General features: G+C 33.9%; 5 protein-coding genes and 1 pseudogene across 8 annotated transcripts; 4 read left to right on the top strand and 2 right to left on the bottom strand.

The window, feature by feature from the left end:
- Window positions 1–2,868: 2,868 nt before the first annotated feature.
- On the bottom strand, window positions 2,869–4,462 carry LOC115957240. Its single transcript, XM_031075441.1, has 5 exons — window positions 4,242–4,462; window positions 4,084–4,136; window positions 3,899–3,977; window positions 3,369–3,433; window positions 2,869–3,138 (listed from the first exon to the last, which is right to left on the bottom strand). Exons 1-5 carry the CDS (start codon window positions 4,300–4,302, stop codon window positions 2,926–2,928), a joined length of 471 nt encoding a protein of 156 aa, XP_030931301.1. The 5' UTR covers window positions 4,303–4,462; the 3' UTR covers window positions 2,869–2,925.
- Window positions 4,463–17,355: 12,893 nt separating this feature from the next.
- On the bottom strand, window positions 17,356–20,129 carry LOC115977158 (protein CHLORORESPIRATORY REDUCTION 6, chloroplastic). Its single transcript, XM_031098848.1, has 4 exons — window positions 19,808–20,129; window positions 18,382–18,513; window positions 18,089–18,297; window positions 17,356–18,007 (listed from the first exon to the last, which is right to left on the bottom strand). Exons 1-4 carry the CDS (start codon window positions 20,019–20,021, stop codon window positions 17,801–17,803), a joined length of 762 nt encoding a protein of 253 aa, XP_030954708.1. The 5' UTR covers window positions 20,022–20,129; the 3' UTR covers window positions 17,356–17,800.
- A 5,732-nt stretch (window positions 20,130–25,861) lies between these two features.
- On the top strand, window positions 25,862–29,089 carry LOC115973812 (annotated as a pseudogene).
- A 13,703-nt stretch (window positions 29,090–42,792) lies between these two features.
- On the top strand, window positions 42,793–47,454 carry LOC115977157 (probable flavin-containing monooxygenase 1). 3 transcript variants are annotated; one of them, XM_031098845.1, is made up of 6 exons: window positions 42,793–43,114; window positions 43,790–44,287; window positions 45,264–45,501; window positions 45,877–46,052; window positions 46,128–46,486; window positions 46,926–47,454. In XM_031098845.1, exons 2-6 carry the CDS (start codon window positions 43,850–43,852, stop codon window positions 47,302–47,304), a joined length of 1,590 nt encoding a protein of 529 aa, XP_030954705.1. In that variant the 5' UTR covers window positions 42,793–43,114; window positions 43,790–43,849; the 3' UTR covers window positions 47,305–47,454. The 3 variants fall into 3 exon arrangements, with proteins under 3 accessions (XP_030954705.1, XP_030954706.1, XP_030954707.1); XM_031098846.1 differs by having other exon boundaries at window positions 43,787–44,287; XM_031098847.1 differs by lacking the exon at window positions 42,793–43,114 and adding an exon at window positions 43,309–43,614.
- A 6,615-nt stretch (window positions 47,455–54,069) lies between these two features.
- LOC115977156 (uncharacterized methyltransferase At2g41040, chloroplastic) lies at window positions 54,070–59,729 on the top strand. Of its 2 annotated transcripts, XM_031098843.1 has the most exons (9): window positions 54,070–54,417; window positions 56,001–56,101; window positions 56,218–56,358; window positions 56,992–57,073; window positions 57,463–57,656; window positions 57,796–57,907; window positions 58,455–58,559; window positions 59,148–59,282; window positions 59,383–59,729. In XM_031098843.1, the coding sequence occupies exons 1-8, from the start codon at window positions 54,250–54,252 to the stop codon at window positions 59,274–59,276; spliced, it is 1,032 nt and encodes a 343-aa protein (XP_030954703.1). In that variant the 5' UTR covers window positions 54,070–54,249; the 3' UTR covers window positions 59,277–59,282; window positions 59,383–59,729. The 2 variants fall into 2 exon arrangements, with proteins under 2 accessions (XP_030954703.1, XP_030954702.1); XM_031098842.1 differs by having other exon boundaries at window positions 59,148–59,729.
- A 9,371-nt stretch (window positions 59,730–69,100) lies between these two features.
- Window positions 69,101–70,194, top strand: LOC115973811. Its single transcript, XM_031094048.1, has 2 exons — window positions 69,101–69,581; window positions 69,658–70,194. The coding sequence occupies exons 1-2, from the start codon at window positions 69,153–69,155 to the stop codon at window positions 70,192–70,194; spliced, it is 966 nt and encodes a 321-aa protein (XP_030949908.1). The 5' UTR covers window positions 69,101–69,152.
- The last annotated feature ends 1,507 nt before the right edge of the window (window positions 70,195–71,701 follow it).

Raw genomic sequence — 71,701 nt, 5'->3', positions numbered from 1 at the left:
AAATTTGAAAGGAATTTGTAGAATGATGTCTGGGAATTTTGGTAGTTCCAATAGAAAGGTGTATTCAAGTATAAAATTGTGAGTTTAGGTCCATCTTCATAACCCAGGCTTGAATCTAATTACTGTTCCTAGTTATTCCAAAAAAAAAAAAAAACTCATTTTCAAAGTAGTGATTGATACCATCACTATTCGTTCTAACTAGAGCACTATCTAAATGTATATTGACATGATTTGATTAATTTTCTCTTGTTCAACTCTAGAATATGAAGAAAAGAAAAGAACCTATTTATGTATTAATAATTAGTTTATGTACGAAATTTCCATGCACATTTTCATGAAAAAAAGGAAAAGAAGAATGAACATGTTCATGCACCAAGGCTTCGGCTATTGTTGGGCTTGGCAGTCTCCCAAACTGAGCGTCGGTTCCAATTGAAGCTCATTCAATTGAATTTTGTTGGATTGGCCCATTATGATTTTTGTTGGGCTGAGTTTCACTCGGCTTAGCCAGCACGGGAGGGGTTAACATAATTAATTATTTATTTTGGGTCATGAAATCTGGAGATGGGGGAGGGTCTCAGCCCAATAAGCTAGTCTATGGGCCATGCTGTTGAGATCACTTTTTACAATTGAAAATGAACTAAATTTTGGGACGTCTGTATGTGTGTTTAAACAACAGTTTTCAGTTTTTTTTGAAGATATGTTTGAGTGAAAAAATTTGTGAAAATACGTGTAATATTGTTTAAAAATTGAAAATATGTGTTTGAACTTGTGTACCAAACGAGGCCTTGATAACTGAGTTCATGACCAAAATATAAAAAAAATAAGACTATAAAAAAGAGGGATTTAAAAGAAAAAAGAAAGAAGACATCAAAGAGATTAAATACAAGCTATAATTTTAGTCTATGCTGATAAAAGTTGAGGGATCATTTTATTTTTTCAGCATGCTAACTAATGGTTCATAGCCTCGGACAAAGGCCACAACAAGAATTTTTATTTTGTGTAACAAGGATATATCACATCCATCTCACATAATTTAAGTGGTAGATGTTTATATATTCTTGTTACATTCAGTACCAATTCAACCCCGTCATGATTTATGCTATCACACTTACATGGCGTCGAGGAGCTTGGCCCTGATGATCAAAAGTTGTAGAAACATTTCAAAATCAGATTTTAAGGTCATCATATTTTATTGTCGCACACTCACTTCTTATGGATCATTGAACCATTCTTTTAACAAATATGCGGTTCTGTGACTTCTTGTAGTTGGGTCACCTTTCTTATTCATCTTCTTTACTTAGCCTGTTGACTTTAAAGCAATTTAAGAAGACTATTTTTTTTCTTTTCGTTTGATGGTTGAATTTTTTTATTTCTTTGCTTAAACTTTCACCTTTACATAGAAAAATATTAGTGTACCACTAAATAATCGGAACCTGGAGGACTAATGCTTTGTTTGTTTCACTGTAAAATGTTTTCAGTAAAATTTTCAAGCTCTTCTCAAAAAAAATAAAAAATAAAAATAAAAATTTTAAGCACAAATCACTAAAACCAATGCCTCCCAACCAGGCAACCACCATCAACAGCCCTGGCCATTGGACTAGTAGCCCAACCATCAAATGGAGGAAAAACCATTATATATATTTGTAAAATGTTTTACTAAGTTTTTTTTTTTTTTTTTCTAACTAAAAAGTTTTCTTGAAAATATTTTATAGGGAAACCAATGGAGCATTAACACCGTGGTTGGTAATAATTCATTTTCATTTTCCAATAACAATGTACGAATGCGCTGTGCCTGTTATCTTAATTTCCAGGCACCATGCCCCAAATTTTTGTGGTCCACCGCAAATTCGGCTCTACGGGCCACAACATACATGACCCAACAAAGAACATGTGAGCCCACTTGTAAAGAGTGACCATTCATACCGGCGGGCATATAATACAAATAATATGTGAAAATGGGCCCAGACCAAAAATCTGTGGTGGGTCCATTGCATCAGAAAAGAAAGACAAATGGGTCTTGGTCACATAATGCAGCCACCTACTTCATCAAACACTGCTCCTTTCTAGTTTCTTATGTCCAGTTTCTTTAATTATCCATGGCCCCATTTGAATGTAGCAAAATTTGTTTTTTACTTGCCATTCAGCATATGTCTTTAATGCTGCATTAAACAAAGCCCATTTGATTGATATTTTGGCAAACACTTTTTGATCTTTTGAGAGGCTCTAAATTTCTGATGTCCTTTAGCAAAGCGCAAAAAGACCTCCAAGTCTCTAACAGTAATATAGTATTAGAATTCGATCATTCATTGAATGATTCAAATTAAATATTACAAAATTTATATACAGTACCATGTGATTTACAAATAATAAAATCTTAATAATACATGACAAGTTGAGATAACAAGTTGTAAATGATATTATTGAATGAATCTATATATGTAACAAGTCAATAAAAACTTGCCGCGATTGTAAGTAGCTCTAATGTCAAAACCATGAAGAATGAATAATTGAATATGCTCTTCATGGGTTTTTCCGGAGAGGAAAAGAGGGAAACTTTTGGTATTTTTGTCTCAAATTTGTTCTACCTTATGTGTACGATGCACAAGCAGAAACAAAAGCCGCCACTGTGTATACGCATATAACTGAGATTATTTATTAATTTCTTTCCACTTTTGATTGTTACAAATGCCCCTCCAAAAGTGCTTATGATTCAATCATCAAAATGATAGTAGTTTAAGATTAACAATAATAATAGAATATTCTATCTCATGTACAAAATCGATCCTAACCCTAAAAAAACTGCAGCATTTCTGTAATGCTGTCCAGTCACCATTGTCCAATAACATTGTATTCCCCACTTTTATTATCCTAAACAGTACTACATTCTATTTTTAGTTTTTTTTTTTTTTTTAATATTCCTAACACTCAGTTGTGTATTGGAGGTTTTCTCTTTGCTGGAGAATAGTCCATCTCAGCTAGGTCAATGATGTCCGGAAACTGCTCGTGGTGGTCATGGGATTGGGAAACCTCTGAAGTAGGCCTTCCTTTAACCATGAAAGTCTCTTGCTCACCAAGTTCCCCACTACCCGATTTTCCTTTTGAATTGGTGTCAGCTTTATTCTCTCCATTCTTCTCATTCTGTACATGAAGTATATATCTATTATATAATCATATATATAGAAGAAGAACGAAGAAAGAGGACATTCATAAATGCTAAGAACCCAACTTTTTCATATTAGCTGACATGACTTGTAGTTATGTTTATACTATTTTTATTGTACACCAACCATAACATGTTATGTCAATAATTATGAAAAGTATTGTGATACTTATCAATGGAAATTTAGTTGTCTGGACAAAGAACCAACCTTTGATGTGGTGGTGGTGCTAGTAGTAGAAGTGGTTGTTGTGGTAATAAGTTTTCTATTCTTTCCTGCAACAATACACATGAGGAAACCAATTTAGATACGACATGGAACTTCTGTGCTCACAATCAATGCAAGTTCTTACTTTCTCTACAAGTTGCTTATTCAATAAACCTTTGTGGGTCTACTACAGCATTTAAACCATATATAGTACCCATACTAATCAATATCTTGCTCTAGGTAACTTATAAAGAATAATAATTAAGAGAAGCTTCTCTTGGACATGATTTTCTTTGTAGAGTAGTACATGGTCATGGGTATGAATCTTCTGAAACCCCAACTCTTTATAAAGATCACTAGCTAGTGTCTAAAAATTGGGAAAAAAAGAAGAAGAAAAAACTCTATCTAGAGGGAGAAAAGAAACTAATGGTGCTTAGGTCTGTGACTCCTAGGTCCATAGTAATCTTCATGAATGCTTGGTAACCAGTGGTGTGATTTCTTGGAAACTCTAGAAACTCTTTTCTTCATGGTACCTGTACAGTGCCCATCTTTACACAGAATGACCTCTTGAACAGCACTGTCATGTATTTTTGTCAAAGCACTTTTTTCTTCCTGCATTCATTCACAGAAATTTCACCATCAAAATAAGAAGAGATAAATGAAGAAAATCCATCTCAATCAAATGAAAAACAAATTGAAATGTTTGTATAATACTCACATCTACTTTATGTTGCCCAACTGATGACATGAAACTTTTATCCAAGCGGATCCCTTCACAAAATTAACAAAATATATTACAACCAGAGCTTATATGATGCCAAAACAGAACCTAATTACTCTAATGCTCATAAGAAGGATATATAGATCTTTGCATACCTTGAACCTCAGAAAGAAGAAGGGACAAAAGCAAAAGTGATACTGCTAGATAGGGCCTCATAGGAGATAAGCTTTCGAAGAAGAAATCTGAAATCTGAGTAAGAAATGGGAAGTGATGCAGATTTGAAATAGCTATGGTCAGGAAGAGAATTAGGGGTATCTCTTTCTTTTTCTCCTGAATAGTTTATGTGTAGCTTGTGACTGGTTGCTATAGCATGGGGAGTGCTTGCTTAAATATATAGATGGTCATAGGGCCCACACTAAGTTCTCAAACATAACTTAAAATGGAGTTTTCTTCAACTTTTTTTTTCTTTTCTTTTGTGTTCCCTCAGTAAAGTTCAATTATTTTTCAAAAGAAGTGACTAATTGACTATATACCCATCAAGACACTTCATATAATAATTCAATAATATGGGGGTCTTGATCAAATTCAAGTTCAACTCAAAAGCAATATTTATGGTGGACCACGAATTGTCTATTCGATGGATGGGGCACTTCATGTTGTACAAACTAGGAGTGCTCAGATGAAGTGAAAGAACGAAAAATTAGGAGAAAAATAATGGCAATGACAAAGAGCGTATGACAAAGTACATTTGCTTTTAACTCCTCCATTGTTCATGGGGTGTGTAATGAGGATTTTCAGAAATCTTTTTTAGATTTTGCCCTATTGTCCACACCTTGTACTCTCTCAATTTCATGCAACCATGTTTGCACACCTCCAGAAAGTTAGCTAGCTTTCATGCTTTGTCTCATTTCCTTTCACCCAATCATACTAGGTCTCCTCCTAGGATTTGACAGTTTGATTTGCCTAATGCCAAAATTGATCGATTGTATATCTTGTACCGTTATCATCATCAATAAACTTCCTCATCTTTTGGCTAGTCAACCACTTTTACATTTAAATGATTAATCAGATCAAATGGCTTTCACTATAAGGAATTTCCTTATTGAGTAACTAATTAAATCAGACGGTTGAGGTCATAATTCATGCTGTCTTTTTATAGTGGAATGTCAATTACATGGTATGGAAGATTGGGTAAAGGGATGGGACACCCTGATAAATCTTATCCAACTTCCCAAGCGAAATTCAAGGCTTTGAGGTAATTCCTTAAATCTTTTTTCTTAGGAAAATAAGAATATAATATTGTAATTTAATCTAGCAAGAGGTAGACAACCGGCCAGCTCATGACTTCTACAAACAAAAACAAAAACAAAAACAAAAGAAAAATCAAGAATGCGCACACTATAGGGTAAGGCAAGGATTGTAATTCGTAATTTGAGATTTATGTTTTTATATCACCGTGGAGTATGAGTTGGTGGTAGGAGTATTCATATTGCTTCATGTGATGCTTAGCAGGAGTTGAGCGGTTTGAGCCATGAGGCCTATGATACTTCAACAAATGAGTTGTACCCATGATGATAGTCCCATCAAAACTTCGGTGGTACACGTAGTATTACTCATTACTCTCACATGACGTGGGATAGATGAGTCTATATTGAAGATCTCTTTTTTTCTTTAGCAAAAAAGAAAAAGAGATTTAAGTTTTTATGCCTAAGTGGCATGCATAGATCGATGTTTGAAGGTATCGGTGATACACATGGTATTATCCATTATCACCACATGCCGTGGGATAGACAAGTCTACACAGGAGACCATCTTTTAGCAAAAAAAGAAAGAGAAAAAAGAAAAAAAGAAAAAAAAGAAAAAGAGATCCAAGTTTTTATACCTAAGTGGCACAGATGTTCGACGTGTTGCTATTATTTCAGAGAAGTGTAGACTACCAGTGTAAATTAATTTAGTTAAGTTTGTTTGTTTGTTTGTTTATATATTTTATCACTGAACAAAAAATTAAGTTTTAATGTTGTATACTTGCATACACCGAAAAATTGAAGATTCAAGAATTAGAAAATTACTATTTCCATGCAAATATGCGACATCTACCAACTCATTTTCGTGCTTCACCACGATGTTCTCCTTTGCCTATATTTCTTAGGCTACCATTGTAGCCATGTTCTAGACATAGTCGCCACTTTTTGGTCATTGTCTCATTGATGTAGTTGTTCACCGAGTACTAATCATTGCTGTTTGCTAGCTACCATTGCCAGCATTTAATTTGCACAGTTCATTCCACATTAGGCTTAGTCTATTCTAAATCCAAATCAATCACTTGTGGTCATGGTTTCCTTTATGAGATTACAATTTAGAATTCAAAATTCAACTTTGGGTTTAAGGAGGGAGGTTAATATGTGCACATGTTTCGTATGGCTTTATGTATGTGTCCTCTATAAACTTTATTGTATAAATACCTTCGTAATGTTGTTTATTATGTCGTAAATCAAGTTATAATTGATGGCCTTATAAGTCAACCACTGTGTGTATATATTTTTTAAATTGGGTTTAATACACACTTCAAATTAGTAGAGTGTAACCATTATAGGAGACTTTGAACCATGTAAACTCTTGCTTTCACTCTCTCCTTTTCTCTTTTTTTTCTTTTTTGGTAGAAATCTCCTTTTCTCTTTAAATCTTTCATTTTCTTCCTTTTATTTTAAGGTATAAATATAGACATTAGACACATACATACATATACGTACACACATTAACACATATAAATTTAAAGATTGTTCATATAATGAATTTAAGTTATAAGACGATTCAGATCCACTTATCTAAATTAGAAAAAAAATGTTATACACAATTATAAAAACTCTCTCTCTCTCTCTCTCTCTCTCTCTCTCTCTCTCATGGGCAAATGCAATTTAAAAATTGTATTCTACAAAATTATTGTTTTCCTTCTTTAGTTAGCATTTCTTGCCCTTCCAATCATCATATTGTGGGATCTGTTTCTCCTTCTTCTCCCATACAACACATCAAAGATACTTTACTAATATGTGGGACAAAAAGTTTATTGAGAACCTTATCTTAGTTTAGTTGTATCACAATCAAACATGTTATATGTAAAGAAACTTAAAGTGCAATGTATACTGCTATATCTGCATCAAAAAAAAAGAAAAAAAAAAGATTGAGTGACAGTTATAGAATGACAACAAATATAGTCATCATTCGTTTTATAAGTTATAACCAAATTGTAACAAAACCTATCAACAATATATGAAAGAGAGTATTCGATTTTTGATGGTATGAGATTGAGAGATATTCAAACACATTTTAAGCATCACATATAAGTCCCATTAAAATTGATAAACATGGTGAATGTTTAAGTTGAGTTGCTAAAAACCAATAAGCACCACGAATTTGGTAGTGAATGATTTTACAGTCGTATTTGTCTTCATTAGATTAAAGACTGCCATATCATCATTTGATAGAACACTGTGTGTTTTAAGCAAAAAAAAAGATAGAACACTGTGGGACATAGTGCACGTGTCATAAAAAACAAAAGAAAATTAATATGACGGTGACAGACAGACAATGCTTGAAACACTATTTTGCATAAAAAATTAATTGCCGTTGTGTTACGTGGCATATGTATGTAGCTAGTTGCCCAATGGGGCGGCCAATCCACGTGGACGTCAATATCTAGGGGCCCACAAGACATGACGTGGCAGTAATTTGGCCACGTGGGCACCGCCTATTCACACTGTTTGTTCGCTCTTTAACAAGCAATAGGACATCCTCATGGCAATATTGTCGGACAGTGGTATGTGATATGTGTGATTTTCAATTTCAACTAATAATTTGATTAAATTCATAATGTTTTTTTTTTTCTTCTTCTTCTTCTTAGTTATAAGATCCACGTTGAATTGTATAAAATCATTATGTTTTTGTTGTCTTATACTCTTTCCTATATGTGTTAATTAACATCAAAATAAGAGCTATCTATATATCCTTGGAAATGCTTGTCAATGAATGAACTTCTTTCTACTTATACAAAATAGATGTAACTTCTTTTGTAAAGGCAATCAATTACATCATGAATATCCATTGGAAAGGACTTTTGAGAATTGATTTGGAACAAGAGTGGCTAAGATTTTGTCCAAATTTAATCTTAAATTAGTAGGTATGCCTTTTTCCACTAGGACACAATTTGTGCCTAAGCTTTTATTTTGAGCCTAAACCCTACTAAACTTGCGCATGGGCATTATTTTATTACTATTTTTTTAGACCTAGGTGCTCATGCACAAGAGAAGACTTATTGGTCACTATTTTTGTGGATGTTGCTTGTTTTACCTCTTTATATAGGCGGGCAAAGAAAGAAACGAAAAGGAAAAAAAAGAGTTGATGATCTCACTTGAAAAGGTACTATAAATTAAGTTTAGTGTGAAGTACTCTCTTAATGTACTTAAGTACTTAATGACTTTATAAAGTGCGAAAAGGAAAGGGGAATGTCATGATTAGTATATCATGCAAACAAAGGTTTGCTGTGCATGTTTTGTTTCCTGTATAATGTGTAACATACAGAATGAATTTTAGCAAGGATGATATCACTTTAGAAACATTTCTTTTGAATTATTGTATACTTTATTTAGCACTATTGGTGAATGAGTAACAGCTTTTAAATGTTAAAAGTTGAGAATAAGTTTAGGTTTGTAATTTTATATATATATATATATATATATATATATTTGATTTTGCATTTACCCGAGGCGTTTCGACTATAGAGAAAATAATGCTCAAATAAGGTCATTGAGTTTGTCCCATCGAATTTAAAAAAAAAAAAAAGGGTATTTGACTCTGCAACTCAAAGTTTTTTTTTTTTTTTTTTTTTTTTTTTTTTTTTTTTTTTTTAAGGAATGAATTTAAAGATTTATAAGAAAGATGTTTTTTTCCCCCTTTTAAATAGTGGGTTAGACATATGTCTAGTGTTCAGTAGTACTAGACCCGTTGAGATGATGACATGTGTTCACTTTTAAACACGTGTCATCATCTGATCGGGTCCAGTACATTAGATGCATTGGACCTAAACCAAGTCCTTAAATAGTAACATGGCAGTGCAAAAGATGAATTCAAAAGTACATTGAAACTAGATAAGAAGTTGTAAGTAATAAATTTTTGGCAAAATTGACATTTTTATCATTAAAGTTTACTCAAATTTCCAATTTCATCACTAAAGTTTTGAATATAGTAATTAAATCCTCAAAAAAATGCAAATGGATCCAATTTAATCTTTATACAATAGAAAATGCTAACAGATGCCCTTAGAGTAATAGTTAACAATCCATTTAAAAAAAGTTTTTATAGGAAAAAAAAAACAATTAATGTTTTGACAATTTTTTTTTTATTTTCCATAAAAGTTGTGTCAAAACTTTCTTAAAATAGATTGTTAACCATTGTTCTAACTTCTAATGAAAAAAAAAAACAATTAATGTTTTGACAATTTTTTTTATTTTCCATAAAAGTGGTGTCAAAACTTTCTTAAAATAGATTGTTAACCATTGTTCTAACTTCTAAGGGCATTTGTTTGCGTGAATCTTATTACACAAAATGCTGATGTGTCATTTGATTGTGCACATTAAAAAAAAAAAAAGTCTTAAAAGTTACATGCAAACATCCCAATTTGATTAAAAGTGCCATGATATCAGCCCAATTGGTATTATGATGGCATGTGAAACCATGCAAGACATGGTGAGTTGCTTGGCTCTGTCTACATCTGGTGGTGATAACTCAACACTTGTTAAATTTGTTGCGGAAAATATTGTATATCTATCATATTGGAAATATATACAAATTCCTAGATATTGTATATATACAATATATTGTATATCTAACATATTGGAAATATATACAAGTTCCTAGATCTGTAAGAGCACTAGAATTTGGGAATGCAAAAAAAAAAAAAAAAAAGTCTATTTTACATCCTCAAAACGTACTTTATCTATTTTATTATCTTATTTTACAACTTACCCAACATCTTAATTTCTATTTTTACATATAACTCATTAAAATAATATAAACTATACCAACAAATAGTATAAAAATTTGGTTTCTCTCTCTTCTCTTCCATCTCCCTACCTTTTTGTTTCTCTTTTCTCATTAAAATAATAATTTTGTTTTACATCCTTGTGAACAGTTGGTAAAAAAAAAAAAAAAACCCACCCCTGGATGTGGGTCGATTTGGCCTTGTTGGTTGCTAAAATAGCAACTGGGGGTTATACACCCTCCAATGCTAGTGCTCTAAGATGCGAAAGAAATAAAGAAAAATAACATGCAAAACAATCACATGACAAAAGAAGATGCGTGATTCGGCAATTTGTCTATATTTATGGAGTCGTAATAATTTCACTATTTTTAGGAAAATATACAAAATCTGGCAATATAACGTTTCTCTCTCAACAATACAATCAACCCTAATATGAAATAACAATGTTTATATATATCCTATGCAGAAGATCCACAATGGATTAAAAATGTGTTGTTCCATGAATTAAGTCTCAAAAATTTTCCTATTAAAAAATTATGGTACTTTTATATGGATCATAATCCGGATTAAACAAAAACTAAGCTCTACGCACAAACATACCCTTACTCTATTTTAAATTGGAGAACCGACAATTGGTTTCTTGAAACTAGTTCCAGTACTATTTGGGGACTAATTAGTTATAGACTTATAGGACATATTTTCTCTGTGAAACTTCTTTTTTGAATGAAACCATGTATAAAACGACCGTGGAATTTGACTTATGGGATCAACGAAACATAATGATCGAATGAGTCCAAGATACCAAAAATTAAAGAGTTAAGAACTTTCGGCCGACAAAGAGACAATAGATGATTTTTTTTTAAGACTTAGCAGAACAAGTTGGTCCACTTCTAGCTACAGGAAAACCAACAAACAAAGAAATAAATAAGCCCCTTTTTTTGTGTTCTGGGGTAATGTTTTATGATTTATGTCTGGTCACTATTCAGAACAAAACAATGAAACAATACACCTTTATGTGTTGGTTTCCATTAGATTAAGAGTTTCAAATACTCAGGTTTACTACTTCCAGGTGATAATAGTTCTATATTCTTTTGTGGTGCCGTAAAGGTACAATGGGGATTCCATTAATTAATATATAAGAGACTAATATTAAAATAGGGTCCAAAATAAGCAGGGACCAAGTTAGAAGGTAGAGGAAATTAAGGAATTACATTGCACGTAGGGCATTGGGATTTGCTTTAGATGTCAAACTTCACCACTGCATTTCATTTATGTAAGAATCATTGGCAAGTATTCTTTATATCTGTGCATTTGTTGTCGAGGTTGTTATTGGGTCCCTGCATGGTATCAAATTGAGGTTAAAAATCTCTGTCAGATGAGTTCTTTTTAGTGTTTTTCCATTAAAAAATGACAATGTTTTGTTGCATTGATTTCGAACTTCTACGTGAAGAGAATATGAAAATCATAAATGCACGACAACGCCTTAATTAACCAATAGACAGCACTCCCTGAGTACTGTAATAAGCAGCAATCCATCCACATAACGTGTTTCATGCTTTTCTATAAAAATGTTTTTGTCTCCTAGGATTTATTTTGTTGCTCTGCACATTCCTAACACCTGCTCCTCAACATGCTGAATTTATGGCCATTAATTTCATGATACAATAAGTGTATTATGGGTCCATTTGGGATCTGTCTATTTTGTTGAAACTGAAAACTTTTTACTAAAAGTGATAAATGTAAAAGTTAATTGAAATACTAGTATAAAAAATATAGTAGGATCCATTAAAAGTAACAAAAATAAATTAAATAGTAAAATAAATTTGTAAAAACAAGTTTGGAAAATACTAAAAGCTATTACAAAGTTTACCAAAAAAAAAAAAAAATTTACAAAACTAATGTGATAAGAATATAATTGATTTGATTTAAACAACATAATAAATGAATTTTTGAATTAATTTTATGTGATTGGTGATATATCAGTTTGTAAGATTTATGTAGTAAAATTTGTAATATCCCCAACATCACTTTTATAAATTTTACCATAATTTCGCTAAGAATTGATGTCATCCGAAATGATACCAATGGTATATTTGGATATCGCTTATTTGGCTGAAAACTGAAAATACTGTAACAAAATAATTTTTAAATATGTGAATAGTATCGTGTAACCCATTTTTAATAAAAATTTTGCTGAAAAAAGAGGTTTGTGGGTTCTGTGAAGAGTGCGCGAGACCCATTGAAAAATCATAAAAGCCACAGAAACACGCTTCTCAAAAAAAGAAGAAAAAAAAAAAGGTAAACGCAAACGCTGACATTTTCATCCATATCCAAACATGTACCAAGTATGACATGTGCCAATTAAAAAAGAAAATTTGAATAGCATGTGAAATTGATTGCACACCTTGATCTAGGATCCATGTGCATCTTCACTGGAGATGGAAATGACAAGAAGTAAGTCATCGGTACGTCGGTGGGAGACTCTCCAAAAGTCAACAAAAACAAATTTGTGGTAGGCTACAAGGCAGATGCTATGCTAGGGTCTCTTGATTGTGCATACCTTAAAATGACATCAATGCAATTGCAACCCTTACGTAGAATGGGTAATATAGTCCTTAGGGTCAATCAAATCCCTATGCATTTGGAAGTGGTTTAGGATTCAAATTAAGGAGGAATTCTCGGAAATATATAGGATCGATCTCAGGAATTCAATCTTGAAACTCGAGGGATTTCTCTTGGATTAATTGCTAAGATTAGCTTGGATCACAGTCTCCTCAATTAGGCTTTGGGTGCTTAAAGCCGAACTAAGGGGCATGAACAAGCTTGCTTGTCATTCCTCTATCCATCCATCATTTCTAGTATGTCATATTATAAATACAGTTTCGCACTTAATATGTGAATGCCTGTAACTTTGTTTTTAGATTTAATTACAACCTTTGAACCAAATATATCTTAATTTCCACGTTTCATTTTTTTTTTCTTCTCACAAAAAAGACGAAGGATATGAAACAGGGTTGGCTCAAGGCGTGAGGTTATCCATACTCCAAAAATTTACAAAAGGTTCCTAAAGCACTCCGTTACAAACCAAAGAGACAAAAATGTACAAAAGCTCCCAAAAATGGTAGGATGATATAATTGATTTTTTAAATAGAAAAAAATATAGGTGGGTTTTGCATCCTTTTTACCACATCTAAAAAGATCTCCAAAATATTGAGCTAACAGAAATCTAACCCAATTGAAACCCTAAGTTGTTTAACCATTTTTTTTAAGTGTGCCAAATACAAAACCTTAATTATTAATTTTGCATCTTATAAAGCAAGAAGAATGATTTTTAAACAAAGATAATTCTAACTTACATCTCAAAATATATTGTGTATATTGTGCTGCCTCAAATTTGAAAAATCATGAAAGATTGTCACAAAAAGTGATGGGTTTGTAAGTTAATATTTCTTTTGATAAATATGATGAAATTTCAACCAATGCTGTAGGTTTCATAATAATTGTTTTTTATCATTGAACTAAAATATTAATTGATTTTTTGTGTAGATGATATTTGAATCTCATATCTCTTACTTTATTACAGGAAAATTTATTAATTGAATTAATTAGAATCATTATTTTTAAATTTTGAGCTTCTGACAAAGAATATGAAATGTTGGTCCGTATCGGCACAAAAAAATCTAACGCATGGATGATTGCCGTCTGAAAAGGGACATTTCGGTGCACTAGTAAATGCTGGGTTAGGTTAGATAATAAATCAGTTCAGCTAGTGTCCATTCAATGCCATAGATTTCATGGTATGGAAGAGACTTTTTTTTTTTTTTTTTGAGAAGAACATGGAAGATACTCGAGAGATAATCAAATGCGGTTCATGGCTCTTTTGTTTTTACCGTTAAAGGGATAAAAGTATCCTTATCTGTAAACCTGTAACAAGGTTAGGTAAATGCATTAAAATTCATCACTATACAAAAGATTGAAGTACATTTTTGCTCAGACTCAGAATATGCATCTAGAAGCGAACTACAATAAAAAGGAGGAAACAAAAAATAGTGAAAAGAGAATCAATCACAAGGCTTTTGATATTGTGTTTAAGCACAGCCTGATAGGACCTCTAAAAGACATGGATAAATCAAATTGAGGAAAACAAGATTAGACTCCTAATAAAGTCATTCATGTAAAAAGTCTAAGCAAGAATTATACCCATTCTATAATAAGAATGACGTTAAGTCTCATTGCATACCATTTTCTTTCTACCATTGCTTTTCAATTTGTGTTAAATGCATAGTGTGGGAAAGTACAAGTACAACATACAGAAAATATGTCGTGTGACTCTATGGCTATTCAGCAGAAAAGAAAAGAACAGTTTGAATATTCAAACAACTTTTTCTCCTTATTCATGTGCAGAGACATGGTCAATCTCTGAAGGAAGTCAATAAGTCATATTTTTCCACTCATCTTTGGATAAAATTATGTCCTATCACATATGCAAAGTGCATCAATATATATTTTGGTTCCATGAATTTGGAAATAAATCCAAGTATAAACTGGGCAGTATCAGCTGGTACAGACCCCACAAATCTCACAAAATAAAAAAGATTGTCAACCAGATTAGGAACCCATCGTCTTCACACAAAAACAAACAATTACTGAGTCATGCATGTACTAGGCATTGAATTTTTGTGAGCTTGTCCTCCATGAATGTTACATTGCAACTCAATTGCTAACATTTGTTATAAATTATATATATATTTTATTGGTTCATAAATATATTTGTTGGTCTCCATTTCCTTTTGCTATAACTTGCTTTGCCTCCCCTCCCCATACCTGTGTCTGTGTTATAACTGTCACATGTTCACTGGACTATTAGCACATGGATGTGAGCCCCGCCCTAGCTAGCTAGCCAGCCATGTATTAGCCCATCCTTGACACTGTTGGTCACTTGGTCTCTAGAATTCAGATGTGTCCTCCAACTTGTTGAATTCAACGCCCGTGTATGAGGCCCCCTTTTTGAATAGACATGACCATCACTGAAAAAAATGTACAAGAATGTGAGTAAAATGTGCTCATATCATATATGGGAAGAATTTTATTTTAATTTTTTTATCATTTTTGAGAAATTTCTAAAATAGGATTTAATTCCTTGATTTTGGGCGTTGTTAAGGGTTTCAAATTTTTTTTTTTTTTTGAGAAGAGGGTTTCTAAGTTGATATATATATATATATATATATATATATATATGTTGAGAGATATAATCTCAATAACTCCAAGTATTAGTTTTTCACCAACCTGGTTGAGAAAATTGTTTGTGGTTACAGATTAGAGAAAAAACTTAATTATCATTTCTTATCATTTATTCCAAGTGACCAGTGTTCTAATATTGGTAGCAAACCTAAAGGGATCGAGAGTCTCAACTTAATTAGGTCACGATATCATGATAATGACGCATATGTGGAAAGATCCGACCATTTTTGACAGGGGCCTCATTTGAATGACAAGGCTTGCTCAAGTTGGGGTGCAAACAACAATTCATGGGGTCAACTCAGATTTAGGATGATTGTTTTGTTTTGCAATTTAGCTTATAATTAAAAACTAAGATTGTTATCAAGCAGTATTTACTTTGATCAATTTAAAAGAAAAATGTAGAACAAAGAGAGAGTAAAGAATGAAAATCTTACTAATTCTCTACCATTTACTGAATCATTTGGAGATCGGAGTAGACTAATCTTAAGTCTTAAGACTTTATCAAAATAGTCTGCTAATTTTTAATGAATAGTAATTTTCAATGGCTATCCTAGCTAGTTTTATAGTCTTATCATTACCAATTTGATAGAATAGGAATTTTATTTTTAATTGAAAAGCAAATTCTAGAGAGTATAGTGGGCTTGTTCTTGCTAAGTCTAGTTCAAGCCCATTTGCATTGCAGGGAATATAGTGGGCCTCCAAAAAATTGAAGTGTTGTCTTTTTTTCTTTCAGCTAAGGCCAGACTAAGCCCATTTAGCCACATGCACCAATGTGGTGGAAAAACGCTCCTTCCAATCAATCAGACACTCCTAATCGCTAATTTTCCCTTAAAACTTTGGAATGTTGGCCTTCAAATAAACATCACGAGGCTGCCAAATTTTATTAGGCCAATAAACAAACTCCTTTAATTTTCACCTTGCCCCATGATCGCAAAAATTAAAAGGGTTGACATCCTCAAAGTCGAAATCATCAACATCACAACCTTGAGTTTTGTAGAGTGCTAAACGCTCCAAAAACTATTGAACATGCCTTCGTAAATCTTCCATGTCATTCGCTTGGTTATCATGACGATGAGCCTCCCTCCTTGTGGACAACACCTCTATCAGCTAGGCATGTTATTCGCCATAGATATCATTGTCATTGTTTAATAGTGCAATTCATCTCCTATTAGCGAGTTGTTTGTCCATGTTTATGGAAGAAGAGAAGAAATAACGGTGGAAAAGGAATTCTGAAATCTAAAAGGTTTTGATCAAGATAAAAGTGAACTATTGTTTTTCCAAGCCCTTTATACCCTTTGTATATGACTAGTGCACACATTTTAGCGTGCTAAAAGTATATATGGTGTGCCATTTATTTCCCACAAATTTTACTTATGTCTATTCTCAACTATTTATTTTATCATGTGAGATTTGTGTGTATGGATATGCGTAATTGTGTGTGTGAAATTAGTCAAACTAAGACTCCTAACCTAACTTGGAAAACAAACAATAGTGATAAAGATAAATTAGGAAAGAAAATAAATCTAAATAATATAATTTAAAGTTCAAGTTCAAATAGAAAAATAAGAAGAAAATAATGTTGGCTTTCTAATTTTTCTCTATGATTTTTGCCATAGATTGCTGTCGCCTCCTCTAACTATTAGGATTGTTGTTGTTGAAAGCATCATCTACATCATAAACCAGTGTTCTCATTGGTCATCACTGTTCTGTGTAACTGAAATGCTAGAGTATCATGGAGACGTGTCTTGATGCGGTAACATGTCCTATGAGCTGTTTTCTCATTAAAGAAAGGCTAAGTTGGGTCTGATTAAGAACTTCAGCAGATGGTTCATATTTCTCTGTAGACAGTGTCAGTGCTAAATTATTCGAATAATGCAGATATGGGAATTCAACACAAAAAAGAACAAAAGAAGGAACAAAAGAAATATTGGAAGGTCTATGGCAAGAGCTTCACAAAATTTGCAGGGTCATGGCTGCAACACTCTCGCACTAAATTCTGTGACTATAATAATATATTATATATGTACAGATACCATTTTTGTTCCATTTGAAAATGCCTTGATGCATTCTTGACAAAAAACTTTTACAGCAAATTCACCCAATGTCTTTTTCCTTTGGCTGGGATTCAAAATGTAACGATCAGAAACACAAATGTATGTTAAGAGATATAAAGAACTACAGTTTTGGAGAAACATAAGTGAAGATGTCAGATCTTCACCAAGTACCCCACAAAGTACAAAATTGTGAATAGCATCGCTTTTGGACAAAATGATACACTTCAGCTCTGGTGAATCTCATCGTATGAGGGGGAAACTACTTTTAGATGTTCTATCATGGTCATTATCATTATATGGGGTCTTTGAAAATGTATTTTGAATCTTGAACTGAGATCTTGGATTCAAGTGGAGTACAATTAGAGTTGCAGGCTTCTTTAATTGTTTAGGATAGATCAAGTGGGTGCTTTTCGATCAAGTCGAATAGTTCATCTCCAATTCCAAATCCAAGCATCCTGGCCATGTCACTTGTCTTCAATCTAGGCTTAGGAATATCATGTTGCTTCAACCAAGAATAGACAATAAAAACTTTCTTCATAACGAACAGTTCCAGTGCCTCAGGATTAAAAACAACACCCATTCTCATATTCATCTGCCACAGAAAATTTCAAGACTTAGAACACATTGAAGCATAATCTCTCTTTCCCTCTCATACTCTTCATTTATTAATTACCTGATGAGGGACCAACATGGCTGCATAACGAGCTAGCTCTCCTGCTCGCCAGTCTAACAAGACAGGCAGCCATGGATAAGCAGCATCAAGTCTTACAAACCAGAGTCTTATATCAGGAAATTCTGTTAATTCTCTAGGATCATATTGATCTTCTCTTGTATAGTTGATGGTAAAACCAATTGTACGTTCAAGAAACTCTTTTGGCTCAACTGTAACAATACCAGCAGAAGGATCATATGAATCAGTATCCACTTATGTCCAAAAGCAGTTGAATTCTTCACAAAAATACTTACCAGATAATGGTGAGGTAATCCCTGTTGTGGCTTGAAATGGGGATAAGTCAAGACGGCTAATGATATCATTATCAATAACCACGTCAAATCGGTCTTCACTAGGTGGCATTGGAGGTGCCACTTTTGATGTATCTGTCAAAGTATAGTTCAAAAAATCTATCAAAAGTAATCTTGGGCACAGCAAAACAATTACTGTTGTTTGTCTAAAATGTATGGATTTCTTGAGGAAAATTCAAAGAATTACAACTTCTAATAGTCATTTAGACAAATTCTAATAATTCTCCTTTTCTTCAATATAATAAACTTCTTTCACCTATGCTGCTATGCACATGTGGGATTGTAGCTCTGCTGACTGTTTCATGCTTCCATTTGAACAAGGTGAACCTTGTTTTTGGGAGAAGACTAGAAGGGTAAATTTAAAAGGCTGATTGGTTGAAGTTAACTTGCACATAGCATAGGGTCCAACCATCCAAGCCCAGAAACTCTTCAGAAAATCAAGTGGGTAACCAATTAAAAAGCAAGAAAACATCAGATATAATGTTCTTATCTCTACTCAGGTGCACTAGAGTTGGTCACTTCCCTCGTTTCTAGGAAATTATCAGAGATATTATGGCCTAAAAGGCCCAAGTATATTGTAGGCTCATCACCCATGTACTTGTCGAACAACCAAAGTGATTCCAATTCTACTTCTTGTGTTACTTTGCTTGTTCTACAAGTATACAACTATTACTGTACTAGGTCTACAGCAAATTTGATCCTTTTAGGCCATAATATTTCTAATAATAATGAATGGGTGAAAATATTTTGATGAATTTATTCAATTTGCCATAATCCATAAAAGCATACAATAAGTTGATCAGATCTTTTTGACCAAACTATGAGAAGATGATCTAAATCATTGAAGCTTTAGTGCAAAATTGCAGCCTTAGTACATTCAACTGCAGCCACACTCGGCACTGTCATCAGTGTCAATAGCTGCAGCCTCACACATCATTGCTTAAAGTTATGATTAATCTCTCCATAACCTCATTAAGCGAAAGCAGTAACTAGTAAGACGACTAGTCATGGACATTTGCTAACAAGGAAATTTCTTATTGAGGGAAACTATGCAAAACTACAAGTCGTATATGTTCGAGTTAAAGAGATAACAATATCCTGATAACTTGAAACTATTCTTGTGGCTATTCCTTTATCTTCAAAACTATATATTATTGGCTATCCTCAACTTAAAGCAACAGCTCAACTTAAACGCCATTCTTTGTGCTCATAAATTCAAGTGGGTTTTTCAAGATTGACCAAAAACTATAAGAAAATCAAGTTGAAACTTAAAATGCACTTCACAGTTTAAAAAGCATGTCATTTTTCTAAAAAAGAAGACATATAGGCTGGTAACTGATATGTACTTCATGTAAGTTTAAGGTGTTACCCTCTTCATCGTCAGTTAAAGAGAAGTCGAATTTCCCTGATGGATTGAAAGCAACTGAGACTGCCACTTGTCCGCGTGGCCGAGTTGAATGCGAAATTTGCAAAGAAGCCATGGGATCCGAGATGGGTTTGCAGGAAATGCATGGAGTAGGAGAGGAAACTGTTTGTTTATGTGAATGATAAAGTGGAAGAATAGGCTTGATGGTTGTAGCCATTGGAGGTTTCAGCTGGGTATTCGTGTGATATGGCCTGAGAGCTGAGACTATACGGTTGCCTTCTTTTTTGTTTCAATTTATCTACATTTTCTCTTGGCCTTGTGTTTTGAATGCTCATATCCGGTTTGGGCTTTTATAGCATAAACCTTACCCTTATTATCAAATTTAGAAAAATTATACAAAATTACGGGAGGATAATAAATTAGTAATAAATAAATCTTACCTTTAATTTAATTAGTGAGATTCAATACTATTATGTGAGATGGTGGGAGAAGAGAGTAGGTCATTATAAATTGTTAGCATTAGAGCATTCACATCAGCTCGTTTAAAAGATTCCGTCTATTTTACACTAAAAACCTACTTTTTCTATTTTACACTATCACTTTTACAAAACACCCACATCAGTTCATCTATTCTATCACCCCTCTTATTTAAATAATCAATTTGCTTAATTATTTTATTATTTCTCTCACCTCACCCGTTTTAATACGCGCTCTCTCTCCCTCTCCATCATATTTTCTGATTTCTCTCTCTCTCTTCTATCTCTCCATACCTGGTCTCTCCCTCTCGGTCTATCTCTCTGTCTCATCTCTCTCCCTCTCGGTCACAAACCAATCCACATCATCACAGCTCCGATCACCGATCCACAGCTCCGATCACAAGCATCGATCCACAGCTCCGATCACCGATCCACAGCACCGATCCACAGCTCCGATCACCGATCCACAGCACCGATCCACAGCTCCGATCACAAGCATCGATCCACAGCTCTGATCACAAGCATCGATCCACAGTAGCACCGATCCATAGCTCCGAGCTCCGATCAAGACCCATACCCTCGAGCTCCGACCAAGCGAGACCCACGAGCTCCGATCGTTCCGATAAGCACCAATCTGTCTCTTTTTTGTTTTTCCGTTTGGGTTTGTTTGTTTTTCCGTTTGGGTTTTTTTTTTAGCAAGTATATCTTTGTGTTGGTTTTTAAGCACCGATCTGTCTCTTTTTTGTTTTTCCGTTTGGGTTTTTTTTTTTTTTTTTAGCAAGTATATTTCTGTGTTGATTTTTCTGTGAGGATGTGTTTGTGTGCATCTGAGGAAAAGAAGATGAGGAGTTAAGGTCGTTGTGCACGGAGAAGAGAGAGAAAAATTGGTGCGAATGGAAATTAATAAAAAACTAAATACACATGCTACAGTGCCCGTGTAAATTTACACGGGTACTGTAGCTCGTTGAAAATTTTAGATGATTATGCATGATTTTAGATGAACTGATGTAGTGTGTTTTTTGCTTCAAAATGTGTAAAAATGGTCAAAATGTGTATTTTACACATTTATACACAATAATGCAAGAGCTGATGTGAATGCTCTTATATAATTATTCTCCAACTTGCCTTCAATGTAAATCCTGGGGTGGTATAAATAACAAAATGCTAAAATTACTATCAATTTTAATAATAATAAAAAAATTAACTAATGTGATAAAGAATAAAGTTTGTGTCACATTAACATCATAATCAATAAATTTCTTGCATAATATATATATATATATATATTTTTTTTTGTGCTGTGTTTAAAAGTTGATACATTATGCATTTTTTTTTTTTTAAATAATATTCCTAGTATTACTCGGTACAAATAAGGATTTTCAAGTCGGGTTGGTGCCACTAATATTGTCTTCCAAATCAATAATAAAACTAGCAACCTACTACTAAACTTTTTTCTAAAAAAATTCACTTATGTAATTTATTAAGTGGCTTGTCTTTAATACAGACCGAGTATTACATCATATAAAATAAAATATAATTTCTTTGAATGTTGTTGCATAATCTTTTAAAGCTTCATATTTTTCCACATCATCATTGTTAGGGACATATTTTATGTAATTGGCTAATCATTTAACAAAATACACTTCACTTGTAATTAGATAGATCTAGGATGGGTTTAAAACTTCAAGAAACATGTTGTTCAAATCAAGTGTTAAAGCCATGAAGATCTGACTAAAAAACAAGTGAAGAAGAGCTGTTCATTAAAGCTTGACAACAATTTCGACAGAAATACTTCTATCGAGATTTAATGTTAAAACTTGACAGAAGCTCGATACAAGCTGTATCTGTCAAGAATTATGAAATCAGAAATTCTAGATCTGATTTTCAGCCAATGCTTATGTATTTGTGTAGGGTTTCTTTTTTCACAACCCAAGACATATATAAAGATTATTTTAAAGGCTGTCGCACATGCATTGTGTGACCGGAGACAAAAATTGCTCTAGTTCATTATTCTCTTTGAAGAAGTTACTGCATTTTTATGCCAAGGGTTTTGTACCAATGAGCTTCCTGATCTTCATTGTTGATGAACTGAAAAACTTTGCAGCCAACATCTTCTTCAAGTTGGTGGAGTTAGTCACATATTGGGATTCGTGCATCATTTAGTCACATATTGGGATTCGTGCATCATTTAGTCACATATTGGGATTCGTGCATCATTGGTTAGTCACGTATTGAGATTCGTGCATTGAATGAAGAGATTACCGCTACAATACAAGTCTAATTGGGTATTGGGGTAAGGGTTCAACTGTAAGTTGGTATTTCGAGATAGGCCAAAGGGTTTGGTAAGATTCCTCATACTTGTAACTGTTTGTGTTTGATAATAGTGGATTCTCAGGAGTGGTGACCTTAAATTCACCCGGTGGGGTTTTGCCTCGGTGGTTTTCCTCATTCGTAAACAAATCACCTATGTTAAATTTATAAATATGAAGAGAATAGAAGAGCAACCATGATTTTCTTCTGTTGAAAAACGTTTTATATATATTTATTTTCAAAGTTTTTCTTTTCAATGAAAGTTCAAGAACCTAAGTTAGGGTTAGGAGTGGATCCTCAATATTGTAAGTTATCCACTTATCAATCCAAGCATAATTCTAAAGTTTTGATTATTGAAATAAATTGTTCTCTTTTCATAATCAGTTTGTTAGGTTGATGTTTAGTTCCTAATTAATTCATAAATATATTTTGACATATTCTTTTTCTTAGAATAAGGTTTTATAATCTTTCTAGCAAAACATAATAATTTTTTAGATATTATTTTTGTCATAGCATTGCCTTAGGGTAAGCGATGTTTTTGAGTTTTTCTAACAAAATTATTCTTTTCTAGACTAAATCATTGAAATAGTTGATGAATAGAATCAACCAAAGAGAATTCTACTAATTAAGCTTATCTCTAAATCTTCCAATAAGATAATTTATGTGTTTACTTACCCAATTGTGTCCTAAAAGCATATTGGTAGTGGATGCTTAATGATATTGGTGGGAAAATCCTGACATGCTAGTGATTTTAATTTGAATTTTACCGAACTTTCATTATGCTAGTTTTAATCATATTTTCTATATATTATTGGTGTTTTTGGCATATTCTTCTTTTCCATTTCTTGGTGAAATGACAGCCTTAGTTATACTACAATTTTCGTCTTAAAATTGAACAAATCATGTCCCTAGCCTTTTTTATAACTTGAATCTTCTAGGCAGATGCGAAAATTGGAGTGAAAGAAGAATAATTTCAGTAGGGGGTGGGGGACATGCAAAATAAGATTTCATAAAAGAGAAAAATAGTGGAAGAAAGGAATGTGGTAAGACTTAAAGAGATAGGCATGGGCAAAAATATTATTAAATATAAAACATTAATAAAGTGGGAGTGTACTCTTTCTTATGGACAAAGTTTAGTTACAAAATTGGTTGTAGCCTTAAATTACAACCTTACTTAATATCTTTTTATTAGAGATAAATTTTGACAAATCCACTATTGGATTACATCTTCTTATTTTATCCTTCATGTTTGCAAAATTTCTAGAAAATTAAAGATTAATAGCTATTTCATTAATAAATTGTTAAATTGCAAGTTTTTGTAGTTTAAAATTATGAATAAAATATAAGCTTATTGATCATATAGTAAATAATATTTGATTGACACATAATTTGACGTGCGTATTAAGAGTGTAAAGAACATGCAATTCAAATGTTGGATTTTCAAAATATGAAGTAATTTTTATTTTATTGAGTAAGGTTGTAGTTTTATGCTACAACTAACTTTGTTGTTAAACTTTATCATTTTCTTATTATCATAACAAGATATTGCACTATTAAATAAATAAATTATAAATATTATGTCTTAGAAGATAGGGGTGTCAATTTGGGTTAGTGTGTCAGGTTTATGTTGTGTTGAGGTAGGGACATTCGACTAAATAGCTCAACTCAAACCCGACCCATTTAATAATCATATCATGATCCTTCAACCTTAACTCAACCTGTTAATAAGGCGGGTTGACCTGACCCAACCCACTTGACACGCTTAATAAACAGGTTGTGTTGGGTTGACACGAATGTGACACAACCTATTTCAACCTGCTTAATATTAATTATAACATCCCTCTAGAAACAATTTTTTTTACATCCCAAAAGTAGTGTATACACTTCAAGTCTTCAACATATTTCAATTTCTAATTATATCCCTTGTAAGTTTTTGTAATTATTCACTTTTTTTTTTTTTTAAGTATAAGATATAGGTTGGATATAAAAGTTATTTGACAAATCTAAAATAAAATGAATATTTATTTGTTATATGAGTTAAATGAGTTGTGTTAAATGTGTCATTTCAGGTTGATATGAATAAATTGACGTGTCAAACATGTCTATTGTGGGTCAAGCGGATTGACCCATTGATGACACATTTCTTATTGTGTTGTGTTCGGGTCAACCCATTTATGATCCAAACCCGCTAAGGCCCAATCCTAATAGGCAAAAACCCGTGTTCGGTTCGTGTTGTGTTCGCGGATTAGGTCCAACATTGACAACCCTATTAGAAGATGACAACAGAACCACAACAACATAGTTATGTCCGTTTTAGAAATTTACATCCAAAATAGAATATTTAGATCTACTTGATTCAAATATTCCAAACGCTTACTTGATAGAAACAGCATATTTTTTTTCATAGGTTTTACCACTGCTTAAGTGTGATTTTTAAAATAATGTTTTCGAAGAATCAAAACAATTTTCGAAATAACTAACCCAGATGGAGAGTATAGATTAAAAAATATTTGAACGACCAAAATCAAATGTTTTAAAATTGAGGGATCAAAATTGAATTACCCTAAATTTGATGAACCAAAAAAATGCATTTTTCCTCCCCCACCTTTTTATCTTCTTCAGTTCTTCTACCTCTCCCCTGCCTCACCATACAAAATCAAATCTCTCACCCAGAAACTTAACCAAAGCCAGCACCTCACAAGACAACTTGATTGCTAAGATTTCCAAATACTTATCCATTTAAAAACGACTTATCTTACTTTTTTAGGAAAGCTTTTTTATTGAAAGTATTACATATAAAAGTTAAAAATAAATAAAATGTTGATTGGTTTTTTGCTAATACTGTAGTAATAAAGGTGAAGAAAAAACATGAAATGCACATCCAAACAATACTGATGCAGCTTTTTGATCAAAAAATTATTTGCCCTTGTAAAAAAATATGCTACTGAAGTTAGGTAATAAGATTCTGTTCCATATGGGATCCACAAATACTAAAAAAGTTTAATCAAAAAGCAGGATATGTATCATTTGGTAGCTAGTCGACAAATGCAAAATGCTAAAATAGAAAGGCCTTACATACACTTCTGAATAAACAATGTGAAATATAATTAGAATGATAAAAACAATTTGTTTATTGTCCTGAGTAACATTGATTAAACCAAGTAGTGATTAATTTTTTCCCCCTCAAAATTAGTTCCATGTGCTCCTCATCTCAGTATTGCTGAAAGTCAAAGCCAAGCCCTCTCTGTAAGCTTCTGGACGGAGAATTTGAACAATGGAGAAACGGGTGGCGATCATTGGGGCCGGAACGAGTGGCCTTCTTGCTTGCAAGTACATATTGGAGAAGGGCTTTAATCCCATTGTTTTTGAAGCCAAAGAGGGCGTAGGAGGACTATGGAATCATACAATAGAGTCCACCAAGCTCCAAAATTCCAAAGAAACTTACCAATTTACAGATTTCCCATGGCCTGCTTCAGTGCAAGATATGTATCCTACTCACACTCAAGTGCTGGCGTATCTTAAATCCTATGCTCAGCACTTTGGCATCATTCCTTACATCAAATTCAACTCCAAAGTCATTTATATAGACTATGTTGGAGAGCCTTTTGAAGAGATGGAGTCATGGGATTTATGGGGAGTAACTAGCAAGCCTTTTGGCTCTAAAGGGAAATGGCACATTGTCGTGCAAGACACCAAATATTGCACCATAGAGGTAATTATCATTTATGTTGGTATTTGGTTAGTATCTACTCTCTAGAACTAATGTGAAAGGCAATGGTTAGAATTATAGTTAAATGATTAATTTTTCATCTAAGACATCTTAGAACACATGCAAACTACTTGTCTTCTTAAATCCAATTCCACAATCTTTCTATGTCAAGGAAAATGTTTCCTTTTAACTTTGTGAAGTTATTTTCAAGAAAATTTAAGATAGTTATATATGCCTACTGATAAATTACAAATTCTACCAAAATGTTAAGTTATTAGGAAATGATGAATTTATTTACTTAACCATGATTTTAACATTTCACTATTTGTATAGGTTTAAATTCCCCTTTAATAAGTGGGGCTTAACACGTGAGAAATAGTGAATTTAATTACTTAATCATGATTCTAACCAGCTTCATTCAATCTTTACATTTATTATGGAGTTTGATACTAATGGCATGGTCCATTGTCACGGTAACACGCCTAATCCAAAAACATACATAAAATCTGTTGTACTAGTTTTAGTTACTAACGGCATGGTCCATTGTCGTGGTAACACGCCTAATCCAAAAACATACATAAAATCTATTGTCCTAGTTTTAGTTTGGATGGAATTGATCGGGACCAAATGCTAACTAAAAGGTAAGGAAGAATTCTTTCTTGAACACATAGACCCTGAGCTTAATTATGTTTTATTCGGCCAGGTTCACCAAGTTGAGTTTGTGGTTCTTTAATCTTTGTATTGGACGATTCAGTGGTGTACAAAACATACCCAAGTTCCCTCCAGATCAAGGTCCTCAAATGTTCGATGGTAAGGTGATCCATTCCATGGACTACTCTGAAATGGGCAGTGCCAGTGCTGCAGAATTAATCAGAAGAAAGAGAGTCGTAATCGTTGGTTCACTGAAATCTGCAGTGGACATTGCAGCAGAATGTGCAAATGCAAATGGTAAGTAAAATTTATATAAGAATATCATGTACAGGCAGCTTCAAGGAATAAGGACTCCCTAGTTCAGAATTTTTTGTTGAGCTTATCATTTGAATACCAGCTCACAGTTCTTGATTCTATAGTTTCCAAATGTGTAGTACAGAATACTGAGTAGATGTCTCTCAAAAATGCTAATGATTCTCATAATGTCTTTTTTTTTTTCACTTTTGGCCAGTAATTTTCACTATCTCATTACGTGTCTGCTTGGTATAACTTATTTTTCAACTTTTTGAAAATAAGCTGGTTTAAAAAGCCGTACCTAAGTGAAGTTCAAAAAAACTGTACTTTGAAAAGTTGCAGCCATAAGCCTGCTGATGCGTATCTTATCTTTTTGATATAGGAGTTCCGTACCCTTGCACAATGATTCAAAGGACTGCTCATTGGTTGATCCCCAGTTTCTCTTTCTGGGGAGTAAACCTTGGCTTCTTATTCTTCAATCGCTTTTCGGAGCTTCTGGTTCATAAGCCTGGTGAACCATTCCTACTTAAGTTATTGGCAACCATACTTTCACCCCTGGTATTCTTTTTCTTATCCTTTGGATGTGCATGTTTTTAAAACAAATGTGTATGATGCTGAAGGTTTTTTTTTTTTTTTTTCCAGAGATGGGGAATCTCAAAATTTGCTGAGAGCTATCTTAGATGGAAACTCCCTTTGAAGAAATATGGAACGATACCTAAACACAGCTCTCTTCTAGATATCTCTTCATGTCAGATTGGACTTCTGCCCGAAAATTTTTATGACAAAGTGGAAGAAGGAAGCATTGTTTTAAAGAAATCACAAAGCTTTAGTTTTTGTAAAGAAGGTCTGATCATTAATGGAGAAACTCAGCCGCTAAAAGCAGATCTTGTAATTCTAGCCACAGGATACAAAGGTGACCAAAAGCTTATGAAAATGTTCAAGTCTCAAATCTTTCAGAAGTACATTGTCGGTTCAGCAAGCTCAATAGTTCCCCTCTACAGGTTTGTCAGCTTATTAAAGTTAGGTTAAATGGCATATTTCCTTCTCAATCATTAATCTTTATCTCCAAAATCATCTATATACTTTAAAAGATTTCCCCTTAATCCCCTATCATTTTAAAATTGTTTCAAAAAGATCCTTATGGTACTATGATGGATGGAAAATGATGACATGACAAATGGAATTTATGCTATGTCATAGGATTTACGCTGCCAAAATAGCTTTAATTTCATGAATTCTATTTGCTATGTCAACATTTTCCATCAATTAGATGATTATAAGAACCCTTTTGAAGTAATTTAAAATATAAGAATGATTTTCAAATAATGGTCAAAGGTAGGTGATCAAATATTCAATCTAACCTGTAATCTTTATAATGTTCTTGACAGATTAAAGCTTACCTTAGACCATTCAACGTCGCATCATTCTGATTCATTTTATAATATGCTTTCTATATAAAACTGCAGACAGATTATTCATCCTCGGATTCCACAACTTGCAATAGTAGGATATGCAGAGGGTTTCTCCAATTTGAGTACCTCTGAAATAAGATGTCAATGGCTAGCACATTTGCTTGATGGGAACTTTGAATTACCTAGTATAAGAGATATGGAAAAGGATGTCATACTGTGGGAAAATAACATGAAGCAATATGCTGGAAGGTATTTCCAGAGGTTATGTATTGGGAACGTTAATATTTGGTACAATGATCAATTGTGCAAAGACATGGGAACTAAGCATAAAAGAAAGAAGGGAATATTTGCAGAGTATTTTCAGCCATATGGACCAACAGATTATGCAGGTCTCACCCGTTTGGACCAACAGCGAGGAATGAAGATCAACTAACTAGAAATGATTGCACAAGTTTATTTATTGAGTATTGTTCTCTCCTCCCATTCTTCAAATATAATCAGAAAAAACACAGACACATGTTTGCTAAGGAGCTAGTCTTTTTCTTTTTAAAAGATGTTTATTGAATAATGCCAAGTTTACTGTATTTCTGGAAATGGAATGCACCTAATTATAAATAATTTGATAATTACAACAATAGGAATGCAATTTTGTAGAAACAAATTTACAGATTAGGAATGTTTTGAATGGAAAAAATATATATTATTAAGGTCAGTGGTCAAATGCAAGGGCAGATCAATGGTTGCTAGGTGGTGAACAAACAAAAGGAAATTAGATATCGATATACCAATTGTTGCTAAGCGAGTATGAAAGACAAAGGGGGCGAAATGAGCTGCAATGCTAATAAAGGAATAGAAAGAGTGAAAAGGGTGAAATTGTAGGCTAATTCGATGCAACCTATAATTTTAATGGGCCAGCTTCAGATTAACCTAATTTTTTTAGTAAGTAAAAAAAATTACCAATTTTTATTTTTATCCTTCAAGTTCATATGAGTTAACAAGTCCAAATCCCCGGGTTTTTTTTTTTTTTCAAGTTTATATAGTACTATGAAAAGTTAGCTTGAAATATATCCAAATTGATCAATAGTTTTGTAACTTAATGATATTATTTCTTAAGAGCTTTGTAGCTCAATTAACACATCTTGGTGTTTCCATTCCAATGGAATCGTCAATGGTTCATATTCCTCACCCTATTGTAACTAACATTGTTTGAAACCAGGTTAAATCCTCCTCCCTACTTATCCTAACAATTGACTTAGAAAAAAATATAAAAAATTCCCAAACTGAGAGATACTTTTTGCATTAGGCTTAGATGCAAAAATTCCTTGTGAGATTTGGGTTAGTTGAAAGAACATCCCTAGGTTTCAATTATTCCTTATAATCACCTAATGTTTCCATATTTGCCAAATTGATCCATAGGCCCACTCTTGGACTGTAGGGGCAATGACCCCCCCCCCCCTCCCCCTAATATTTTTTTAAAAAAAAATTATTAGTATATATGTAGGTTTTAATTTTAAAAATTTTATTCTATAAAATTACACTTTTCCCCTTTTATCAATATCATTAATTTTTTTTGAGAGTAATGCTATAGTAACAAACTTTTCTACAATATTTTTATAAACTGTTAAGGTAGCAAATTCTTACTAGTTCACATATGGGACTACCACTTACATAATTTTTTTACATAACAATAACTACTAACAACATCAACAATTTATAAAAATATTTGTAATTCTAGCATTTTCATCATTTTAAAGGCTATAAAAATTTATAGATCTAAAATCTAAAACAAAATATACAAGCCTAGAAAATTAGCCCAGCAATTAAAATTACCAATAGCAAAAAAAAAAAAAAAAAAAAAAAAAAAAAAAAAAAATCAATCAATTTTACTCAAAACAAACAACTTGGCCCTTTAATTTTTAATTTTTTTTTTAAACAAACTAATTTTGTCTTTACCCAGCAATACACATCAAAGACATTAAAAAAAAAAAAAAACCATCACGGCTAAACAGCAAATCTAGAGGCCAGAACCGCAACACGCACTTAGTAGCAAAGCCGCCCTCTAATTCCAAGTCCTAGCTCCGTCCCTGTCCATAGGACTAACTTCCGTTAGGTCTTATAAATAAAAACATGTAATTATCATATGATTTCTTAATTATCACCTTGGTGAGATTTCTTAATATGGTCACATGATGATCATGTGATTTTTTGTCCATAAGAGTTAACAAAATTTAGTTTTGGGATCAATTTAGTTATAAGAAAACCTCAAAAAGATATAAAGAATTATTAAAAATTTAAAATCCAAAAGGAGGTGTCTTAGCATTTTGACCTTTTGCATGGTCTCCCTACTTTTAAAATCCAAAAGGGATCTTTTTTTAGATTTTGTTTAGTTAATAAAGATTTTATTTTATTCCAACTTTTTGGTGTGGTTATTATTATTATTATTATTATTTTGTTTCCATCCTCTAATAATATAAGGAGTAAGTTTTACACTTCATTTGCTCATAAGGGCTTGTTTGGATTGAGGGGGGAGGGAGGGGGAGTGAAGAAGAGTAAAATAGAGTTTGCTGAAAATAGGCTAATTTTGGGCCACTCTACTCTCTCTCCCTTTCCCTCAATCCAAATGGACCATAAGAATTAATGGAAGTTAGTTCTAGGATCAATTTAGTATATAAAAACTTCAAAAAATATAAAGAATAATTAAAAATTTAAAATCCAAGTTTTTTTGCTTTGTGTCCTACAAGTTTTAATAAAAAGGGATTGTTTTTAGTCTTTGTTTAATTACTCAAGATTTTATTTTAGTCCTTCTTCTTTATATATATATATATATATATATATATATATTTTTTTTTTGTTTTTTCTTTTCTTTTCTGTCCCTTAATAATATGAGGAGTACCTTTATACACTTTGCTTGTTTTTTCTTTTCATTTTCTTGGTAAAACGATAATCTTAGTTACACTACAATTTTTATCTAAAAATTGAAGTAAAAGAAAAATATTTTCGGTAGAGGGGGAGACTGCGGGGGACATGCAAAATAATTAAGGGAGGAAAACAGTGAAATAAAGGAATGTGATAAGAGATAGACTTGGGCAAAAAAATATTATTAAATATAAAACATTAATAAAGTGGAAATTTACTTTTTCTTGTTATTTATACCAAGATATTGCACTGTTAAAAAATATATTATTATATGTCTTAGAAGATGACAAAAGAACCATAACAATATAATTATGCCCCTTTTGGTAATTTAAACTGCAAATATAAATTTTAGAATAATTTTACCCAAATGTATACTTGACGGAAACAACACTTTTTTTAATACATGTTTTAACAATGTTAAGGGTCCAATTAGTTGGGGTGGAAAAGTGGTGTGATAGAAAATAGGGAGATAATTGAAAAGTAGGGAAACATAAGAAATTTTAGTTTTTCCTTAATGTGTTGGGGTGGGGGTGGAAAAATAGAAGGATGTAAAACTTCTTTATTTGGTTGAGAAGAAAAATGAGAGAATAAAAAAAAATGTAATTTGTATAAATTTACTATTATATCCCTATTAGATGAAACAAAAGGTAATGACATTATATTTTTATTGAAATTTGTGTATGTAAAAAAGGAAAAGAAAAAGGTGAGAACAAGAAAAACCCAAAACAAATGAGTAAAAAAAAACACCGGATGAGAACTTAAGAAAAAGAGAAAATGCAAAGAACAAAAAGACAAAATGGCAAAGAAGAAAAAGAGAAAAAATATTGTTGGTAGGACTTTTTCGTCTACACCCTCCACCCACGAGCTTTTGCTCATTTTCTTTTCATTTTGGAGAAATTGCATTTTAGTGGGTCCTACTTGGATCCATGGTTGTCAAAATCTTGATTTGGATTTTACAATCCTACGATTTTACGATCCCATCTGCCCAAAACGATTCAAATATTTCAAGGATCTTTGTGGTCGTTCAGGATCAGTAGGATCGTATGATTTTGACGATCCCAAACAATCTTGGTTTCTTGTAATTTTCTTTAACTTGACAACAGGCTTAGTTGGACCTAAATGAAAAATAAAATCTCAATAGACCAAGTTTTTCCACTCTAATGTAGAGAGAGTGTCAGTTGGATCCAAATAAAAAATATCCCAATAGAGTGTCACAATTTTGAGGTTTTTGGCTTCTTTAAATGATGCTTACCAATTAATGTAGTGATACACGGTAATTATATCAATGAATATATAATGTAAATGATTATTTAACATACCAATGTGTAATTTTTGTTTTTTTCTCAAATAATGTAGGATCTTACGATCCACGATTCGATCCTACGATCTACGACTTCACCTACCTCCCACAATCCTACGTAGGATCCCGATTTTGACAACCTTGCTTGGATCCTACCAAAATCTTTCTAAGGACATTTCCAACCATTTTTCTATATTTTTGTACTGTTTGAACAGTGAATAGTGACATTTAACTTTTACCTACCTTTTTTCTAAAAAATAAATCTTCCAATAGATTCTTTGTCCTTTCTCTATCTCATTTAAATATTATTTCTTCTTTTTTTAACAACTATATTTTTCAATGAGAAGTATTATGTCTACAACATTTTTCGCAATATTTCTCAATTAGGATTTTTTATTCTTTATATTATTTTTCCTTTCTTTCATTTCATTTTCATCCATACGTTTCATTTTTTTTTCTTGTTTTTCTCTTCCACACACTTGTCCAGTGTCCTATCTCTATCCCCCCGCCCCCCCTTCTTTTATCTTCATTTTCTCCCTCATTCAAGAACATTCCAACGAATCCAACTCTCATTCTCTCTTTCTTTCTCCAGCTCTTTCTTTTTCTTTTCTTTTTTTAACTTGATTCCAAAACATTCACTAGCTCTTTCTATGATAAGAAAAGAAAGAAAAGAGGTATAGAGAGAAAGAACAAGAGAGATGGATCACTGTGCTGTCGCTCATCTTCGTCCCCAACACAGTCCAAATGGGTCAGATGGCTTCTGTCTTCTGTCTTCTTCTTCTTCTTTTTTTCTTTTTTCTTTTTTTTTTGCTTTTATTGTTATGATTTGATTAATTTTAAAGTTGTATTTTTGAGTTTGTATTCTGATAATCTGATTATGCTTGAGTTTAGAGATGTTTGAGAGAAAGATTGTTATGTTTGTAGTCGTTGTGTTTGTAGCTATGAGAGGAGAGAGAAAGAATTGTTCTTATTTATTTATTGAGATGTATGAATTTTTTAAATAGAAAATTTCATTTGGAGTTGCTACAGTGTTCTCTAGATCAAGAGAACTACTGTAGCAACTTCAAAAAAAATTTGGAAAAGTTTTGCATATAGAGAATCAGTTGGAGCTAGTTTTTTGGGCTTACTCTCCAAAATATAGATTTAGCTAATCTATTGGAGATGCTCTAATTCTGCTTTCCAACCAAACAACTTATAAAAACCTTTCTCTCTCCCCATTTTATATTCCTCCAATTTTCACTTCAACCAAACGGACCTTAAATGTGATTTTTATAATAATGCTTTCGAAGAATCAAAAGGCACTTTTAAAAACAACTACCCAAATGGAGAGTGGAGCTTAAAAAATATTTGAAGGACCAAAATCAAATGTTTTGAAATTGAGGGTTCAATATTGAATGTCCCTAAATTTGATGAACCAAAAAAATGCATTTTACCTTCCCCCACCTCTCTATCTTCTCTAGTTCTTCTTCCTCTCCACTTTATAGTCTATATCACCATAGCTCCCATTGGCCGTAGCTACAAACCTTCACACAAAATCCGGTCATGCACCAAAACTGGCCAACAATAGCCCACAACAAAATAAAATCTCTCATCCAAAACTCAACCAAAGCCAGCACCTCATTATATTGAAGCTGGAACTGAGTTAAATGAAAACGGCAAAACCAATTGTCAAGTGCAAGGCAAAACAACACGCGTGAGATTAAAAGAACAGAACAAGCTAAAGAACAAAATGGCAGAGTGCGAATTAATGAAATCACGTGCATAGCATGTGAGAGTAACTTAAGTTCCAATTAGTTGTATAGGAAGTACACCTGGCATGCATCTAATGGTGGAGATGTATTTTCGTCAGATTAGGGAGTTAGTTAATTTTCTGTTTTAGTCTTAACTCCTTTGTTATTGTATATATAGAACAGGGGCTTATCTAATTAGGCACCTTTGTACATTTTCTGAAATTGATGAATGAGAATTTTTCTTTTCTCTCAAAAGCTCTCTCTTGCAATTTCTAGAAACCTCTTTCTTTATATGGTATCAGAGCAAGATTTTCTTTCATTTTCTTTCATTTTTGTTGTTGCCAAATAGATTTTAGTCTTCGAAATTTCTTTCTTTTCTTCTCATTTTGCTTGAAGTTCTAGTCTTTCATGGCTTCTGATTCAACAACCAATCAAGCACAGTCTTCCAATCAATCTGTGCCTTCTACAAGCACAACAATGGCAGATGAATCTGCTAACAATCCTTATTTTCTTCCAGCCACTAAGAGTCCAGGAATAGTTCTTACTTCATAGCCTTCAACTGGTCTAGAGAACTATTTGAGTTGGGCGAGATCAATGTTCTTGGCTCTAAGTTCACAAAACAAATTTGGTTTTGTAAATGGTTCGATTCCACAACCAGATCTTGCCTCTCCACTGTACAATTCTTGGAGTAGTTGTAATACCACTGTGCTTTCATGGCTGACCAACTCTCTCAGCATGGATCTCAAGGCAATTGTGATGTATATCAACACCGCAAGGGATTTATGGATTGATCTCAAAGATAGACTTTCACAGGGTAATACTCCAAGGCAATTTGAGCTACAAAAGGAAATTGCTCGTCTTTCTCAAGGTACACTCACAGTAAGTTTATACTTCACTAGGTTTAAGACACTGTGGGATGAGTTTATCAATTTTTAACCTTTCACTATATGCAATTGTGCTTGCACATGTGGTTCTAAGGCTTCTCAATTGGAAGCACAGCATAAGAAGCATGTTTTTCATTTCTTGATGGGATTAAATGATAGTTATGGGAACATTATAGGCCAAATCTTATTGCTTGAGCCTTTTCCATCTATTAGCAAGGTCCGTTCTTTGATCTTGCAAGAGGAAAAGAGAAGGAGCTTTGGACATGGAGTTAATGTAGTCTATCCTACTGAGGCTACTGCTATGTTTGCTACTCATGCTAAGGGTTTTAATGGCAATCAAGGACAGAACCAAGGCAATCGTGGTAATAAAGGTCATTTTAAGAAGGATAAACCCATTTGTACTTACTGTGGCCTTAGTGGTCATATTGCAGACAAGTGTTATAAGTTACATGGGTATCCTCCAGGCTACAAGCACAAGGGAAGCAATCAAGCTATGGCCAATCAAGTTTCAACATTTTTGCCTTCTGGAAATTTTGGCAATTTGGATGGTTTTGCCTTGTCCAATCAAAATTTGATCCAATATAATGCTGGCTTCTCTAATCACAGCTTTCACTCTGAAGCTGGTCTTCCTCCACAGCCTTCTTTTAGTGCTACATTTGCTTCTCCACAGACTTCTGTCCAAGGTTCTCAGCCTCAGTGTCCCATCTCTCAGGTTCAATGTAAGCAGCTTCTTAACTATTTGAAAGCAGTCACAGTTTCTGGTTTAGGCATTGGTACTTCTACTACTCATCAAGTTGCCACTGTCATGGCATCTACTCCTGTTATTCAACTTGCCTTAACACCTAACTCAGCTTCCTTTTCTACTGCTGATGCTTCAAATTTTTCAGTTAATCCATTTTGGATTCCCCCAAATTTCACACATTCTGTTTTTTCTGCCCATATTGTTGATAGACCTGTTTTTAAGTCTAATGATTTGATTTTGGACACTGGTACTACTGACCATATGGTCCACTTAGTGTCACAACTTACTGTCATCACTTCTACTGTCCATTCTTATGTTTTCTTGCCAAATGGGGATCAGACTTTAGTAACACATATAGGCATTGTGCAGATTTCACCCACTTTAACACTTACCAATGTTTTGTGTGTTCCTACTTTTAGTTTTAACCTCATTTCCATAAGCAAACTTACACAACAATCTTCCTATTGCCTTATTTTTCTTGGACATTGGTGTTTTATCTAGGACCTTGCTTAATGGAGCATGATTGGTTTGGGTAAAGAATGTCAAGAGCTATATCTGTTGCAAGCTCCTGCTTCTCAGATTGCTCCTACTGCCTTGGTTGCTTCTACTAGCCAATCTTCTTCCACTTTATGGCACAGCAAATTGGGACATCCTTCCTTTTCAAAGATTTCTTTGTTGAATAAACTTGTAGGTTCTGAAGCTTTCAATAAGTCAGATTGTTGTGAGGTTTGTCATTTTTCTAAGCAAAAAAGGTTACCTTTTCCTTCTAGGAGTCATGTATCTATTCAGCCTTTTGAACTTGTTCATTGTGACTTGTGGGGTCCTTTTTCCACTTGTACTATTGAAGGTTTTAGGTACTTTTTAACAATTGTTGATGACTTCTCTCCTTGTACTTGGGTTTATCCTATTAAGAATAAATCTGATACTCAGTTTTTCATTCCTAATTTTGTTAACATGGTTCATACTCAATTTCACGCTTCTGTTAAGACTATTAGGAGTGACAATGGTACACAATTTTTCTTAAGGGAATTCTTTCATTCCAAAGGCATCTTGCATCAATTGTCATGTGTTGATACTCCTCAACAAAATGCCATTGTTGAGAGGAAGCATCATCACATTCTCAATGTTGCAAGAGCACTAAAATTTCAATCCAATTTGCCTTTGTGCTTATGGGGTGATTACATTCTTACTGCTGTCTATCTTATTAATAAACTGCCTTCCAAATCTCTACACAACAAAAGTCCCTATGAATTGCTTTTCAAGTCTTCTCCACCTTATAATCATTTAAAGTGTTTTGCTTGTTTGGGTTTCATATCCACTTTATCACATGATAGGCACAAATTTGCACCTAGGGCCAAAAATTGTGTTTTCTTAGGCTATCCTCATGGCGTTAAAGATTACAAGGTTCTTGACCTTGAATCCAATTGTGATGCCCCAATTTGATTGATTGTGTGATGTGCATGGGTGTGTGATGAGTCCCACATTAGGTATTTACTAGGTAGATCTGGGCTTTATTAACAACTACAAGGAGCCTCAATTGTGACTAGTCCTTTTGAGGTATAGCGCAGATATGGCTAGCGCTTTTCCTTGGGTCGTTACACCAATTCTATTCATATTTCAAGAGATATCATCTTCTATGAACATATTTTTCCTTTTGTCAAATCAAATCACCCTTCCACTTCTTATCATGATTCATCTGTGTCCCCACATTGTGTTTCTGGTGCATCTCATGTTCCTAATACACCTTATGTTTCTAATCCTCCTAACCCTCATTTGGTTGAATCAAGCTTGGCCATTTCCTAACCTGATTCAACCATTGCTCCTACTCCATTGGATTCCAATTCTTCCCAATGTGATTCCCACCCTGATGTACCTTTACCTTTAGTTTTGGATTCTGTTGTTCCTCCCTCACCACCTTCCATTGATCACTCTCTGCCTATTTCCTCATCTTCTTTACCTGCCTTAAGGAGATCAACCAAGCCTCATCACCCACCTGCTTACCTCTCTGATTATTCTTGTAAAGCAGTTAGTACCAAGCCTGCTTTTGGCTTGCCTTACGACATTTCAAAGGTTATTAGTTACTCACATCTTGGACCTCAGTTTGCCTCCTTTGTCATGGCTGTTAGTTCTGTCCCATCAGAACCTGTTTCATTTTCTCAGGCAGTTAAGTTTCTTGAGTGGAAAGCTGCCATGGACAAGGAAATTGAAGCTTTGGAGTTCAATAATACTTGGACACTAACCCTTTTACCTGCAGGTAAGTCTCCCATTGATTGTAAATGGGTGTATAGGGTTAAGTATTACTCAAATGATTCTATAAAAAGGTACAAAGCTCGTTTGGTAGCTAAGGGTTTTACCCAAAAGCTTGGTTTGGATTATTCAGAAACTTTTAGTCCTGTTGCTAAGTCAGTTTCAATCCGGATTGTCTTGTCTTTGGCTGCTATGAATGGGTGGTTTCTTTACCAAATGGATGTGAATAATGCCTTTCTCCATGGTGAGTTGGTTGAGGATGTTTACATGTGTTTACCACTTGGTTTTCACAGCAAGGGGGAGCATTTGGTATGTAAATTGAATAAGAGCCTATATGGACTGAAACAAGGTTCTAGAAAATGGTTTGAGAAGTTTTCATCCACCATTCTGCAAATGGGCTTCATTTAATCAAAATCTGATTATTCTTTGTGTACACACACACAAGGATCTTCATTCACAGTGCTTTTGGTTTATGTAGATGATATATTGTTGACTGGTAATAATCCAACTTGTGTCCAACATTTGAAGAAGGTTCTTGACGACAGATTTGGTTTAAAGGACCTGGGATCTTTAAGGTATTTCTTAGGGCTTGAAGTGGATAGAACTAATGCAGGTATAAGTTTGAACCAACGGAAGTATGCCTTGGAAATTTTGGAGGATACAAGTTTTCTAGGTTCCAAACCAGTCAAGTTCCCCATGGAGCAGAACTTAAAGCTGTCCAAATATGAGGGAAAGCCATTGAGAGATTCTGCTCAGTTTAGAAGGCTTATTGGGAGACTCTTCTACCTCACTCTGACAAGGCCAAACATCACATATGTTGTGCACAGGTTGAGCTAGTTTGTATCACAGCCAAGAGAGCCCCATTTACTAGCTGCCAACATACTACTTCAATATATAAAAGGCTCACCAGGAAGAGGCATTTTCTTTCCAAGCCAATCTGATCTACATATTAAGTCCTTTTGTGATGCAGATTTGGCTGGATGCCCTGACACTTGGAGGTCCTTAACTGGTTATGCTGTTTTCTTAGGGGAATCATTAATTTCTTGGAGGTCTAAGAAGCAAGGTGTTGTTTCAAGGTCCTCAACTGAGGCTGAGTACAGAGCTATGGCAAGTATGGCGTGTGAGATCACTTGGGTGCTGCAAATACTTAAGGATTTAAAGGTGAATCATGCAAGCCAGCTATGTTGTTCTGTGATAATCAAGCAACCTTGCATATAACTGCAAATCCAATTTTCCATGAGAGGACAAAACATATCGAGGTAGTTGTTATTTGGTAAGGGATAAGATCATGGAGGGTATGAATAAAACATTCCATATTGCTAGTAATTCACAAGTGGCTGATATCTTTACCAAAGCATTGGGTTTTTCAGCTTTTACAAGGCTTTCTGGAAAATTGGGTTTGAAGGACATTTTTGTTCCCAGGGATGTAAATGCACAAATCATAGATCAAGTTTCAGATCAAGAAGGTCAAGTCTCAGAACTTAAAGTTCAAGACTTGAGGGGGAGTATTGAAGTTGGAACTGAGTTAAATGAAAACGGCAAAACCAATTGTCAAGTGCAAGGAAAAACGACATGCGTGAGATTAAAAGAACAGAACAAGCTGAAGAACAAAACGACAGAGTGTGAATTAATGAAATCACGTGCATAGCATGTGAGAGTAACTTAAGTTCCAATTAGTTGTATAGGAAGTACACTTGGCATGCATCTAATGGTGGAGATGTATTTCTGTCAGATTAGGGAGTTAGTTAATTTTCTATTTTATTCTTAACTCCTCTGTTATTGTATATATAGAACAGGGGCTTATCTAATTAGGCACTTTTGTACATTTTTTGAAATTGATGAATGAGAATTTTTCTTTTCTCTCAAAAGCTCTCTCTTCCAATTTCTAGAAAACTCTTTCTTTATACACTACACAACCTTACTGATCACATCCAGTGGCGAAAATAGCCAAATACCACGTTTTGGCAAAATTTGTGGCAAATTAACACTGTTTCGGAAGTATTTAGTAATCTACCACTTTTTTAGTACTCGAGTTTCAAAAAAACGAGTTATAAATAGTACTCGAGTTCAGTGAACTTGAGTTCCTAGGTGAGTCACTAGTGTGGCACTGCTGACCTGGAATTTATATAATTAAAAAAGTAATGTGGTACTCGATAATATGGAAATCGAGTACTTCTTTACAGTACTCAATCTTACTAACATCGAGTACCTTGTTATTCTTTTTTTTTTTTTCTTTTTTCCTTTCTACTTTTTGTTTCATAATGGAAGACTGGTTCCCACCAACTCTGCTAAAACTTCCAAGCAAGTGATGAAATGTAAATGTAAACAAACAGCAAACCCTTTCTTTCAGTGGCGGCTCCAGGAATTTTTTCCAAGGTGTTCCTCAAGAAGCATAAATTACACAATCCAATAAAAAGAAAATTTTATATATTGACAACAACAACAACAACAATAAAAAAAACACGCAAATACGTAAAGTTTTACAACATAAAGCTTGTGGAGTTTAATTGTGGTTGTTGTTAGTGTTGCTAAACAGGGATGGACGGCAATGGCTGGGGAGAGTAAGTGAGTTTCTTATTTCTTTTTAGCCTTTAGGTTTGATTTAGTTTTAGTTTAAATTGTTTAATGATTTGTGAATCCGCGAGGCACTGAGGCAGTGAGGTTTTTTTTTTTTTTTTAATAATATTTGTTGAATTAAAAACGTAATCATGTTGGTGTTGGAGTAGTGATAGTCTTAGTCTGAGATGAGATTGATCTTGTACTAGGCTTTTCTATTGGCATTTGGTTTGGGCCTTGTTAGTGGTTTTATTATAATTTTTTTTTTCCATATTTTCATTCATTTTTTTTGGGGTTTTTTTCATGGTTTTATAAACCAGTATGGTGAAAGAACTGGAAAAGGGATTGGTTACTGGTTTTTTGGTCAAACTGAGATCTGCCCAATGATCAAACCGATGACGTCATAAATAATATAATTAATAAAATTTTAAATTATATAAATAAAAATATAATAAGTTTATTACTAATAACATGATAGAAAAATGTAAAAACTTAATATTTAGTGACACTTTTCATGTAAATTTAATCAAATTTCCTTAGAATGGACAATCACATGTTTAATTATAATCATAAAAATAAAAAGTTTATTATATATATATATATATATATGTAAAGACCCAATTTAAATCCCAGGCCCAAGAGGCAAAAGGATCTAGGCCCAAAGAGCCCAATATAATGAATTTGTAGAGAGTGGGTTGGAAAACTAGGCTCTAATGAGTTAAACTACAATTATAATTGGCCCAAATGACAAAAAAGCAAAGATAGACTAGTTTTATCTAAAGAAAATCGTCCTCAACACAATCCGAGGAGATCGATTCTTGTATATATTCTTTGAATTTGATTACAAGTACAGTTCTTATTGTTACAGTTTTTTTCTTTTAATTTTCCGATATCCTCCCATCTAGGTCTTCTTTCTATTTTATACTCTCTTCTTTTTTTCATCTCTACTCTCCACGTGTACATTAGATTGCTAGTGTTGATCCTTGTCCCATTAGCACCTTCCTGAAATCTTTGGGAGTAGCTGTAAGGCTGAAAAGTACTGTTCAGATATCATTTCCTCATTAATGCGGCCAGAGAGTTAGCTACAGAGCATTCAATGCAGTGGTAGCAGTTTTCTCTTAGATATTTCACAGATCCCATTTGTCCTGTACGTTCATAATGCATATCCTTATCAATAGAATTTCTTGAGATGTTACTCTGGATGACAAAACACACCTTCTTGGATCCCTTATCCCTACAATATATATATAATGAATTAATTGATGTTATATAAAAATGAAGTAACTTTTTAAGTTTATTCACCTAATTAACTAAAATTACTATTTTTTTCTTAATCAAAATTATCGGAAAAAGAAAAAAGAAAATTAGTTGTCCAATGAAAAAAATCTAAATTTACGTGAATTTGACCAATTAGTTGTATAATATATATTATAATGTTTTTGAGGAAAAGTAGTCGTACAATGACAGTGTGTCAAGTAAAGCAAAAACTAAAAGTAAAGTCGTAGTATAGACTTAAATGAATAATATAAAAGCATGTGGTTCTTTTTGCTTGAAAGACCCTAATATATTGTTAAGTTGCTCAAATTATGGACCAAAATTTAATTTTATTGGCATAAAAAAAAATTCAAGGTGTTCCCAAATTTTTTTTTTTAAAGGTAGATGAATATAAAATTTTAATTTATTATGTATAATTTTTTTTTTCAGGTCAAGGCGATCGTAGGACCACCTTGGCCATAAGGCGGCGCTGCCACTACTTTCTTTTTGCCTTTTTATCCTTCCATCCCACTCTCACACGACAACTAACTTTTCAAAGTCATTATTAGAATTATTAAAAACTCTTTTCTCTTTTCTCTTTCTTTACATTGCAGTCAACGACTTCATTTTTAAGTCACCTTGAGCTTAAAAATGGCCATTGCTCCATTTTTTTTTAATATATATTTTCTGTCTCAGCGTCTCCATTTTTAGAACCAAAATCCAATTTTACTCTGTCTAAGAGAGGGTTAGAGAACTTGCTGTCTTTTTGTTTGTTTGTTTGAAGCTCCCTACTACCCACTACTACTATTCAGCTCTTCCGTTGAAACAGGTATTTCAAAACCCAGTTATTCCAACTTTCATTTCTTTTCTTTTTTTCTTTTTCATTTTTTTTTTTTTTTTGAAAAATCTTCTTTTTCATTTACATTTACATTTCATCACTTCTTTGGAAGTTTTAGTAGAGTTGGTGGGAACCAGTCTTCTACTATGAAAAAGAAAAAAAAAAAAAAAAAGGTACTCGACTTCTTTAGGATCGATTACTATAAAGAAGTACTTGATTTCCATAATATTGAGTACCGCATTACTTTTTTAGTCATACAGATTCCAGGTCAGCAATGCCATGTTGGCGACTCACCTAAAAACTCGAGTTCACTGAACTCGAGTACTATTTAGAACTCGATTTTGTGAAACTCGAGTACTAAAAAAGTGGTAAATTGCTAAATATTTCCGAAATAGTACTAGTTTGTCATAAATTTTGCCAAAACATTGTATTTGGCGATTTTCACCCACATCCAGCGGCTAAGATCACGCAATCTTGAAAGTGGATTTCATGTAAGGATCACCCAATTTGTTTATTATTTCTTTTGGATGTGGAACATTGAATAAATCAAGTAGTGATCACTCATTTGTTTTTTTTCCCAATAAATATATCCTCAAAATTAGCTCATGTGCTTCTTCTGCTTCAAAAAATAGCTCATGTGCTTCTCATACACTTTATGTAAAGCAGGCTCAGTGCTGAAAGCCACACAAACTTTCTCTGTAAACTTCTAGACGGAGAAATTGAATAATGGAGAAACGGGTGGCGATCATTGGGGCCGGAACGAGTGGCCTTCTTGCTTGCAAGTACATATTGGAGAAGGGCTTTAATCCCATTGTTTTTGAAGCTAAAGAGGGCGTAGGAGGACTATGGAATCATACTATAGAGTCCACCAAACTCCAAAATTCCAAAGAATCTTACCAATTTACAGATTTCCCATGGCCTGCTTCAGTGCAAGAAGTGTGTCCTACTCACACTCAAGTGCTGGAGTATCTTAAATCCTATGCTCAGCACTTTGGCTTCATTCCTTACATCAAATTCAACTCCAAAGTCATTGATATAGACTATGTTGGAGAGCCTTCTGAAGAGATGGAGTCATGGGATCTATGGGGAGGAACTAGCAAGCCTTTTTGCTCTAAAGGGAAATGGCACATTGTCGTGCAAGATACTAAATGTTGCTCCACAGAGGTAGTAATCATTTATGTCGGTATTTGCTGTTTAGTACCGTGCAAGGCATTGTTATTTGTTAGAGTTATGGTTAAATTATTAGGGCAGCGTCTATTACACATAAAGTACACGATTTAGTTTTTGAAATAAAATCATGTCTTGAAGTCACGATTTCAGTTCAAAAAATAATTTGTGTATGGTGTGCGCAACAAAATGTGTAAAAGAGACCTTACCCAAATGATTAATTATGATTAAAAATGTGAGGGAGGTGTACAAGATGTGTTGGAACCCATTTATATGTGAGGGAGAGTGTTATAATTATGATTTAAAAAAAAAAAAAAAAAAAACTTATTGAATACCACTTATTTTGCTAAAAACTAAAAATTGAAAATAATAAAAAAATAATTTTTGGATTACTATTCACACAAAAAACATTGTTCATTTGCCTATTTGTACTGTTCATATTCCATGAACAATGCAATAGGCACTGGTTAAAAAAAAAAAAAAAAAAAAAAAAAAGCTGAAACGTGTTTGCGTGAAAACGCAGACGCAATCCAAACGCCTTCTTTGTGCAGTGTTTCCAAGATATTTAGGATTTAAATCCCCTATTCCCTAGCTATGATGTACCACAAGTCTTAAGACATGATCATTTATCAGACCTATCCATGTAGGAAGTAATTCATCTAAGAGATCTTAGAACACAGGCAAACAACTTGTCTTCTCAAAACCAATTACAATTCTTTTCAAGAAATGTAAGCTAACTATATTTGCCCATTTCATTCAATCTTTATATGTATTATGCAGTTTGCAGTTTGATACTAACGGCATGCTCCATTGCCATGGTCAATAACACACCTAATGCAAAATCATACTCAAAATGATGTATAATCCTAATTTTAGTTTCAATAGAATTGATCAGGACCAAATACTAACCAAAAGGTAAGAAAGAATTCATTCTTGAATACATAGACTCTGAGCTTATGTTTTATTCGGCCAGGTTCACCAAGTTGAGTTTGTGGTTCTTTGTATTGGACGATTCAGTGGTGTCCCAAACATACCCGAGTTCCCTCCAGATCAAGGCCCTGAAATGTTCGAAGGTAAGGTGATCCATTCCATGGACTACTCTGAAATGGGCAGTGCCAGTGCAGCAGAATTGATCAGAAGAAAGAGAATTGTAATCATTGGTTCACTGAAATCTGCGGTGGACATTGCAGCAGAATGTGCAAATGCAAATGGTAAGGAAAATTTATATAAGAATATCATGTAGAGGCAACTTCAAGGAATAAGGACTCCCCAGCTCAAAATTTTTAATTGAGCTTATCATTTGAATACCGGCACAAAGTAGATGTTTTGATTCTATAGTTTTGATGTGAAGTTCAGAATACTCCAGTAGTTGTCTCTCAAAAATGCTAATGATTCTCCACATTCTTTTTTCACAGTGGCCTCTAATTTTCACTTTCTGATTAGATGTCTGCTTGGTATAACTTATTGTTCAACTTTTTGAAAGTGAGGTTGTTAGAAAAGTTGTACCTAAGTGAAGTTAAAAAAAGCTATACTTTGAAAAGTCGCTGTTAAGCCTGCTCATAGATATCTTATCTCTTTTAATATAGGAGTTCAGTACCCTTGCACAATGATTCTAAGGACTGCACATTGGTTACTCCCCAGTAGCACTTTCTGGGGAGTAAGCCTTGGCTTCTTGTACTGCAATCGTCTTTCGGAGCTTCTGGTTCATAAGCCTGGTGAACCATTCCTACTCAAGTTTTTGGCTACCATGCTTTCACCCCTGGTATTCTTTTTCTTATCCTTTGAATGTGCATGTTTTTAAACCAATATGTGTATGATGCTGAAGTTTTATTTTCAGAGATGGGGAGTCTCAAAATTTGCTGAGAGCTATCTTAGATGGAAACTCCCATTGAAGAAACATGGACTGATACCAAAACAAAGCTTTCTTCAAGATCTCTCTTCATGTCGGGTTGGATTTTTGCCCGAAAATTTTTATGACAAAGTGGAAGAAGGATGCATTGTTTTAAAGAAATCACAGAGCTTTAGCTTCTGTAAAGATGGTCTGATCATTAATGGAGAACCTCAGCCACTAAAAGCAGATCTTGTAATTCTAGCCACAGGATACAAAGGTGACCAAAAGCTTAAGAAAATGTTCAAATCTCAAATCTTCCAGAAGTACATTGTCGGTTCAGCAAGCTCAATAGTTCCCCTCTACAGGTTTGTCAGCTTATTAAAGTTAGGTTAAATTGCATATTTTGTTCTCAATCTATAATCTTTATCTCAAAAATCATCTTTGTACTTTAAAATATTCCCCATAATCTCCTATCCTTCTAAAATTGTTTCAACGAGATCCTTATCGTCATTTGTTGGATGGAAAATGATGTCGTGAAAAATGAAATTTATGCCATGTCATAGGTCTTACGCCACCAAAATGACCTTGATATCATGAATTCTGTTTGCTATGTCAACATTTTCTATCAAGTAGATGACAATAAGGACCCTTTTGAAATAATTTAAAATATACTAATGATTTTAAAATAATGGTCAAAGGTAGCTATCTTTATAATGTTCTTGACAGATCAAAGCTTACCTTAGTCCATTCAGCGTTGCATCATTCTGATTCATTTTATAATATGCTTTCTTTATAAAACTGCAGACAGATTATTCATCCTCGAATTCCACAACTAGCCATAATAGGATATGCAGAGGGTTTCTCCAATTTGTGTACCTCTGAAATTAGATGTCAATGGCTAGCACATTTGCTTGATGGGAACTTTGAATTGCCTGGTATAAGAGAGATGGAAAAGGATGTCATAATGTGGGAAAATAACATGAAGCAATATGCTGGAAGGTATTTCCAGAGGTCATGTATTGGGAACGTTAATATTTGGTACAATGATCAATTGTGCAAAGACATGGGAACTAAGCATAAAAGAAAGAAGGGAATATTTGCAGAGTATTTTCAACCATATGGACCAACAGATTATGCAGGTCTCACCAGTTTGAACCAACAGCGAGGAATGAAGATCGACTAACTGGAAATGATTGCACAAGTTTGTTTATTGAGTCTTGTTCTCTCTCCCCATTCTTCAAATAATATCAGAAAAAACACAGACATTATTGCAAAGCAGCTACTCTTTTTCCTTTTTTAAAGATGTTTCCTGAACAATGCGAAGTTTAGTGTATTTCTGGAAATGGAATCCACCTAATTATATATATATAAATATATATATATTAATAATTTGATAATTAAACCATGGATAGAGATTTGAAAAATGGTTCTCCTCATGCAAGAGAGCATGTAAATGTAAGATGTAACGCTACTTAGATACAAGACTTTTGTCACCTAATTATAGTGGTTAAAATTATCTTTATTACAATTTACATATGAATTTTGTATTTCTATATTTTGTTTTGGATTGATTTTTGTAATTGCTTTTTATTGTAACCAACTGCAGACCCGCCTGGAAAAACTGGACGATTGCTTTTTTATTAAGTGAAAAATGAAAATAGTAAACGAAACCATAAGTGTTAGTCACTTAGTCTTAGTTCCAAACCCTTCTTAAAATGATGTGATTATTTTCTAACAAAATATAGTTGATACGATATACTAAAATTTTAAATTAAGCTTTTTCTATATTAGCTATTTGAAAGTGTTTTAAACTGGGCAAAAAGGCAAAGTGCACCCTCTAAGTTTGAACAAAATTTATTTAATGAGATTTGATAGAAAGATCTTAATTGAATGAACTTGAAACTTAAAGGACTCAATTAAGCAAAAGTAAAATTAGATGACTCAAATGAATTTTGGTCAAACCTAAAGGGTCTAGCTTGCATTTTTTTTTCCTTTAAATTTTGTAATTTTTTTCTTTTTTATGGAAACATAATCCATTTTACATTCAATTATTATATAAGACAAGATATTTTGTAAATAATGTAATGTGTGGTTGAAATTAGTTTCTAATACTCATTTCAAACGGTTCATCCTCTATACGTCTTGAATGAACTAAAGAGGAAACAAATATAAGTAAATCTACCATTTATATTAGAAAAATGATACAAGACTCTAATATCATAAGAAAATGTATTTTTATCAAGAAACTACTAATATTATACTAAGAGTGTGACGTAATTGTTAATGAATAAACTCCTCTTTCTACACAAACCCTTCTCCACAATGTATCATTAAAGTGGACTGAAATAGACCACATAGGCTGAAATTGAACAAATGGGCCGAATTGGACCAAAATGAACCAAATGGACAAGTGTGGACTGAAACGAACCAATGTGGATCAAAGTAGACCGAAATGGATCGAGTTGGACTTAAATGGACCAAATATACCGAATTAGACCAAATTGACCGAATTGGACCAAGTGGACCAAACTAGACCAAACCAGACCGAAATGGAACAAATGGACTGCAGTGGACTGAATGGATCAAGTGGACCAAATGTACCAAATTGAACCAAACTAGATCGAATAAATACTTCGCTTAAACTTTTAGATATTAGGCGAAAACACCCTTTTAGTCCCTATATTTTGGGGTTACAATCAATTTAGTTCCTATATTTTGATAACAGTCAATTTGGTCTTTGCTATTTTCAACTTGCACTCAATTTGGTCCTTACCATTAACTCAATAACGGAAAATGTCTATGTGACAAACGGTTTGCACAGTTGACATGCATAATATTAAAATATTAAATAAAATGCTGATATGACTAAATTTTAGTGGTTGATGTAGCCGCATTAGTGCTTAGATGGCAAAAAATAAAGAAGCCCCATCAACTTTTAAGTACATATTTTTCTTTTTTTTTACCGATCTTTTTTCCTTTTCTTTATTTCTTCTCTTAATATTCTTACAATTGTTTTATCCATTTAGAATTACATTTTAATTTTCTCAATATTATAATTCAGGGAATTTTCTTAATATTATTTTTTAATTTCTTGATAACCAAACAGAATTTCATTACAATTCATTTCTTGATAACCAAACAATAATCTAGTCCAACAATTCTAGAACAACACATATCACATTATTTCTAACCTTCAATTTGGCTTTCAATCACTAGAAATCTTATGCAGTCAATCAAGAAAGATAAAATTAATTCCATAAATTTCAGCCAAAATCCTAAATGAAAACTAAACCCCAAACCCAGATTCTCCATAACCATTCGTCCAGCACTACAGACCCACCACGGAGCCCAATCCATGGCCGCAGATCGACCGTGACTTCTTTGACCCGGATCTCTTCGTCTCAAGCTCGACCCGTAAGAACCTAGCCCCACGTCGCTGCCGCCTTGTCAAGTGTCAATAAGAGATTGGTGGAAGAACATAGTTGACACAATGGAGTAATGAGATGCGTGTGATTTGGAAATTAAAAGAGAGGTGGAGATGAAAATAAGTGGTTTGGTGGATTTAGGTAAGGTTTGGGGTTTAGTTTAAATTTGGGATTTAGGTTATTTGGCCATGAATAACAGATAAAAATATACTAGATATGTATGTGTGTATATATATATATATGCCAACCCAGACGTGTCCTTCTTGTGATATTATTGTGGGTTTCTATAAATAAATAAAAAAAGAAGGTGAAAATCTAAAGAAAAGGAAAAAAAATCGGTAAAAATGAAAAATATATACTTAAAAGTTGATGTGGCTTTTTTTTTGCCATCTAAATTCTGATTTGGCCACATCAACCACTAAAATTTAGACACATCTATATCTAATTTAATATTTTAATATTAGCTATGCCAACTATGCAAACCGTTTGCTACGTAAGCATTTTCCGTTAGTGAGTTAACGGTAGGAACCAAACTTACTACAACTTAATAATAGTAAGGATCAAATTGACTGTGACCTCAAAATGTAGGGACTAAAATGGTGTTTTGCCTAGATATTATATAGATTTTCAGAAAACAAAAATACTGTATTCCATATGTCATAGACTTCATAGTCACTAAAATATACGTTTTACACTTAAAATATACATGTAGATAAATTTTTACTCCAATTCAAAAAATCACTTAAGCACTAAATAAAGTTATTACCAAAAACAAAATCATATCTTAGTCTTAATCGTATTTAATATATATATATATATATATATATATGTGTGTGTGTGTGTGTGTTTTATAAATAGTAAATTCACATAATAATTTCTAGCGATTTTTATATAATATAGATGACTAAACAAAATATGATATGAAAAATAATTTTCCTTCTTTTTGTTAGCAAAGTTAAAAAATAATTTGAAAAAAAAATTAAGGAGAAACAAATTCAAATTTGTAAATTTTTTTAATGGAAAAAAATTATCATTATCTGTACTATATATAAGATGATTCCCCTCTTTCAACTGGACTTTTATGTATTCAAAAATACCTTCATTAATAAAGGGAAACTTCATTTAGAAATAGAGTCATAAATGTCAAATAACAAATTTCATTTTGAATTCAAAAAGAGAACTCCTAAAATTTAGGATTTTTTTTCCGTTAAAAAAAAATTACAGTTACCGCTTATCTCTAAATTTTATCCTTTTTATTTGTTTGAAAATAAAAAAATATACATTTTTAAATTATAATGGATGCAAATTATTAACATTTACCCAAAAAAATAGAAGAGTCTTTGAGCACGCATATTAATAGTTTAATGCAATGGCCAATGATAGATTAATAGTCGCTAGCTGGCAAGCTAACAAAAGGAAAGCAAATATCTTTAGCTCAATTGGTGCTAAGGGAGAGTGAAAAATTAAAGAGGCAAAAATGAGTTGTAATGCTAATAGAGGGAGAGTGACAATCATTTGAAAAAAAGAAATTGAAAGATTGGAAATCCCAAAAAGGGAAGAATACCAACAAAAAAAAAAAAAAAAAAAAACCGACATTAAGAAAGTCAGAGTAAGAGAGAAAATTTTGAGAGTATGAAATTGTAAAATAAACAAAGCCATAAACAGGTTTGAGTGTTAGTCTAATGGTTAGTTTGTGGTGTTTTATACATGTGGTTTAAACTCCAACTCTTCCTCCCCCACTATGTACCTATCTCAAATTATATATAAATAAATAAATCCATAAACAAATGAGAAAAAGAGATAGGCCAAGCCGACACAACCTATTGTTTTTGTAAAGTTGTGATTTACAACTATGTTTTATGTTGGTTTTATTCCATAACAAAAAGTTTTGTATTTGCTTTAATTTTATTTCCTTGTATTTTGTGGGATTTTATTGTATTGGGTTTAGTATTAAGTTGGTGAAGAATCGAGCATGAAATGAAGAATCAGTGCAGTTTCGTGATTGGCTCGCGAGTAGCTCGCGAAAATGGTTCCCGCGAAAAGGGCACGTGAGAAGCACATGTTGGAAGTTGAAGAGTCATGCCAACTTAGAGGATTTTATGAGTGTCTCACGGGTAAGGCCTTCTCGTGAGATACCCGCGAAACTTTCTGAGTTAGAGGATTTTAAGTGTGACTTTCTTACCCTTCACCTATACTATATATACCCTTGTTACCCACAAAAATATGAGATGTCATTCAAAGAGAAAAACCCTAGATAGATTTTCTACAACACATACACCCATCTTTTAGAGAGAGAGCTACTCATCCTTAGTGAGAAATCATTCTAACCTTTTCTCATTCCCTCTCCCATTGTCAAACCTTGAAAGGAGATTTATACCCAAACACAACCCACACATTTTCAGAGTGTAAAGAGTGTTTTGGAGCTTGGGAAGCTTTGAGAAATTGCCAAAAGAAGTCGATGAGGCTTGGTGGATGCAATTGGGCATATTGCGGAATCCGGAAAGCTAGAGAAGACATGACTCTGAGAAGTTCGTTCATAGCAGGAGTTTAGAGGGCTCAAGTACATTGGGTAAACTAGGCTTAAAGGGTCTTTTGTTATTCGTGTACTCCAACTTTATTCTCTAGTGGATCAATTTTGACTTGGAGGGTCGCGAAGAGGTTTTTTACCGAGTTCTTCAGTTTCCTTTTCGATAACACGTCTTGATGTTATCTTGTGTTTGCATCTCTCTTCCCTTACTCTTGTATTTTACTTTTATTGTTTGTTGTTCATATTTATAAACTAGAGTAGTATTGGTTCATTGCGCACAATTACACTTGTTCCGCACTTTGATTAAGTAAGAGTAAAAGCAATTTGTGTTTTTAGCACAAATTCGAGCTTTCAGTTTTAATGAGTTAACTTTAGATTAACCCATTTTCTTTTAACAAGCAAAAAACAAAAACAAAAACAAAAAAAATCGTTTCTCCTTTTTATCCTTAAGGTCATATGAGTGAACAGGTCCAAATCCCATTTTGTCAAGTTTAAATAGTAGTTCAAAAAGTCAGTTTGAAATATACCCAAATTGATCGAATAGTCTTGTAGCTTAATTACATAGTTTGCTAAGAGTCTTGTAATTCAATTGACATTTTTTAGTATTTCTAATAAAAACATTCATAATTCAAATCACCTACATTAATCAATCTAAAGTGGTGTAAATTTACATTGTTGCTACAGTAGACATGTTACTATTCACATGAAATGTTTATTTTAGTGCTATTTTGTGAGATCTCAAAATGTTTTATTTTAATCCTTACTTTTTATTTTATATATACTAGTATTATTTTTGTGTGATGCACAGCTTGATAAAGACTCATATGTAAGCTCAAAATTTTTAAAATAAGTAAAACTAAATTATTAAATAAATAGTGACAATAAATTATAAAATAAGTAAATAATTTTAATAAAAAAATTACCTTAAGTTCTGATGGTTTAGAGTTTAGATTTTATCAGTATTTATCTATTTTTATATTCTAAATTTCTCTTTATGCTTTGTGTTAATTTCTTAATATGAGATACGTAATGATTTAATCATTCCTATTTGAGTCATATTTAATCTATACCCTAACCAGCACAAACAATAATAAACAAATAGTTTCTCAATACCAATTTTTTCCTAGTGATAGTGTAATTGAAAAAAATCAACAAACTCACAAATTAAATACAATAACCAAAACCAAAAATCAAAACATACACAAAAAGTTCAAAAATTGAGAATTAAAAAAAAAAAAAAAAAACGTACATAAGAGAACCAATAACTTAAATGTGTATCCATTATTTTGCTTCTTTATAGTAAACTTCCTTTAGTATAATATCTTGCACGCAAATTCAAAAGCAAAGAACAATAAGTAAAATGGATTTATTAGATTAAAACATAAATGTAAGTTGTATTTTGAAAAAAAATATATATATAACAACATGGAGTGTATTGTGTGGAATTCATTATAGGGATGACTAGGTTAAAAAGGATTATATCAAAAAGTCATGGTTGATATATATATATATATATATATATATATATATATATAAATTCTGAAAATCCTGATAATAGACTTTTAGTCGAAGTAGAATTTAAATTTCTAAAACTTAGATAATAAAACTTCATCTAAATTAAAATATTGTTAAATTTTATTCCTTAGTCAAAAGCTTTATAGCTTAATAAAATATTAATTTAAAAAGATGCAGCTTGAAGAAAAAAAAAAAAGCAAAAAACAAAAGCGTGGGTTGTGTGAGATTTAAGTTTAGAAAATTTTTATAATATACTTTTAGTTTGAATAAAATTTAAATTTGTTTTAAATTATTATTAAATCATGCAACTTAAGAGAAAAAACAAAAACAAAAACAAAAACAAAAACGTGTTTATTATTAAATCTGATCCCTTAGTCAAAACTCAAAACATGAGTTGTTTTATTTTTTTTATATATATGTATGTATGTGGGGTTTTTGGTTCGGTAATAATATGAGGAGGACGTTTGTACACTTAGTTTGTCCTATCAACACGAAACAACACACCAACGTAGCCCCGCGATTATTAGAAGTCGAACACTAGTTAGAACATCAACAACAAAAGCAAAACACAAAAGAACTAGACCAAGACAAAGAAGTACCAACTCCAACTCCAAGATTGAAGTGTCGTGTCGTGTCTTATCGGAGCTCATCATTGAGCTCGATGGCCATAGTCTCCACCTCATCCCTTCGCCCTCTTCACCAATCTTCTTCATTCCCTAAATGCCCCAACTTTTCTCATTATTCCCGATTTCGTCCCCGCCTCCACTTTTCCTCTCTCCGCCTCTCCTCCTCCGCCATTCGTGCCACCGCAGCGGTTGCCGTAGAACCGGTAAATACCCAATCACTCCCTCTCTCTCTCTCTCTCTCTCTATTTCATTATTTTCTACTTTTAGCTTAAACGACCGTAACACATGTCGTTTACCCAAAACGACAGGACACTGTGTTGACTGGCATCATAACCGTACAAGTCTTTGTTTTTATTTTTATTTTATTTTTAATTGGCCTTGGAAGTAAGACTATGTTTGAGTGCTAAGAAGAAGTTTTGTAAGGAGTCGCAAATTTTCATTACTTGCAATGCAAGAAAATGATAAAACTGTGCTCAGTTTATTGTAACTATTTGGTAATTGTTGTAAGGTCACTCCTATTAGTATTGGGTCATGAAAAACCAAGGCTGGGCAGAAAGCTAAAATTTAAGTATAATTCTTGAAAATTTAGTTAGAAAAATTTATAAGGGGGAAGGCGAGATTTGAATTAGTGATCACCACTTTATGAGGCGCAATCCCCAGTTGATTGTGCTGCCTTTGGGGTTTATGGAGAAATTCTGTTGAAGATTTCTGTTTACGCAATTTTTAGTGATAAATAGGGAGACGTCAATATAGATTTACATGGTTCAGCAATGCGCCTGTGTCCACGGTGAGGGCGCGGCTAATCATTTCATTATATGAAAATTTTAGGGGTTGCAACACATTTATACTTCCTGTCTGCCCTTGTTAAAAATGCCTGACCCGGTATGTTGAATTTCCCAATATACCATTAAACTAGAGACCGGTGTTACTTTATTATTCAAAATATGAGCCACTATCTCTAACAGATTTAGTATTTGAAACATAATAATATTCCATCCTGAGCTTTTACTTTGAATATGCTAGGAGGTTAGGCATACTTAAGGGGTGAAATATGAATGGCACAAATAAAGTCGCAAGACCTCTTCTGCTGCTAGATGTATAGACCATAGACTGCATATATATGCTTGTATGTGCAGTACTTCCCTAAATGCTGATATTTTTTTGCTGATTTAAAATGGAAGATTTTGGTTTCCATGACTCATCAACTAATGTATTTTAATTCATTTCTGGAAAGAAATAGCCAAATATTGGGCAATAGGCTCGATGAGTGAGAAATCTTCCCTCTTCTTCATGTCACTGAAAGATGTTTGTGATTGTTGACTTGATGCTTTTTCCTAATCCTGATGTTAAGCCATGTGTAGAGCAGAAAGGCCTTATTGAGAAACAGAGACATGGATTGACTGTCTTATGAATGAGATGTTTCAATGTGCACTTCACAGAGATGAGTTTATACTTTATAGTTATATTAAAATAGCATTTCTATATAGGTTGTAAATGGTTGAAATTGACCTTTTTTTTTTCATTAAATAAAAGTTTGTAATTGACCTTTAATAGCTTAACATATGGTTGAGGATCACAGCAACTTAATTTTGCAGTGCACAAGTATTGCAGTTCGTTCCTTATTTTGTATAAATTTCTTAATGCAGATTTTTTTTTTGTCTTCATAATAATTGAGGAAATTATAAATAATAAAAAATGCAAGAACTTCAACACTATTTTTTGTTATCAAATGTCTGGTTCCCTTTTTCAGTAGTGTATAGAGATTAACAAAAATATTTGCTTTCAGGATTTAGGCACACTGCAGAATCAGAAATTAGAAGTAGATTTGTTTGCTTGCCCTGTATGTTATGAACCACTGATAAGAAAAGGCCCTCCAGGTTTTAACTTGTAAGTTACAATACATAATAATACTTGCAGGTACATATTATTTATTTCATTTATCTGGTTATGATTTTACTTAATTGTTAGCCTGAGGTCGGACTTGATAACTGTGAAACCCACAGGCCAGCAATCTACAGGTCTGGCTTCAAGTGTAAACGATGCAATAAATCATACTCCAGCAAAGACATATATCTGGATCTCACGATTACTGCTGGTTTGAGGGAGTACTCTGAAGTCAAACCAACTGGGACTGAGCTATTCCGGTATGTATGAACTACTTTTCTCTCCAGACAATTGCATGCATGGAACTTCATGAATATTGTTGTTTGTCAAATTGGTACTTATATTCATCTTTAGATGTATAATTGATGAATAGAATCTGTCAATTCAGATATTCAACCTGTGTAATGCACGGGCAAGTTTGAAAACAAATTTGTAGAAAAAAAAATTCTAATTTAATTAGAATTTGTTTAGTATTGGGTTGATTTATCCAAAAAGTTTAAACTAACATAGTTTAGCACTATTTGTAACTTTAACTAGCAAATTAAAAAATATATACTAGAAGAATGATGCTTAAATATGTGGCCTTTCAAAAGTTTATGTGGCAATATTAGAAGAAGTCAACAAAAAGTCAAAGGCTTTCATTTTACACTTTTTTATAGATCTAGATACACATGAACCCAGGATTGGTACATGAGACCCTCCTTTAGATACTTCTTCCAAATCTTGTTTTCTGTTGATTAAGGGGTGTCCCATATTGGTTAAGTTCATCCTGGATTTTGGTCAAGATATTACAAACTGAAAAAATCAGACAATGCTTTGAAATTATATTTGAGCTTTCATAAGATAGCTAATTGTTTGGGTATGTTTACCTTTGGTGCTTGCACCTTTGTTAGGAGTCCACTTGTTTCATTCTTGTATGAAAGAGGCTGGCGTCAGAATTTTAACCAAAGTGGTTTCCCTGGGCCTGATGAAGAGGTATGTCTTCCTTGGCTTTTAGTGTTGGTTCAAATGCATCAATTTTTATAAAATGCTGTCAAGAGTCTTGTAGTTCAACTGGAACTTCCTAGTGTTTTCAACAGAGAAATCCAGGGTTCAAATTAAACCCCCCTCCTCCAATTGTTGTATCTATTAATTATCAGTATTTGTAAAATGCCTCATGGGGGTGATTCTGAAATCTGAATTAAAAAGAATGAGCCTGCAGTGGAAGCAAGATTGTTTTGCATTGGTTTGTGGAGACTCTTCATGATCTTGGGAAGATAATCTTTCGTTTAGATTGTATCATCATCTATCCTTGTGAGATTGTTTACGAATTCCATACGCCGGTGATACTATATTAATCACATTACCTTTGATATCAAGTGCAGTTCAATATGGCTCAAGATTACTTTAAGTCTGCTGAAGGAGGTCTTCTGGTAGATGTTAGCTGTGGGAGTGGTTTGTTTTCCAGAAAGTTTGCCAAATCTGGGACCTATTCTAGAGTTATCGCACTTGATTTTTCTGAAAATATGCTTCGCCAATGTTATGATTTCATTAAGAGTGATGATACTCTTTTAACTACGTAAGTTAGACTTAAATTCTGTAGGCAATTAAGTTACAGCCTCTATGACATGATTGCATTCAATAATTATGTTTTCTGTAATTATTGTATAAGAAAAGACATTGCTATCCTGATTCACACTTTATTGGAGAATGTGCAGTAATCTTGCTCTTGTAAGGGCAGATGTTTCTAGACTTCCCTTCTCATCAGGTTCAGTTGATGCTGTTCATGCTGGTGCAGCCTTGCATTGCTGGCCATCTCCTTCGAATGCTGTAAGTTTTGTTTCTTTCTCTGATTTTCTTCTAAAAATTTTCCAGATTTTCCATAATGATTGGGTTTGGACAACCCAAAATATGGATCTGACTATCTGAAATAACACAACCCTTCTTCTACTCCAAGCCTATACTGAGGTTTCCACACTATTCTTGAGCTGGGTTGATCTGACTGGCTCCTTAACTTGGATGCACAAAACCTCAGGAAACGTTGCCTCGTGAATCCTACTACAACCACTTTGGTGGCCATAAGGGTTTTCTTTCATAATTACCTAGCATGTGTGGAAGGGATGACTACATCTGTCTGGAGATAAGTCGAATTTTCAGATAACCCTGGATACCTTGTCAGAAAAGGTTACTTTGTCATGGTTTATACCAGGAAAAAACCGGATTTATCAGTATTCCTGCCCACTATCCACGTAGATACCAGGAAAAAAAAGATTGTGATTGTCACTGTAGTTTGACAGTTCTCTTTGCTCCATTTAAATGGATGTGTCAATATTTTTAAGGTACTTCTTGAACTAATAACAATGCATATATTTGTCAGATTGCGGAAATCACTCGCATATTGCGAAGTGGTGGTGTCTTTGTAGGAACCACTTTTCTGCGATACAATTCATCTACTCCTTGGATAATACGCACTTTGAGGGAGGTAATACTCGTTCAATGATTTCTGAGTCTGATAAATGATAGATATAATCCCACCAGGGTGAATTTATTAAACTTTTCTGGAATGAGCTCATTTGCATTGTGACTTTTCTATTTGACTGAGAATCTGTAAATGTCACACTACTCTTCCTATTTGATCAGTTCAAAAGGTGAAACTTAATATCCTTGTCGAGAGTTAGATTGTGTCTTTTCTAATAAATGTGAAGGGTTCTTGACTGAAATTTTTTCATGCCATTGAATGAAGTTACCCAAAAAATTAGAAACATTTTCATTTAATAAATTGGATCCCCACTTTACCCCCAAAAATTAATTGATATGCAATAGCAATATATTCCTAAACTGGCCATGATACTCCATTAGCTAATTAGAAATTTAACTAGGTCTGTGGGGTCTGATCTATTTGTCTGTTAAAAGTCCACCTTAAATCTAATGCTGTTCTTAATTATTTGTCCCATAGAGTATCATGATAGTGTACCTATAACATTAGCAGTAAGTCTTTTCAGTGTATTGCATGTGGTCATAGGATCTGAGACTTATGAAGAGTATTTTGCATGACTCCACTTATGTGCAGAGTTCTCGGCAGAACTATATCTACTTGACAGAGGAAGAGATCAAGGACGTGTGCACATCATGTGGTCTTACAAACTACTCAAGCAAAGTTCAGCAATATTTCATCATGTTTTCTGCTCAGAAGCCATGACATTAGGTTTGATCTATTTGGAATATCATTTATCCATACCCGTCTTTATTTTGTTCCTTTGTTGATATTTTTGTACAATGTATATAATCTGCCCATTACGTTGTAGATAAACTAGCCTGGAAAGGTGCTGATGACATGGGGCAGATGTACAGTATTACAATTGGTGAAAGTATAGTTAAGTGTGTAATTTAGAAAAAATAAAATAAAATAATTGTGGTGATGGTCTGAGTAGAGGTCTATAGTGATCAACAGCCTTTCAAGCGGTAGTTTGTGTTGGTTATGGTGTGAAAAGTGATGAACCTGATGTGCTCAATGTTGGTAAAATGATATTATCTCATACCTGTTGTAAAACCGAGGGTGGATTGGAAAATGCGGTTCATTTTTGTGTTGATAAGAAGACCAAACGAACCCTTTTTTCTACCAAATTCATGATTTCAAAAGTATATCTAGTTTTGTGATATTGGATCTTGCCCAATATACTTGGATCAAGTATTTCTGCATAATCTATGATGTTTGAAGTTGAAATGGTTCCTGCATTGGCTACTAAAGAAAATTTTATTTATTTATTTATTTTTTATTTTTAACTTTGGGGTATGATAAGATTATCGGACATATTTCTGTGATGAATTCCAGATCAGGTCCATGAAGAATTTATTGAATAGTGCAAGATCATTCTTAACAAAAACAATGCTAAGATTTCCCAAAATGATAACAGTTGGATGTGATAAAGTCCAATGAGCTCAGTGTTTTGTCTACTCTGTTTATGTTTTTATTCTTTGGTTTTTTTTCCCCCAGAGCCCCAGAGGTGGGAGCTTGTCGCAATGATAAGTGCCCTCCACCGAAGTGACGTGACAATGTGTCGTGACTTGTAGGCCTCATAAAGCTGGTTGTCTTGTACACTGCATAGAGACATTTTTAACACTAACATGGTCATGACTCATGAAATGAGCTCACGTGAGATTGAGCTCATTTTATCCTCAAGCCTCTGGACCTTGGGAAAAGGCTATTCACGTGAACTAGCCCTTAAAAATAAGGGCATACATATATAAAATTGTAATAAAACTCTTTGATGAAGTGGCTCAGCCATTTTTTTTTTTAATATAAAATTTTCTCGACATGAGTTAAGCCCATTGAAAACCCCATTTTAAAACAAAGCAAAGTGGGTTTTAATCTATAAAAGAAACTCTTATACTCTCTCATAGTTAGTCACACACAATTGATGGCAGAGAGATCCCCTCGTGCGGCACACACGCTGACCCACCCTCTGATTGTTCTTCTAACCTCACTCTGCTTCTTTGACCTTTGACCACAGGCAAAAGGCACAAAAAACTTCAACTTGAATGAGTTTGAACTTTATATATAAAGAGGAATATTTGGTCAGTCTTTAGCTTTAGGACTTTGGGGTTAAAATGTTAAAAATCTGTCACCTGGGATCCTTTGCACGTGAGTTCTTGCTTACTATATATAATAACATTCTGCTTTTCATGGCACGTTAAGGGTGATGACCCTTATTCTTTGATTTGCTGCTAAGTATTTTCTGCTTTACTTTATGTCTTTCAGAGAGATATTTTGTTCGGTAGTTTGATTTTAATATTTACCACGCACATGTACCATGCAACTTTCGTTGGACGGTGCTGGTGATCTAGAGGCCGTTTTCAGCCAAAAGATTACTTCCATTGTAGGTATTTTAGATTGCATTTGCAGGTTCCTGAAAAAAATTCTTGCTTCCTTTTTCTTTTTTCCATTTTTTTTCTTGTTAATGGAGCTCCTTTTGTGTGTGAAAAAAATGAAACTGAAACATATTCAGGGCGGTTTCCGGACAATATTATTAAGTCAATGAGAAAATTTGCTCTGATAAAACATCCTGGGGCATTTGAAATTGTTGGGAAAAATATCCAAGAATGATATCAGATTTGAAAGCGATTCATGTTAACTGCAAAACTTAACATATGCGTTTTTGTTTTTGTGTTTGCTCTTGGGATGAATGACACAAGGATTAATTGAGCTCAGTGGCGGAACCAGGAATTTATCTTTGGGGGGGCCATCTATAAAATTTTTTGTGCATGTATGAAATCTAAAATAGTAATGTACAATACTACATAACTCAATATGTGCTATAAACAACAATTAAATAAATGTTAATTTTTTTTGAAGTGCTAAATACATGTTAATATAGTAGTATATACTTTATATTTTAATCAAACTAATCAAGTACATTTATAAATTATAATGTCATATGGTATATAATATATTGATTATTATAATAACAAATAATGTATTATAAGGAATATAAAAAAGAAAGCAGATGAAAAGTAAAGTAAAGAAATCAAAAGAAAACAAATGAAAAGTAAAGTAACACATACAAGAGCACTATACATGGGTGAGGGGCCTACGGAAGCTTCAAACTTGTCTTTCACTCTTTCTTGTTTAGTTTAGTCACACTGAACTTTTACATTTATGTTGTAAACACAAAATTGTAGTAGCATTAATATCACTTTTTCATCTACCAATTACTACTCATCAGATCAGCCATTTGTAATATTTTTTGTAAAATAGTTTGTATCTCTAACATTATTTTTCTATTTAAATGAGAGTTATGTTTATTTTTAGACTTTCTTAAATATATATGTATATTATTGGGTATGGGGCCAAAATGATAAGGTTCTTTTAAAAAATTTCAAATTATTTAGGATAATTCAAAAAAAAAAATATTCATTCATTTTTTTCAAAAATTTGGGGGGGCCAAGGCCCCCTTCAGTCCTTGTGATGGTCCGCCACTGATTGAGCTAAGCATAATAGAGCTTATATATTAAAAAAGAAACAGAATTGGTGGAGAGCTAAGTACAAGAGCAGAACATATATAAACATTGGCTACAATTTTGGAATGTGACACTGACCAGCATTGAGTAATGACTGAACACTATCTAAGAGATTATTTTGTCACTCAATTAGGGCAGATTAAGTTTTCAAATATAATATGTAGTAAACTTAACGTTAAGTCTTGAAGTATAGAAATTTGAGATAAAATGATAGAGAAAGAAGCGGGAAGACGTGGAAGTTTTAACTTTTAAATGGTTAAGAGTCTTAAAGTATAGAAATTTGAGATAAAGTGATAGAGAAAGAAACAAGAAGACGTGGAAGTTTTAAATGGTTAAGAGTCTTGAAATATAGAAATTTGAGATAAAGTGATAGAGAAAAAAGCGAGAAGAGATGGAAGTTTTAAATGGTTCGACTACGTGATCTATATCCACTGAATATGAGCTAAAAAAGCTACATCTTGTTCATTCACTTAGATGGTGATACATTACAATAAAACCCATTTTTATAATGGGATTAAATAAACAAAAATTATAATTTTGAACTGATTGCTTCAATCCCACAATTTCTTCCAGCAATCAAGTTCATGATTGATTCCAATCCCATGATTTCTCTAATAATCCAATGCCTTGATTTGGTCTTCAAGACTATGGAAAGTATATACTTATTTTTGTTTGTTTGTTTGTGGAAGCACGTCTTTCAAATTTTTTTGTACTTCAATTTTGGATTTAAAAAATAGGACCAACAATCTAAAAGGCATGGAATGAACAATGGTTATTATGGCCATAATAGTTAAAGGATCCATTAGGTTAAAAATTTTGAAAATTGTGGTAAGAAGGAAAAAACTTGAGTTTTTTTTTTTTTTTTTTTTAAGAGTAATGTTATGTCCACAATATTTTCACAATAAATTTTAAATGGGATGCTATTGGTGGGTAAATGGCAAACTACTATTAGTGGGTAAAAAAGTGATGTTAATAGTGACCCAAATTAAAACCAATAACAATTTACCACATAAATTTTGTTGTGAAAATATTATGGATGTAGTATTACTTTTTTTTTAATGTGAGAAAATATTCGTAATCGGAAAAAGGAAAAGAGGATATCAAATTTTTTTTTCCCCTCAATTTGAAATAAAGGATATCTTAGGAGTAGGGGAAAAAGATTTGAAAATTTGTTTTGTGGTTTAGTTTAGTTATGTGTCTTTTGATAGCGAGCATGTGTGGCAATTTAGAGTTTTGGTCCATTAGGTTATTGTAGCTAAAGATGTAGAAGTGAAGACAAGATGGAGAAAACAAAAAGGAAAAAGAAAGAAAATGTCATAGGATCAAGATGACTCGTGTTAGTGCTAGTCCTCTGATAGATTCTGAGATAGAAAAGAGAAGATATAGAAGTCGTACATGGTTTGGTCACATGGCCTATGGTCATAGAACAAGAGCTCAAAAGGCTACATCTTCTTCATTCATATAGATGGTGATACATTATAATAGAACTCATTTTTATAATAGGAATTACATACACAACAATCACCATTTTAAATTTTGAATTGATTGCTTCAATTCTACAATTTCCTCTAACAACCAATTTATTGATTAATTCCAATCCTATGATTTTCGTTAATAATCCAATGTCTTGATTTGGTCTTAAATAATATGGAAATTATACACTTTCATACATATAACATAATGATATTAATTGGTCTTCTTTAATAAAAATTAAAAAAAAAAAAATTCATGGTTTAAATACCCCCTCCCCCAACCAAGAGACTGGTAGTTTAACTAACACATTTTGGTGTTTCCAATAAAAATATTCAAAAGTTCAAATCTCTCTCTTCCAATTATTAAATTATTCAAAAAAAATTTATATATATATATATAAAGAGAGAGAGACACACTCCACTATTATTGTAACAATTGCAGTATTAAACAAAAATTTTAGTAAACACTGTATGCGAGTGGAGCTTGCCGATCAGGTCCTAGTTTTGTGCCTTTTGTACCTTTTTTAAATTTATTATAAAAAAAAAAAATTTACAAGAACTTTTGCACATTATTGAATTATTGAAAAGTATGCAACTCATTATTTAAAACTTTTTGAAATGAATGAGGAAGATTGATTGATTGTGTTGGCCTGGCATACTGTGGTTAACACATGTACATGTAGCAGGTTATTTTAAAATATATTGTTGAAAGGAAAAGGAGTCACACTTCAGATGTCATATATATAATATATAGTATATAATCGTTATGATGCTCAACAAATGAACCTTTTTTTTTCCCTTTTCGGTTGATGTCACAGGAAAGAAATGTCTTATAATAGAAGAAGTGACCTTTTAGGATCCAATCTTGGATTTAACTAAGAAAATATTCCGTTTATACTATTCTTTCATTGCTTCCCTCTGAAGGGAAATTTTTTTTTTTACCTTAAGAAGTGTTAACATGGGTGCAATACAAGATACAATAACACAATAATTCTTGAAAAATTAAGATATTCTAAGATGGTGATATAACAACTAATTAATATGTTTTCACGTATATGTTTTAATTTCTTAGTTTTAGGTTATTTTATGTTAACTTTTAAGTTTTTAAAGTTAATAAAAGCTATCAAAATCTTTAAAATTATATCTATGACCATGATAGTAAAATAAAATATGACATATTTTTTCTTCCGAACATACTAAGAACACACACATAAGAATATCCGTAACATTTCTATATCCAACATGTACACACTAGAGATTTTAAAGTTTCAGTACTTTTTAACTTTTTACCAAAATATGTCACATCATTCCACTTATTAGATTTTCTCTTGCTTTTTCTTTTGAGTGGGTAACTACCAAATCTTGGCCTTGCTACAAAGGTGAAAGCTCTAATTAATTCATAAGACTATATAGAAAGGTTAAAGGTCACACAGTGATACCCCCATAAACCTATTTACTAAAGATGAATATGTTTCATTAGACTTCTGTTTTCTTTTTTTACTAAAAGTGTGCTAAAATATATTTATACATTTAAAATGTAAAAAATAAAAAAAAATAAAAAAATATATATATATATAATTGTGAGAAAAAAAAAATGAATTTTTTTAAAAACTATACATAAAAGTTTAAAAAGTTAAAAGTTAAAAGTTGAACTTATAAATTGATGCCAAACAGATACTATGGTCTACTAATGATTAGGTTTAATTGTCTATTGGGAATAGTGTTTACTCAAAATAGATTGGGGGACACATATAGACTATATATTGCAAAAATTATATGAGAAATCCCTAAGTTCACTCATCTATCCTATTGATCAATCATTATGTGTTGCAAATGGGTATAGAAATTTTTAACATTTTTCTGACGTGCCTAATTTGTTTACCTAGATTAGGTCTTTGAATCTTTCAACTAGAATACATATACAAGATAGGTTTTTTTTTTTTTTTTTGGGGGGGGGGGGGGTGTTGTTGGGGGGCATATCTAACCAATCCACTTGCTTTATTGCTCTTCATTTCATTTTTAATTAGCATGGGTGAAGTTTGAGTTAGCCATCCCGTTCATCATGCTCGAGCTAGGGTCAACTTAAAACAGCTCAGGGAATTGACCCTAGAGGACATATATAATATAAAGTAATCTCTTAATTTTTAGTTGTTGCATTTGGATTTAACAATTTAGTCAGGGTTTGATTTTGCTTGAACGAGGAATAAAAAGTATTTAGTCTTTGTATGTTGTAGTTGAAATTTGTAAATTATGAAGCTTTGCACGTATATGAATTAGAGCTCATTAGATGGAAAAGTCATTCCCAAGCCATTCCCAATTTGGTTATGAATTTCTCTACCTTTGCATTATGTCACTTCCCTTTTCAAATGTTTAACCTTAACTAAGGATTGCAAAAGTTTTCCTTATTCTTACTTTACATAGGTTTTTCCTATCTCAAAAAAAGGAAAGAGTAGGGAAGTATTATGTCTTATTATTAACTTCCAAAACACTAGTCTCTCTCTTAATATTCTTATCATCACCACTAATGAAGTGCATTTAGCACTTGCATGCGTTCGATGTGACAACTTATGCTTCCTGTTTGTAACACTTAGTATACGTTTGGATATGAATTATTTTCCTGTGTTTGGCGTTTTGCGTTTTCTCTTTTTTTTTTATGCACGCGTTTCAGCTTTTAGGAGACAAAGTGCAGTTCACGTACTGTTCACGGAACCCACAACCACTTTATCCATAAAAAAATATTAAAAATGGGTCCCATGAAACTATTCACATATTTAAAAATTATTTTACTAAAGTATTTTCAGTTTTTAGTAAAATAAGTTGTATCCAAATGGACTCTTAGCCAAATTTGTCTTTCGTAGCAAACTGAAATGGTAGGTTCTAAAAGTCTTGGTTAGCTAATGAATTACCAAGGCTTGTCAGAAATATTGGTTGAGAGTTTGTTGAAAAAGTAGCTAAGCAATAAGTTCCTTAATAGGCATGTCAGTGTGGCACTTATAATTAAATAGCCGGCCAAGGAATTTGTAAACCTCTAGAAACTTAGTGCTGGTTTCAAATTAAACCCCACCTTTTAAAAGTTAAAAATAAATGTTATGCTTCTAAAAATGTTTCAATTCAAACTATAAACCTAGCAATACGTGTGATGACGTTAGTTAAACAATTTTTAAACAAAACGACTATTTGTAGCTTGAAGTTAAATAATGTCAATGTATAATAGATCATATTCAGCACAAAAAAAAAATATATATATATATATATATATATATATATAGTAGATCATTGAAATAGCAACACAACGTCATTTTGTTTAAGTATATACCTTCTGATGATGTTAGTTATCTGTCACCAATGGGTCACACCGTACTCGCGACTCTGAGCGAACCTGCACAGCAAAAACGATCGAGAGAAAACCTTTAGAGAGCACCGGTGTGGGGCCGGCCTAAAACTCTCCGACGGTCAAGTCAGAATTCGTCCCTTGAGTTATTTTGAGGCGTTAGAGAGGGTCAAATCATCTTACCTCGATTTGCGAGAATGTCGGCCCTTTTATAGTGGTGGAGAGAGGGCTCTTTACCTCTAGATCTTTCCAATGTGGGACTGTAGTGGTGGGGAGTAGGCTTCTCTTCTAGATTTCCAGATCTTTCCAATGTGGGACTCTGATACCAATTTTCCAAAACGTAGTGGGCCAGGATTTCCCCTTCTGGATCTTAGGGCTTTTATAGGCGATAGAGATTCCGGATCATGGGCCCCTACCGAGTCTGTCGGCGATGGGCTTTCACAGCGCGTGGGACCATCTTTACACAACTCCAACAGCCCTGATCCGTCAGGCCCATTAAGGTAGGCCCAACAGGCTATATTTTATCATCTTCAGTTGCCCCCTTCAATGATCCGTCTGTTTTTTTTTTTTTTTTTTTTTTTTTTTTTTTTGGCCAAAGGATCAATGGGGTGACGATCCTATCGTAGGGGCATGACGGGTATTTATGTGACGGAAACATATCCGTGAGAAAAAGAAAGAATAATTTGATCGACGGGTTCATGCAATATAAGATGACGGTCTCCTGTGGATCAACCCGTCAGAATAAAACCCATCAAGTTGACGGTTACGTGAAGAGTACAATTTTGTTGATGTATCCTGACAGGTTGTCAACATTGATTGAGAATGCCACGTGTCAATCTCTGAGTGGCCGTTGTATAGGATCGAGGCGTCGCTTCGTCTTCCGTGCATCCCCTATATATATATAAGGCGCCTCACTCCCATTTTCACCATTTTAACAAGAAATAGACTGTCAGAACGAAGCCGTCAACCTTGTCAGAGCACTCCGTCGTGGACGAGAATATACCGATTGTAACAACCGTCACCTCTAATCCGCCAAGTGTGGTAAGTATTTGTTTAAATACATAATCAAGTTACATTTCCGTCCATGCATTGTTCTTAGGCTTACTATACCCGTCAATGATTTCAAACCCGTCAGTCTTAGGTTTTATCGTCAATTGTAGGAAATGTCTAGTGCGTCAAGTAACCAGTCGGTGGTTCGTGACGGGCGGAATACGAGAATGTATACCCGTCCGGTCATAAAGACCAAGAGAGCCCCGGCGAAGATAGGAGTCCGTCGTCCTCCTCTTCGTCCTCTACAGATGAGGATGTGGAGATAGTTGAAATAGAGGGTTCTGATGACGATGGGAATCAGGCACTGGAGTCCGTTGTAGGTGCTGATGGACTGAGGAAGTTCATCATGTTGCCGGAGTGGACATTCCATAAGTTCACATCCGTCATCAGGGAGAAACATTTCAGCACATTTAGAACAAACTTCCAAATACCGGACTACATTTCCATCCGTCTTCCTTATGTGTCAGAGAAGTGTTACTATGAAGGGGTAGACGGTGTTGGAATATATGAGCAGGCGTTGAAGGCAGGACTTCGGTTCCCGCTCTCAACACTTCATAGGGAACTTTTGCACTACCTAGGGTTGTCCGTCACACAGATATCTCCTAACGCCTGGAGAGTCTTCATAGCCATGGAGATTCTCTATGGTGCATGGTCGGACGGAGAGAGGAGACTGACGGTCCGTGAATTTCTTCACTGCTACCGTCCAGACGAGATTTCTGGGTCAAGGGGGATGTATAGTTTTGCTAGTCGGAGCCCCTTGTTGAAGGTGATCTTTGAGACCCCAGACTCAAATAGAGACTGGAAGAGTCGCTACTTCTTCCTGGAGGGTAACAGATGGATGAACCATCCAGGGGAGACGGAGTACCTACCCGTTGACACAACCTGGGCGGTGATAAATCAACTGCGTATGCACCCGTCCTAGCTTGCTTCTGTTTTTCATATCCGTCTATGTGTATATTCTGACCGTCTTTCTCTGTAGGTAGACGGCGCCCGCAAGTTAGCCTTGAGGAATTCAGTTTCCTTGAAGAGATTTGCAGGAAAACTAAGCCGGAGGAAAGGACTTGGGCCAAGTTAGTGAACCCAAGAACAATACATTGGTATTGTGACGGTCCAGAACCCACTCGCGAAGCCCTTGCATACGACGAAAGAATACACAAACGTAAGTCCGTCAACTCTTACTCTTGAATTTAGCATTTAACGAAGGATGATCTTAATCCGTCCTGTATTTGTAGAAATGGACGACGCTAAGAGAAGGGCAATGATAAAATCACTAGCCGTCGAGCAAAAGAAGACGGGTGAAGTTGTCATTCCTAAGGTGCCGGGGTCGTCGGCTAAGAGGAAGCAGCCGCCAAAGTCTGACCGTCCATACAAGCAACCGAAAGTTTCATTGGAGCCCGTGGTGGGCTTGATGGCTGAGGGCGTTAAGACCGTCACCCAAGCCAAACATGGAACCGGCAAGGGCCTAATGCGTGCCCCTCCCGTCAACGAGGAGAAACCTCCTTCCCTTCTCCGTGACGATTCGAAGTATGCCTTGGAGAAACTCAAGTCAATAATTTCGGCAGAGGACTACGAGGATCTGGGGAATCATTCGACGGAAGCAATGGGGGAGACGGGTTTATTCGCCGTTGGGCAGGTACCCTTCTTTTTGTCAGTGTATGCCCGTCCACTTCTTTGTTTTCTATTTAACACTTTAACTTTGTCAATTTCAGTCCTTGGTCATGATGAAGGGCTTGATGGATCGCTGCCTCAACCGTGAAGCGGCTCTTGAACGTATACGGACAAAGGCTGGGCGGACGGAGGAGGAACTTAGTCAACTGTACAAGTGGAAGTCCACAATGGAGCAGAAGTTTGAACTGTCTGAGCAGACCAGAAAAGAGTTCGAACAGAGGACGGAAGAAGCTGGGAAGGCCTTGAAGGGTAAAGACGAGGAGGTGAAAGAGTTAAAGAAGAAACTCCGTCAAGCCGGAGAGGATGCCGTCACCGAGTATCGCAACTCTTTGGATTTATTGAAGGAGCTGGGGGGTTCGTTCCTTCAAGGCTTTGACGATGCCCTCCGTCAGATAAAGAAGACCTACCCGGATCTTGACGTGTCCATGATAACCGTCAATGACCAAGATCAGACATCCGCTCTGCCCGTCGCTTCAGAAAACACGGAAGACCTGTTTGGTGAAGATGCTGTTCAGGGCGAAGGAGAGTCTGCTCCGTCGAAGGACGTTCCAGCTGAAGAGCCGAAAAAAGTAGATTAATTTGTAGTAAATGTTGAGGAGGATCCGTCCCCTTTTTTTATGTTTTCTGTATTTTGAAGACGGTTTGTTTTAATTTAGCTTTTGCACCGAACAATATTTTTCTTTCAATATATATGCTTACGCATATTTTTGTTGCTGGTAAAGTATTTGTATCCGCTAAGGATTTTTCTCTCCGTCTATTTGTGTATTAATTTGGACAAGCCGGTCTGTTGATCCGTTCACTTTAAAGCATTTCGAACTTCTAATCGGACCCTTCCACCTTATTGATAGGAAATACTATACCGTCTATTTTAAGGACTTGTAGGATTATTGACCATTAGGGGTGATCCGTCCACTTTGTGGACTTGTAAATTTATACACCGTTAGGTGTGATCCGTCCACTTTGTGGACTTGTAAATTTGTACCCCTTAGGGATGATCCGTCCACTTTGTGGACTTGTGGATTTATACACCGTTAGGTGTGATCCGTCCACTTTGTGGATTTGTAAATTTTTCCCCGGTAGGGATGATCCGTCCACTTTGTGGACTTGTAAATTTATACACCGTTAGGTGTGATCCGTCCACTTTGTGGACTTGTGGATTTATACACCGTTAGGTGTGATCCGTCCACTTTGTGGATTTGTAAATTTGTACCCCTTAGGGATGATCCGTCCACTTTGTGGACTTGTGGATTTATACACCGTTAGGTGTGATCCGTCCACTTTGTGGACTTGTAGAGTTACTCACTGTTATGCTGATTCGTCCACTTTGTGGACTTTTAACTAGCATTCGTGAACTTTGAGGACAATTGTAATGACATCCAAGTAGAAGAAGATCATAATTGTATCTAATTATAGAGATGCGTAAAGGAAAAGTGCCTGCCCCCCTTGGGCTTAAAAAAGAAAGGCACGACAAGATTGTAGCAAGAGAAACACAGTTTACAGAAATAACTTATAAAAAGTTCATAAAGGCTAAATGGAAAATTGGTTGCCGCTCGCCGTGTTACTATTACTGGTAGTATTTCCTCAAATGCTCAGCATTCCATGGATGCGGTAGCTTCTCCCCCTCCGTAGTCTCCAGGTGGTATGTTCCTTTTCTTTTCCATGCCGTGACTCTGTAAGGTCCTTCCCAGTTGGGGCCGAGTTTTCCCTGTGTAGGGTCTCTAGCTGCACCCAGAACCCTCCTGAGTACCAGGTCTCCTACTTGGAAGTCTCTGTGTCGGACCCGGGAGTTGTAATTTCTGGCCATGCGATCCTGGTATCTTGCGATCCTTTGCTCCGCCGTCGACCTTACCTCATCTATCAGGTCCAGCTGTAGCCTCATATATTCGTCGTTCCTGCATTCGTCATGGTTGTGAACCCTGTAACTTGTGAGGCCAACTTCTGCGGGGATGACCGCCTCACTCCCGTATGTCAGTCGGAATGGCGTCTCTCCTGTTGGAGTCCTCGCCGTTGTCCTGTATGCCCATAGTATGCTTGGTAATTCTTCGGGCCATATTCCCTTTGCCCCCTCGAGCCGAGTCTTGATAA

The sequence above is a fragment of the Quercus lobata genome, chromosome 2, assembly GCF_001633185.2.
Source record: "Quercus lobata isolate SW786 chromosome 2, ValleyOak3.0 Primary Assembly, whole genome shotgun sequence".
NCBI lineage: Eukaryota > Viridiplantae > Streptophyta > Magnoliopsida > Fagales > Fagaceae > Quercus > Quercus lobata.
Note: the sequence above shows the minus strand (reverse complement) of the source record. Positions and strands in the feature narration are given on the sequence as shown.

Excerpts from the sequence above, each read along its gene's own strand:
- LOC115977156 (XM_031098843.1), top strand. The coding sequence starts at position 54,250 with ATGGCCATAGTCTCCACCTCATCCCTTCGCCCTCTTCACCAATCTTCT. Across the intron at positions 57,074-57,462 it reads TCCCTGGGCCTGATGAAGAG|TTCAATATGGCTCAAGATTA; the intron begins GTATGTCTTCCT and ends TATCAAGTGCAG. Across the intron at positions 57,908-58,454 it reads GGCCATCTCCTTCGAATGCT|ATTGCGGAAATCACTCGCAT; the intron begins GTAAGTTTTGTT and ends TATATTTGTCAG.
- LOC115957240 (XM_031075441.1), bottom strand. The coding sequence starts at position 4,302 with ATGAGGCCCTATCTAGCAGTATCACTTTTGCTTTTGTCCCTTCTTCTT. Across the intron at positions 3,434-3,898 it reads TAAAGATGGGCACTGTACAG|GAAAGAATAGAAAACTTATT; the intron begins GTACCATGAAGA and ends GTATTGTTGCAG. Across the intron at positions 3,139-3,368 it reads GCACCACCACCACATCAAAG|AATGAGAAGAATGGAGAGAA; the intron begins GTTGGTTCTTTG and ends CTTCATGTACAG.
- LOC115973811 (XM_031094048.1), top strand. The coding sequence starts at position 69,153 with ATGATCTTAATCCGTCCTGTATTTGTAGAAATGGACGACGCTAAGAGA. Across the intron at positions 69,582-69,657 it reads GTTTATTCGCCGTTGGGCAG|TCCTTGGTCATGATGAAGGG; the intron begins GTACCCTTCTTT and ends TGTCAATTTCAG.
- LOC115977158 (XM_031098848.1), bottom strand. The coding sequence starts at position 20,021 with ATGGCTACAACCATCAAGCCTATTCTTCCACTTTATCATTCACATAAA. Across the intron at positions 18,514-19,807 it reads TTTAACTGACGATGAAGAGG|ATACATCAAAAGTGGCACCT; the intron begins GTAACACCTTAA and ends ATACTTTGACAG. Across the intron at positions 18,298-18,381 it reads GATTACCTCACCATTATCTG|TTGAGCCAAAAGAGTTTCTT; the intron begins GTAAGTATTTTT and ends GTATTGTTACAG.
- LOC115977157 (XM_031098845.1), top strand. The coding sequence starts at position 43,850 with ATGGAGAAACGGGTGGCGATCATTGGGGCCGGAACGAGTGGCCTTCTT. Across the intron at positions 46,053-46,127 it reads CTACCATGCTTTCACCCCTG|AGATGGGGAGTCTCAAAATT; the intron begins GTATTCTTTTTC and ends TTTTATTTTCAG. Across the intron at positions 46,487-46,925 it reads TCAATAGTTCCCCTCTACAG|ACAGATTATTCATCCTCGAA; the intron begins GTTTGTCAGCTT and ends ATAAAACTGCAG.